This window comes from Trichosurus vulpecula, chromosome 4, assembly GCF_011100635.1.
Source record: "Trichosurus vulpecula isolate mTriVul1 chromosome 4, mTriVul1.pri, whole genome shotgun sequence".
In the NCBI taxonomy this organism is placed as follows: domain Eukaryota; kingdom Metazoa; phylum Chordata; class Mammalia; order Diprotodontia; family Phalangeridae; genus Trichosurus; species Trichosurus vulpecula.
The window spans coordinates 301,437,537-301,506,149 of record NC_050576.1 but is presented as its reverse complement, the minus strand read 5'-3'; the positions used below and the strand labels follow the sequence as shown (position 1 = coordinate 301,506,149).

At 39.2% G+C, this 68,613-nt stretch overlaps 1 protein-coding gene across 2 annotated transcripts; it reads left to right on the top strand.

The window, feature by feature from the left end:
• Positions 1-16,315: 16,315 nt before the first annotated feature.
• CASP10 (caspase 10) lies at positions 16,316-55,862 on the top strand. 2 transcript variants are annotated; one of them, XM_036757899.1, is made up of 10 exons: positions 16,316-16,347; positions 16,643-16,814; positions 20,003-20,132; positions 28,961-29,314; positions 31,033-31,126; positions 31,663-31,798; positions 43,535-43,608; positions 47,432-47,537; positions 49,017-49,521; positions 52,995-55,862. In XM_036757899.1, exons 4-10 carry the CDS (start codon positions 29,001-29,003, stop codon positions 53,170-53,172), a joined length of 1,407 nt encoding a protein of 468 aa, XP_036613794.1. In that variant the 5' UTR covers positions 16,316-16,347; positions 16,643-16,814; positions 20,003-20,132; positions 28,961-29,000; the 3' UTR covers positions 53,173-55,862. The 2 variants fall into 2 exon arrangements, with proteins under 2 accessions (XP_036613794.1, XP_036613795.1); XM_036757900.1 differs by lacking the exon at positions 16,316-16,347 and having other exon boundaries at positions 16,582-16,814.
• Positions 55,863-68,613: the final 12,751 nt, after the last annotated feature.

The window sequence follows — 68,613 nt, the reverse complement described above, 5'->3', positions numbered from 1 at the left end:
CCAATTTTTTTTGAGTACCTACTTTTAAAACTTTGAGTTCCAAATTCTCTCCCCTCTTCCCTTCCCACCCACCCTCCCTAAGAAGGCAAGCAGTTCAACATAGATCACACATGTATCATTATGTAAAACGCTTCCACAATACTCATGTTGTGAAAGACTAACTATATTTTGCTCCCTCCTATACAGTCACCCTTTATTCAATTTTCTCCCTTGACCCTGTCCCTTTTCAAAAGTGTTTGCTTTTGATTACATCCTCCCCCATCTGCCCTCCCTTCTGTCATCCCTGCTTTTTTATCCCCTTCCCCCTACTTTCCTGTGGGGTAAGATACCCAATTGAGTGTGTATGTTATTCCCTCCTCAAGTCAAATACGATGAGAGCAAAATTCACTCATTCCCTTTCACCTGCGCCGTCTTCTCTTCCAACAGAACTGGTTTTTCTTGCCACTTTTGTGTGAGATAATTTACCCCATTCTATCTCTCCCTTTTCCCTCTCTCAATATATTCCTCTCCCACCCCTTAATTTTATTTTTTTAGCTATCATCCCTTCATATTCAACTTACCCTGTGCCTTCTGTCTACATATATGTATATTCCCTTCAACTGCCCTAATGCTGAGAAGGGTCTCATGAATTACACACATCATCTTTCCATGTAGGAATGTAAACAAAACAGTTAAACTTTAGTAAGTCCCTGTTGATTTCTCTTTCTTGTTTACCTTTTCAAGCTTTTCTTGATTCTTGTATTTGCAAGTCAAATTTTCTGTTTAGTTCTGGTCTTTTCATTGAGAAAACTTGAAGGTCTTCTATTTTTTTGAAAGCCATATTTTGCCTTGGAGCATTATACTAAGTTTTGCTGGGTAGGTGGAAGTATCTTTTTCTATTTTTGCCTCAGTTCCCTATCACCTTGTCATTTAGTTGCTGTGATAGATTGTTCATCGCTTTATTAAAGGTCCATAGACTCAGAAAATGTAATCTAATTCAATTTTCTTGTTTGACAGATGAAGACAGTGAAGCCGGGGTACAATGAGGTAGACACATTTGAATTCTTCTGATGTTTTGCATAATAAGCACAGTTGCTCAGTTTGGCCACTAGATGGCACATGTGCTTGCTCTTTAAAAACCTACTTGTTTCAATCATTTCCCAATTGATAAATGGTCAAAGGATATGAACAGGCAGTTTTCAGAGGAAGAAATTAAAGATATCTATAGTGATATGAAAAATGCTCTAAATCACTAATGATTAGAGAAATACAAATCAAAATGACTCTTAAGATACCACATCTCTCCTGTCAGATTGGCTAACATGACAAAACCGGAAAATCATAAATACTGGAAACTATGTGGGAAGATTGAAACACTAATGCATTGTTGGTGGAGTTGTGAACTGATCCAACTTTTCTGGAGAGCAATTTGAACTTTGCCCAAAGGGCCATAAAAATGTGCATACCCTTTGACCCAGCAATACCACTTCTAGGGCTGTATCCCAAAGAAATCATACAAGTGAGAAAAGGACCTGTATGTTCAAAAATATTTATAGCCACTCTTTTTGTGGTGGCAAAGAATTGGAAATCAAGGGGATGCCCATCAATTGGGGAATGGCTGAACAAGTTGTGGTATATGAATGTAATGGAATACTATTGTGCTATAAGAAATAAGGAGCAGACACACTTCATAATAACCTGGAAAGACTTATATGATCTGATGCTGAGTGAAGGGAGAGGAACCAGGAGAACATTATACAGGATTACAGACACATGGTATCTGTGATGACTAGCTTTGATAGACTTGGCTATTCTCAGCAATGCAAGGTTCTAAGACAATTCCAAAAGACTCATGATGGAAAAAGCGATTCACATCCATAGAAAGAATTACAGAGTCTGAATGCAGATGGAAGCAAACTACTTGCTCTCTCTTTTTTGTTTGTTTTTGTTTCTGTTTTGTTTCTTCTTTCTTGTGGTTCATTCCATTGGTTATAGTTCTTCTTTACAACTTGACTATTGTAAAAATATGTTTAGTGTGAAGATATATGTAGAACCTATATCAGATTGCATGCCATCTTGTGTGGGGAGTGGGGAGGAAAAGGAGGGGGAGAAAATTTGAAATTTAGAAACTTGAGGAACTGAATGTTGTAAACCAAAATTAAAAATTAACTAATTAATTAATTTAAAAATTTAAGAATGTTAACAGTTTTTTAAAAAAAAACTTGCTTGTTTCAGAGATTTTACTATTTATGCACTATAGAGAGTTGAAGGAAAAATGTATTGATTTATAGAGGCCTATAGTATGTTAAGAGCCTTAAGTTTTTATAATATAAGTTGGTAATACAACTCTGTCCTCATTCTACTGACTATCTCTTTGAGTTTCTTCTTTGGCCACGATCAGCTTGCCCAGGTGGCTCAAACTTAGCTAAATGTTTACACAACTGGCTCTCTGAAAAAAAAAATAATCTTTGTAGGATATACTTTTAAGTTTAATCTACATTACTAACATTTCCTTTAAGTCTAAACAATCAACAAAACAACAAATCAAGCTCTGATCTGTCACCTTTGCTAATTGTTGAGGTGTAAATACTCCCATTGACAATTTGATGAAAGCTGGTTTGAGCAGGCTTACACACAGCTGCCCTTAGGGAAGATGGAGGACCAAAGAACTTCGGAATTTTTCATTGCTCCCATCAAATTGTTTCCTCTTTCCTATCGCTAATTTTATATTCAAGTTCCCCCTTATGTGAAGAATAATCACCTTATACTGTTCACCTTAATATTCTTTCTCTACCTAGCATATTATTATTCTCTTTTGTTTTCATGTATATGTATCTGGTGTCCTGACTATATTTGTTTGCATGTTCATGAGCTTCTTGAGGGCAGGGGCTGTCTTTTGCCTCTTTTTGTATCCCCAGCACTTAGCACATTGCCTGGCACATAGTAGCTGCTTAGTCACTTTTTACTGAATTGAATTTTACATATTTGTATCAATTCTTAATACATTTTATATGTCAGACTTTTATCAGAAATAACTACTGCATGGGTTTTCCCCCCATAAACAGTTTGTAATTTGTCTTCATTAATTTTGTTCTTGAAAATTCTCTTAAATTTTATGTATTGAAATGGTCAGTTTTTGCCTTTTATAATCACTACTATTTGAGACTTCTCCTCCTGAAGAGAAAGAGAAAGGTAGAATGGGGTAAATTATCTCACATAAAAGAGGCAAAAGCTTTTACAGTGGAGAGGAGTAAAGGGGAGGTGAGGGGGAGTGAGTGAACCTTACTCTCATCAGAATTAGCTCAAACAGGGAATAGCATACACAGGCAATTGGGTATAGAAATCTATCTTACCCTACAGGAAAATAGGAGGGGAAGAGGATAAGAGAAAGGGGGAGGGGTGATAGAAGGGAGGGCAGATTGGGGGAAGGGGTAGTCAGAAGCAAAACACTTTTGAGGAGGGACAGGGTAAAAAGAGAGAGAGAATAGAATAAATGGGGGTAGGAAGAACTTGCTTCAAAAATTTTTTTTAGTTACTTTTGCTGTTATCAAAAGTAACTGAAAAAAATTTTTCAAGCAAGTTTCCCTGATAAAGGCCTCTTTCTCTAATATATAGAGAACTGTGTCAAATTTATAAAAATAAGAGCCATTCCTCTAACTGATAAATGATCAAAAGATATAATTGGTTTTCAGATGAAGTAATGAAAACTATCTATTGCCACATTAAAAAATTCTAACTCACTATTGATTGGAGAAATGCAAATTAAAACAATTCTGAGGTACTACCTCATACCTATTAGATAGTCTAATAGGACAGAAAAGGTAAATGACAAATCTTGGAGGGAATGTGGGAAAGATGAGACTGTTGTGCTTTTGTTGCACTGTTGGTGGGGTTATGAACTGATTCAACCATTCTATTGAGCAATTTGGAACTATGCCCAAAGGGCTATAAAATCATGCAATACCACTACTAGGTCTATATCCCAAAAGAGATAAAAAAGAAAAAGAACCTACATGTACAAAAATATTTATAGCAGATCTTTTCTGGGGTAAAGAATCAGAAATTGAGGGGATGTCCATCAACTAGGAAATGGCTGAACAAGTTGTGGTATGGAATTATGATGGAATACTATTTTTCCATAATAAATGATGAGCAGGCAGGTCAGAAAAACCTGGAAAGACTTGTATGAACTGATGCTGAGTGAAGTGAACAGAACCAGGAGGACATTGTACACAATAACAGCCACATTGTGAGATGACTGACTTTGATAGACTTATCTCTTCCCAGCAATTCAAGGATCTAGGACAACTCCAAAAGACTCATGATGGAAAATGCTATCCACATCTAGAGAAAGAATTATGGAATCTGAATGCAGATGGAAGCATATGATTTGCTCTTTTTTTGTTGTTTTATTTTGTTTCTTCTTTATCATGGTTCCTCCAACTAGTCCTAATTCTTTACAACTTACATATTTACATTATCTGTATGTCATCATAAAAAAAATGTCAATGCCACTAATGTATTGGAAAGAATCTGGACATACACTATAGATTCAACTGCTTTGGTTTTGTTACTACAACTGCATTTTGAACTCTGAAATCTGTAGCAGCTCTGTTTTTTAATTTGTCCTGTGTATTTATTGTGTTTTGTAATATGTCCATTTTAAAGCAGCCTAAGAGATAGTTATATTCTAAGATTTTGGAATAAGAGATTGCACTTTCCCATAAGTCAAAGTGATGAGTCAGTGTCTGAACAATGTAAATATATGGAATCACAAATATAGTCCAAACGTAGATTGTACATTTGTAATAAAAAATATAAATCATATTTGAGTCACTTAAAAAAATTAAATACCATAAACTGTACTTACTTAAACATTTCTTTGCCTCTCTTTCACAATGAGTTAACTTTCCTTTGTATTTTGATTGTTTGGGCAACCATCTCCCCATCTATCCCATTGGATTATAAATTTCTACTCACTTTGGAGATTCTCATGGGTTGCTGAGTTCAATATAAGGGTGATATGTGGCTTGAGCTCCTGTTGAGTGCCTATTTGTCCTAATCTATAACTGGAGTTTTGAAACTGAAGAAAGAATTGATTGACCATCAGAAAAATGAGTAATGCCTCTTAAAGTGATAGACCTTTATTATGGTCAGAGCTATCACTTACAATTCTGATGTCTGGGGCAAGTCACACAAAAGCACCCTGATATCAATTTTGCATTTCATGATGTGAAAATTAAATATCAAGACAATGTCAGCTGAACAGGAGCAGGAATTAATTACTGTAGCTTGCTATTTTAACTTTTTTTTTTAATCTAGCTAAGCTCAGTTGTTTCTAACCCACTGGAGGAGGGAATATGTGTGATTTTATGCACTATAAATTCCAGTGCCTTGGGGCAGAGTCCTGATTTACCCATCCTAGTTGTGGTCTTCATTTCAATTCACATAAGGGATGGATGAAGGTCCAACATGAGACAGTGACAGCTGGGCTTGTGGGGAATAGGAGCCAAGGAAGAAGAGTCTAGAGCAAAAGATGCTATTGGGTCTGTAGCTCAAGGTGGAGGTAGGCATATGGTGGAATGGTCTTTAGGGAGTAGCAGGAGGAGAAAGGGGAGAGTGAGTAATGATTGTGTGAGAGATTTCTCATTGTCTTGGTATACTGAGGTTCTGCCAAATTTTTGTCCCTGAAGTAAATGGGTAGGATTCATTTGAGGTCATATAATCTAGGTCTCACAAGGAAATTCACTTAGGCATGTGAAGGACAGGGGTGTTTTAGGGAGGGAGTCATTCTGACTTTGGTACATTTGATTGGTTTCTCTGCTTTGAGTTCACAGACAGGGAGATGGAAGGGATTGACCTCCACTAGCTATTCAGTTGTGAGGTTTGGAGATTTTGAGCAGGAGGAGGAGTATATCTAGATCGGGGCTGGGGAACTTTCAGCCTCTAGGTCCTCAAGCATGAGTTAGGGAGAGGTAGAATGGGATAAATTATCTCACATAAAAGAGACAACAAAAAGCTTTTATAGTGGAGGGGGAAAAAGGGAGGTGAGGGGGAATGAGTGATCTTTACTCATCAGAATTGGTTCAAAGAGGGAATAACATACACAGGCAATTGGGTATAGAAATCTGTTTTGCCCTATAGGAAAGTAGGAGGGGAAGAAGATAAGGGGAAGGTGATAGAAGGGAGGGCAGATTGGGGGCAGGCGGTAGTCAGAAGCAATCCTGGATTTGTTTTGTGAAGTTTGGAGTCAGTCAAAGGGCCAAGCTTGAGGACCTAGAGACTGAAGGTTCCCCAGCCCTGGTCTAGAACATAGGCATCCTGCCTTATGTAAATAGATGTGCTGAAATAGGGAAAATTTTGTTTTCGTACTCACACAGTTCTACTAAGAGACCAAGAGGGCACCATGAATCAAATAGCAAAGTATTAAATAGTAGGTGGTGCAACAGATAGAGCACTGGGCGTGAAGTCAGGAAGACTCATTTTCCTGAGTTCAAATCCAGCCTCAGACACTTTCTAGCTGTGTGACCCTGGGCAAGTCACTTAACCCTGTTTGCCTCAGTTTCCTCATCTGTAAAATGAGCTGGAGAAGGAAATGGCAAACCCTCTAGTATCTCTGCTAAGAAAATCCCAATGGGATTACATGAAGAGTTGGACACGACCGAAACAACTGAACAACCAAGAAATGGTACAGAATTTGAAAAGCATGTAGGGAAAATCTAGGCATAGAATCATTCTTAGTGCTTTATACATGAATGAGTACAATTTCCCACAGACTCACTTTGTCTGCTGACAGCTCTCCCATACAGTTAAGAACTTCCTCATTAATTCTGTTGCCTTCTGCTCTCCATTGTTTTTAACTTCCCTTGATCTAGGTTCATTGTGACTGCAGCAGCTGCAGCTGCTTTTTCCTTTTAGAAGCCTCTTCATTGCTTTAGAGTGAGATCACCTCGGTTAATTAACACGCTTTTAACTGTAGGTAGTGTTGATAGGGACAGTCAGGACTATATTTCTTATAGATTTGAAAGGCATATGTTCCTTCTAGGGATTGTTAATAGGAAATGCTGTGACTTACCCCTTGCCTTTACCACATGTGTGTCCCATTTTAAAGGTGAACACTCAAAAGATAATAATACCACTTAACTAACAAGCACACACAGTACACACATAGTACACAGTACATATACATAATACAAGCAGTCCACACTGTGCTAGCAATTCATTTGAATTACAGAAATAAACATTCCACAACTCTACCCAAGTCTGCAAATAAAATGTTAATTCCAAATCAATGCACAAAACCAACTATGCAAGCAATTCTTACACAAATAAAATTTACAGATGAAGGAGTAAAAACTGCAGTCTATAACCAGACCTACCTTTATAAAAGAGAAGAGAAAAAAATCACAGTCCATAGCTGGACATGCATTTATAAAAGCAAAGATGAACGTAAAACTTGCCAATCCATGTGCCAAAAAACAAAAAAACCAAACCAAACCAAAACAGGCCTTACCAGAGTGATCCAGATGAAGAAAAGGGGTCCTGGCGTATTCCTCACAAAGAAAAGCAGGCCTGATAGAGTGAAGCGAGAGTGGGAGCAGACGAGGTGAGTTGGAACTCTGGAAAAAAGGTCCAGTGGCATCTGTCTTTTCTCCCTGGGACTGGAGAGCTCAAGGCTTCACCCTAGGTCCATCTCTTAAAAACTTATGACACCAATTAATGATAACAGGATTTTACTGAGCCAGTCTCTAACCTGGAAATTCTGAGCTGCACAGAGCAGGCCTAGAGACAGGAGTGTCAGTAATCAGGTAGGGGTTTAATTAATCAATTTCAGAGAGAGGAAAGCTTACTCTCCAAGCTGGAGTAAAAACACAACTTATATACATAAATCACAAATGGTGAAGAAGTAGGGGAAGGTGGATCACAAACAATCATTTCCCAGGGCCTGAGTGGTTTCCCACGACAAGCCCACAAGTGGAGGACAGTACAACAATTCTTTGATTGTTTCAAATTTGGGGGGTTGTGATCAGCCCCCCGGGGCACAGAACCAGAGTTCTGTGATGGGAACAGGTTTTAAATCTTTGATTCACTTCACTTAACGTACACACACACAAAAATGCCATGATTGTGAGAGTGTTGTCAAGGTTTGGGTGATCATTTCAAGCCCATTATATAAGTCTGATTCCCAAGACAGACAAGGCAATTCTGAGAAATCTAATCTATTAGTATATTCATTATGCATATCATATCAATTAATATGAAAAATCATAATTTCCTTCACAGTAGTCAGCCTCTCAGCCCCACTTTAGTGACCTCCAAAAGGGTCACTTAAGTAGGTATGAGACGTACATACTCACCCTTCTCAACAAAAGGTCCACAGCCCTTACTCCTAGGTGAATTAGAGTCATTGAGTTCCCTCTTCCTTGCTTGAGGTTATAGGCAATGTGTCTCCTGTGTGGTTATCATTTCCTACTAAGTCTTTCTTTTTTTTTTTTTGTGGAGGGGGCAGTAAACACTTGTACCCTTTTCCACTTCCTTTTCCAATTCCTAGCATTCCCCAAACTAACTAGTTCTGGGCCATGAAAATTGCCTTGAAGCTCTGAAAAAGCATTAAGAAACACTAGAAACACTAAAAGGGGAGAGGGCAAAAGCTTATAGTCTATGCCAAAATTTCTGTTGTCATGGCAAAGCCCCATGTCCTTGGCTCCATTAATATAGTCCATAATATACTTAGTGTTCCTTGCCTGGCCCTGTGGCATCCAGGAAAGACTTGGAGTTGGGAAAATCAAGGTTCAGATCCTGCCCCAAATATTTTATGTTATTAGCTGTGTGACCTAGGGCAAATCATTTAACCTCCTTGTGACTCAGTTTCCTCACCTGTAAAATGAGAGGGTTGGCCTCTAAGTTCCCTTCTAGCTCTAAATCTATGATCATCATCCTATAACCTGCTTAATGTTTTCTTTGTCTCTTCTCATTTAACAATCCTCACCCATACAAATATTCAAGTGGTTAATTTTTCCCACTAAGCAGGATAAGACAATGTTCACTTTAATCTCATCTATGGAAAGTGAGCAGGGGGACCCAAGAACAGTTTGTATTAGACCAGAAACCTAGTGAAATGCTCTGAGGAACTCACTAAGGGGTTGAAAGGAGGTCATCTGACTATATCATTGTAGCCCTGACTTTGTAAGCCCTTTTTAAAACACTGTATGACTGTGCAGAAAGAGGAAACATTTGGATGGGGGATTGCCTTCCTGTTCCCCCAACCCCTGGAGAACATGCTCTTCCTGCTTCTGTTTCCTACAAATCACCAAAAGCCAAGTTCAAAGACTTGTGACTTCTGAGCTAACGCTTGTCTAAGCCGTCTCTCTCCCTAGTAATGCTCACAGCCCAGGTGTTACGTTCAGTAAAAACTGACTATGGAGATAAAATGACCAGAGTTCAAGTCCTCTCTGACACATGTAAGCTGAGTGACCCTGGACAAGTTAGTCACCCTTTCATTGACCCAAGGCTGTCTAGAACTATGAACTGCAGAGCAGTAGTGGCTAGGTGGTGCCATAGTGCGTAGAGCACTGGGCCTGGAGTCAGGAAGACTCATCTTCCTGAGTTCAAATCTGGCCTCAGACACTTACTAGCTGTGTTATCCTGGGCAAGTCACTTAACACTGTTTGCCTCAGTTTCCTCATTTGTAAATGGCAAACCACTCTAGTATCTTTGTTAAGGAAACCTTAAATGTGGTCACAATGAATCAGCCAGGACTGAACAGTAACAAGAAACCCGATCTTCATTGATAGAGGGAGTTTGCTGTAGAAGAGTTCATTAAACCGTTGAAATCACAAATCCAGACAAAAACAAAACAAACAAAAAAAAAACAGATCTTTTGATCAGCCAGGACCTTCGTTCCTGTTTCTTCCCCCACTCTGTACCCCCATATCCTATATAAGCCAAGCCATCACCCCAACACATTTGCCATTAATTTGTGGTGCCATACCCCGATGGCCGCCGGCTAATAAATTCTCCACTTAAAACTTAAAAAAAAAAACAAAAAACAAAAAAAAAACAAATAAACCACTCAGATAAGCTCTGAATAATGCGCTAGAACATTACTATATTAAATCTTTTGGAAAAATAGAATAACTTCATTAGAGCGATCTAGGTTTGCGGCCCCTTTTGAGCACATTTCATTTTTTGGACTAAAGGCACTCTCTTCATTTTCCTCTGTTCATCTTCCTAAACACGTAGTCGCTTCCATCTCACTGATGTGATGAAGGGTACAGGAGGATCCAGGAGACATCTGTGAGCTGAGAAACTGGAGAGTGAGTGAGGCCCTTTTTTCACCATCAGGGCTTCACTTAAGCTAACCAGCTGTTACCACAGTGTCATGGGATAGGAGAGTTCTTGGGTTTGCCAGGTCTCCCTTTCAACTAAGTCTCCCCTGTCCCCACAAAACAATAGAGGACAGCCCACTGAAACCAGGGATCAAACACAACCTAAGGTTTAAAGTATAACTATCATTATATCTTCATAGCATGAAGCAGAACTCTTCAATTCACCAGTTAATTTGATCAGTGTGACCCCTGGGTTGAATAATTCAGATCCCTAAATGCATATTTGGAAACCTGATCTAGCTGGTTTGACTGTCTGCTGCAGATTCAGTTGATCAGGTGATGCCAAAACTTGATTTCCTTTTGTCCTAGGTAGGCATCGTAACTCCCATTGCTTTTTCACAGATAGTCTGTCCTCCCTTCAAGCCTTCCTCTAATGCCTCCTCTGGTGTCAGGGTGACTCTACTCTTGATCAATCAGTCAATAAGGATTTATTAAGCACAACCTGGGCAGCTAAGTCACTTAACCCCATTTGCCTTAGTCCATCTATAAAACGAGCTGGAGAAGGAAATGGCAAACCACTCCAGTATCTTTGCCAAGAAAACCTCAAATGGGGTCACAGAGAGTCACACAACTAAAAAGACAACAAGCACAGGTTATGTTCTGAGTCCTGTACACTACATTTTGGGGCCTCAAAGACAAAACCTAAATGGTTTCAGTCTCCAACCTTGAATGGAGCGCCAACTCTAATAGAACCTATCAAACTGGAAAGACTTCAAACCCAGGCCCAGAGCCAAACTGTGTATGGATGCTTGTTGTATACAGATCAGACTGGCCAGGAGCATCATTACCTGAAGATTAGATCCCAGGTGAGGGGTATAACGGCACTCAGAAATACATGATAACCCAGTTGTTAAATAGGTTGTGGTTCAGATCCATGCCGTGGGAGTATCCTTATGAAGTCTTTTGAAATATTGCCAAAAGTAGATTATACAGAGCTTGGGTTATGTGTATTTTTTTTTGCCTGCTTCCAGTCAACCATGTGAGATTATTGGAAGACTATTTCTGGATATATATGAATCATAAGTTTACAACAGGAGAAGAAGAATTAGCTGTTGTGTGGGAAAAGCTCATGACTCAAGGTGTTGTGGGCCAGAATAATGGTGGAACTAAGGAGGTGGATGTGAGTTAATGTTCCTCTCCATTCCTTCCCGCCCCCCCCCCCCTTCCCACCCCTGCCACACACACAACACCAACCTGGACTTCTGCAAGCAAGAATGTTATGTAGACCTGGGTGGTTGGAGTTAACATTGCCCGAAGATGGAATGAACTGGGACCCAGCTGTGGGAATTTTGGCCAAGAGGTGTATAAATGCAGCTTTGCAGGTTTCGGGGGAAAGTGCGTAAGATCCCAGAGAATCTTCTTGTCAATTGTTTCTTTTGCCAGTGGTTTTTTTCTTGCTGATCTTGGGAGGTACTTCCACCTGAGAGTACAGGAATATGATTTTAGTAGAACGATTGCTTGTTTGAACTCTTGTATTCTGAGTGATCCTTTATACTAGATATGGAATAGTGACCTGGATGTAGGGGTATACAAAATTGGGCTAAGGGTCTCTCTGCCTCCTTTCTGGGTATTAAAGTGTGAGGTCTATTTTGGGCTGTGTCTACAGAGTTAGGTGGGGCAAAAGTCAATTTCCTCTTCTCTTCCTCCTCACTTTGATGACTATATTTCAATATAATTGGTTTCCTTTGTAGTCCTATGTATTTTATTTTATTCATTTAAAATCATTGCTCTGAGAAAGGGTCTATGGGCTTTACGAGGCTGACAAAGAATCCAATGACCCACCCCACCCCCCAAATCAAGAACTTCCTATTCTAAGGAATAGGATCTGGACACAGAATTGACCTAGGCTCAAAGCCTGAAGTTTGCCTTACACAAATACATAACAAAGGCCAACAATAGCAAAAAAAGTAAAAGAAATCAAATTCTTAGGTCCCTTCTAGTTCTGGATCTATGATACTATTACATGATGTACTAATAATTTCTAAATGGACATTCAAATTAATATAAAATATCACACCAGAAAAAGGTGGGGTGGGCTAGTGGTACAAACAGATGGCTGTATCTTTTACCATTATGGCTAGGCAGAGAATTCTCAACCAAATAAAGGATGAAGCAAACCACAGAAGATATAATAGATCAAGGAGGTCAGCAAACTATGGCCTAATGGTCCCCTGTTTTTATATGACCCAGTGAGATATGAATGACTTTTGCATTTTCAAATAAGTTTTCTGTTTTAAATGTAAGTTTTAATGGAAGTGAATGTTGAAAATTAAAAATAAATAAACTTTTAAAAATAAATGTAAGTTTTAATAAAATTATATTTTAAAATAAAGTTGTGTTTTTAAGCTTTTTACATAAACTTTAAAAAGAGTTGTATTTAAAAATTTCTAAACATTTAAAAATAAAATTCACACCTTAAATGTAATCTTAAATAGGGTTATATTTTAAAATAAAGTTGTATTTAAAATTTTTTTAATGTAAAAAAACTATTCTTAGGTTTTCAGGCCAGTGGCTAGATTTGGCTCTCAAACCATAGTTTGTTGACCCCTTAAATAGATAACTTGATTTTATTAAATTAAAAAGCTTTTGTATGAAAAAAATTAATGTAGTTAGTTTGAAAGGGGAATCTGTTGACTGGTAAAAATCTTTGCATGGAATAATTCTGATAGTAAGGTCTGATATCCAAGGTATGTAGAGAATTAATTAATAATAATAATATTAAGAACAATTCCCTAATAGATAAAGGCCATAAACAAATAATTTTCAAAAGAATTTTGAACAAATAAATGTTGAGCAAATAAACTAATTGAACAAATTAATTTCCAAAGGAACTATTAGCAACCATAAAGAATATTGTTCCATATCAGTAATAAGAAAAATGCAAAGCAAAACAAGTCTCAAATTTCACCTCAAACACAACAAACTGGCAAAGATAAGAAAGGTGAGAATAATCCGTGTCAGAGGGATTGTAGGAGCAGAGGTACTTCCTGGCCCCACCTCCTGACTCTATACCTGAACTATCCAGTGTCTTCCCTCTTCCCTGCAGAAAGCACTGTTTTCCTTTTTGAGGGCTGGAACCAGTTGGGGGCAGTGCCGGGCAAGGTAAGGCTCTAGAAGTGGGCAGAAAAAAAAACAGGAAAATGAAAGGACCAAGAAAAACTGCCTTGCCCCTAGGCAAAGAGATTGGCTCTAAGTTCTTGAGTTCAAGAATCTTCTTGGAGAAGTAAGTCATCTATTGGGGTCTGAGCACATGGGTATGTTTGGTATTGGGGGTGTGGGCTTTTGTTTTTGCAGGTATAACAGAGGGGCCATTTACCTCCTTCCTCCTTCCCTGCTCCCCCAAGCCAACTGGTGTATAGTAGTTACAAAATGCAGTCACACATGGATGCCTGATGTGCTCGCCAGATAAGGTTTTAATGTGTAAGCAAGGTGTGACACCCAGGAAGAAGGAAGAGTAGGAAGGTATGGGACCTGGGGGTAGTAGAGGAGAGAGGAAAGGAAAACCAGTTTGAGTCTTCTCTACAGTATCTTGCCAATACCCACCCGTTTCATCATTACCTAGCATCCCAACTTGCCTAGTTTTGTAAGAATGAGGAAGTAGAGAGGGAGCCATTTTGACACTTGTGACCACAGTTTATGGTTCCAAAGAGTTGCTTTCTTTTCTAATTCCTCTGCATTTTGGTTCTAGAGGCCACCAGGTATTCCCTGGCCTAGTTTGGAAGAAGGAACAGAGTGGGTCCCCCCAGGGAGAGCCATAATAACTTCTCCAGGCACACATGCTGAAGATACAAAGTAGTCCTGTGGGAGTTTGTGGTCATTGTCAACTATTTAATTTCTTAGGGTGTTCTAGATAGCTGTTTTTACATGCCGATGGCTCATTGCCTCATGGTGTCAACATTCCAGGAGAGGTTCACTAATTAGAAGTAATAAAGGAAAGGCATCATTCTCTTATCAGTATTAATTTGAAGAAATTAGTTTCTGACAAATAATACTGACCACTTCTTAATCTCCAATGGTATAGAATCTATAAAAGGCTTAACAGGAAGGCTGCGGTCTCTCTTTAACGACAGGTTTAGTTTTCCATGACTTTCTATTTTTTAGTTTCTTCTGCCTTCTGGTACCCAGTAGGTTCATTAATACTCTTGTCAGTCACTTTGCATTTGTTAGGCTTTTACTATGTTTCCAGCACTGAGCTAAATGCTAAGACTATAAATATCAATAGAAGGAAAGCCAGTTCCTCTGCCCTCACCAAGCTTCGTCCCGGGTGTAAAGTGCAAAGGTACTCTTCTAAGAAGGCATGAGGTAGAGAAAAACCCGAGCACAGCCTGGAGGGGAATGAAACATGGCTAGCCCGGTTGCTCTCCTCAAAAAGAGGTTCTGGGAGAGCCATCCACTCAGAGAGAGAGGATGCTGGGCTGAGGATACTTCCAACGTGTGAATTCTGGGGCTGGAGTGAGGTTTCAGAACTGGGGCATGGCAGAGGGAGTCCAAAGGGCAGCCTGGAGACAAATGGGCAAAGGGAGGGACACTTCACTTCTCATTCCTCTCCAGGCTCTGCTTCTGACTCTCTAGGCGTCACCACCTAAGTTTCAGATGTCTTCTCCCCGGTCAGTTCGTTCTGCACTTATAGACTTCTCGCCCTGAAATATCCCTCTGCTCCTGCATCCCTCTTCTCGCATTGGTGAGTTCCTTTCCGGGCCTCCAATTGGCTGTGCTAGCCCAGGCTGATTGCACTTCATTCCGGTCCCAGCTCGGGTTTCTGACTCCCTGCCCTGAATATCTCCTCGCCGCTCCCACCCCGGTCCTTTACGGCTTGCCTTTATGTGTTATTTTGTCCCAAGACAGTGGAAGCCCCCAGTGTCTTTCTTTTTGCTTATGTATGTATCCTCATTGATTAGCACAGTGCCTGGTAAATCTTTAATAGATGTTTGTTGACAGTAGCAAATTAAAAGCCAATAAGCCAACAAGAGAGAGAAAGCACAGCAGTGGTGTCAAACTGAAATAGAAACGGATTCCGTGCAGGACACATATTGACTTAGAAAACTACAAATGAACATTTTCTATGTTGCATTTTGTTTTCACTTGTTTTTTTAGATATTTCCCAATTACATTTGAATCTGATTCTTGTAGATAGCTAGGGAATTTTGCTGTTGGAGTTTGATATTTCTGGAGCGCAGGACTTGAAAGTCAGGATGACCTCAAGCCCCTTACTAGTTGCTTGACACTGAGCAAGTCACATAACCTCTCTGTGCCTCCCCTTCTTCATCTGTAAAATGGGGATAATATTAACCCTGACCTCACAGGGCTGTTTTACAGGTCAAATGAGTTCACATACATAAAGTATATGAGTATATATGTGTGTGCGTGTGTGTATGTATATATGTACACACATCACAAATATATTTATATAAATGCTTGCTATTACTATTCTTTTAAGTTTAGAGTTCTTTTTTCTTGCCTGTTTCTGCATATGTTTGAGATATCATATAGCCCTGTCTGAATTCTTAGATTTTAGTTCCATTTCAAACTTCTTTTTAAGGGTACTCATCAAGAATTAATCATGTCAAATGGATTATTTTAATTAAAGCAGTTATAAGGGGAGGCAAGATTGGACTAGGCAATTGGGGAAAGTCAGGGCAGAAACAGGATACACCAGGAAGAGACTCAGACCAGGGATGGGGTAAAAACTGTTTTCCCCTCCATCTCACCTTTGATTCCAAGACCTGTGACATCCTTCTTTACCAAGACTACATTTACTTCGTATTTAACTGGCTGGGATTGTCTACTTTGCAATTTCCTTTCTTTGCTGACTTTATCTGGTTTCAGTGAATTGATCACTTGCATCATTTTAAAGTTCTTTTTAGTATTTCACAGTTTCTGTTTCAGGCTAAGGAAAAATGAAAGTAAAAACAAAAGGCTTTCTGACTCAGCTTTTTTTTTTTTTTTTTGTAGAAAAACATCGGAGCTCATAAGTTAAAAAGTAAGTACTAGCTCCTTGCTCTTTTTAGCAAAAGAGAAGCTCTGGGACCTAGAAGGCAAACGTGGTACTCCATAAGGCCACACCTTAATGATCTGCATTCATGTCCTGGCATGGCGGAGTGAGAAGAAAATGTCTCTTTTGAAAGAGGAAATATTCATCTGAGAAACAGGCTTCTGCTTGACCCACCATTTCCAGTTGGCTCTCTGATGGCTATTTAGGATTGGGATTTTCCTAGTTTGCATTGAATTCTGAAACAAGTGACAGCTTCTCACTGTCTTTTCTGTTTCTGGTTCAGTTCCCACATCTTCCTGGAGGGGATACCTGCAATCTCAGAGGATTAAGGCCCAAAGTGCCTTATTTTGGAACTGGAAATACAAACGGAATGCAATAGACACTTGTGCTGTTTAATAGGAGTCACCTTGGAATTTAGGACTGGAGCACCACACCGAGTAGATTCAGTAACTAAGGTATGGGCACAGAGGAATGTGGCTGCTTAATTAGGGTGGGAAAATTTTATGCCTACTGTATTGGGTTTTTTTTCTTGGCACATTTACTAAAATGCTCACTGGGTTTGGTCTCTTTCTCTTAATCAAGTCCTTATTTTATATGTCTTTGAGTGTTTGTCCGGTCTCCTTATTTTGCATTGGGGTGAGTGCTAAAATCTTGGTAAACTGAATCATAGCAAATCTTAAATTGTAACAGATAGGTGAAACATTGAAAATGATTTCATAGTTTATACTCCAGCCAATAGCCCTGCAGCTTTCTCGAATCAAATTACTTAGTAGCTGCAGTCTTTGAATTGTTATAATGCAAAATGTCCTCGGGGTCTGAACAACCAGGAGTTGTGCATTCTAAACCTTGCTTTGCTAGTAGATAGTTGTGTGACTTTCATATGGATGCAGAACTGGAAAGGACCTTGGAGATCATTCACTTAAATCCCATCTCATTTTACGTATAACAGAACTGAAGCCCGAGAAAAGTGAAGGGAATAATTCGTTGCTTTATTCCTGTAACCATTAAGTTGCAACTCCTGGCTCAGTCCAGCACCCTTTTCACTACAAGTATTTTCAAAAGGTGTATTTCCAATGTCATAAATACAGGAAATTCATTGGCAGAGCTAGAATTTGAACCCAGATATTCTTATTACAGATTTGATACCCTTTCCACTGCATGGGAAGGCTTATTTTGGGCAAATCTCTTCAATCATTTGCATTCTGCCATCTGTAAAACTGAGGATTTGGATTTGATCTTTCTCTGTCTTTTGGGAGGAGGCAATTAGGGTTAAGTGACTTGTCCAGGGTCATACAGCTAGTAAGTGAGTACATGCTTGAGGCAAGATTTGAACTCAGGTCCTCCTGACTCTATCCACTGCACCACCTAGCTGTCCTGGATTAGATCTCTAAAGTTTTTTCAAGCTGCGATATTTTAAAATTAATCAATTAGAATAGGTGAAGTTGGCATGCATAATTTAGCTTTAAATTAGAAGTAAGGTTCCCTACTTTTTGCTAGTAATACTTCTGTGGACTATCAGAAAAATTTAGCAAATTTCAGAAGGGAACATTAGCTGTGTTCTGCCTATGCTCTATTTTTCAGTAGGTACAAATTTACATAATACCTGGATGATTTCTCTTTCCCGAAATAAAACCTCTTTCACAGGGTTTTTCTCTGATATTACTTCTCAGTCTCCACCTTTCACACCCATACCCCCTTACAACATTAACAGAGAGGTACATTACAGTGCTTTGAATTTAGAAAATATTCATCATAAATTTAGACCTTCTGGTTAGTAACTACTCTAGTGGCCCCTTCCCCTACTTGGTGGCCATGGTAACACATATCCACACCCTTGGTTGGCTTGTCCTAAAAGTTGTTAGTGAGCTTAATTTTATTCATTATATGGAACACATTGTCTTTAGGACTAATTCCAGAGTTTTTATCCTGAGCTTCTTCTGCCCTTAATGCTCTTCTGCTTGGGAGATCCATGACCCAGTTGTAGTCCAGTCTAAACATTCCTGGCTGGTACCAAAAAAGACCACTTGCATCTGTGTCAGTAGGTTGCTCTACTTTAGTGGTTCCTAATCTTTTGGGGGAGGAAGATTCCCTTTTTTTAAAGTCAAAAACATTTGTGGATCCTCATATGATAGGAGATATACTATTAATATCCATTGACTGAGCAAAGCCATATAAAAAAGCTCTTATGAATTCATCAGTGTTTTTTAAATGAATTTGTATTTTTACTAATCACAAAAGCATCTGAAAGGCATCTGGAAAAAAGTAATACATGTGCATGCAATACAGAAGGCAAGTTTACTTATTTGTTATTTCTGAGTCATGATGTATGTGTTGTTAGAACTAAGTAAGGATCAAAATGCTTGGTGAGCTTATGGTTTCTAGGACCTCTTGCAGGCTCTCCAGTGTTCCTTGGCATATAGACTCAGAAATCTGCTGGTCTAGTGGTTACCTTGTAGGAGAACAAAAAAATTCTCATCACCTAGGATCTTTTAGTTGAACTATGTCAAGGTTCACAGGATTTTTGAGCTAGAGTAGAAGCATCAGAAGCCATCTAGTGCAACCTATTCATTTCATAGATGAGAAAACTGAGGCCCTGGAAGGCTCCATGACTTGGACATGATCAAGATCAGAGGGGAGAGTTAAACCTTCACTTCCACCTGATTTCTGAGCCAGTGCTCTTTCCACTACATTATTCAACTTTGTGTTTTTTGTATCTGACAGAGGTTCCACCACAAATATCCAACCAGTTCCTGAAGAGCAGCAATGTCATGTACTAGTTCCTTTTTAAAAATAAGCTTTATCGATACCCCAATTTAGGTTTTTTTAAACTTTTATTTTTTTCAATTAACAAACTTATTTTTACTTTCTCTCCTTCTTTCCCTCCACCCCTCCCCAGGAAAAGAAAAAGAAAAACAAGACCCATGTAACAAATATACATAGTCAAACAAAACAAATTCCCAAATTGGCTATCCAAAAATGTTGGTTTCGTTTCATACCTTGAATCTATCACCTCCCTGTCAAGAGGTGGATAACGTGCCTCATTACTGGTCCTTGGAATAAGGGTTAGTCACTATATTGATTTGAGTTCCTAAATCTTTCAAAATTAGCTTTGAAAGCTATTATCAACATTGATTTCAGAATACTAAACCTATCCCCCTTATGACAGGGAGGTGATGGGCTCAAGGTATGGAATGCTCCATTTATTTTTTTGGATGGCTAGTGCAGGAATTTGTTTTGCTTACTTATGCAAATTTGTTATGTTTTTTTCTTTTCTTTTTTTTAATAAGGGGGTGAAAGGGAGAAAAATATATTTTTTGTTGAATGAAAAAATTAAATTATAATTTAAAATTATGTTATTATAAGAATTGTTCTCTTGGTTCTGCTTGCTTCACTCTCCATCAGTTCAAACAAGTCTCCCAGGTCTTTCTGAAACTGTCCCTTTTGTCATTTCTTATGGCATATTAGTATTCCATTACTTTCATATACTGTAATTTGTTTAACCATTTACTAATTAATAAGCATGCCCTTAATATCCAGTTTTTTTCTACTTCAAAAAGACCTGCCATAAATATTTACAATGTCATCATTATGTAAATTTTTCTCCTGGTTCTGATGCTTTTTGTTTTTCCATCATCATTTGCAGCTCTATTTTTAACAAAGAAACAGTTTTAACAAAACCACACAGTTAGGTAACCACCCAGGGACCAAGTTTGCAAGTATATACGACATCATGCAACCATAGTCCCCTCCCCTTACCGGTTTACGGAAAGGAGGTAAGTGCTTTCTAATCTCCCTTGACTCTAACCCTAGTGATTCATCAGGTGTTATCTTCTTTTGCTCTCTTTGTGTTTAAAAGTAATGAATGACTCAATAAACATGAAAATTACAGTCCAAGAGGGATCTCACAAGCCAAATATGCAGAGTAGAGGAAATAGCTGGGTGGGGTGATTTCCTGTATTTACCACGTAGGCATGAAGGTTGGAAGCTATTTGCTAAGACTGGCCCCAACTATTGTTATAGTAATTCTGTTGCCCTGGAAAAAGAAGGCAACTTTTTTGAAAGAGGATGCTTGGGCCTTCTGGCCCTCTGGCCTGGTTTCTCGTGTTTGAAATCTTTTGCAATTATCAGCTTTGACAAGCAGAAAATAACAGACCTCAGTCCTTAACGGTAAGAAAGATGGACTCTTGGACCTTCCCCTCGGGCCTCCCAGATTCATGGCCATTGCCATTTACCGTGCTGCTGCACCCTAAGGGCCACCAAATCTTTTCATCTTCCTTATGGCTGAAGTCCCTTATAATAATGTTTTCCCTAATTAGAATGTGAATTCCTGGAGAGCAGAGATTGTCTTACTTTTCTCTTTGTATACCCATAGCTGAGTCTAATGCTTGGCTCGTAGTAAGCACTTAATACATACTTTTTCATTTATTTTTCATTCATTCAGCTATCAAGTCCTGTCATTTCATACCCATGGTATTTTTCGCCGAATCTAAAGAGCATTTACTTTTCTTCCCCCTGGCCCTTTTTTATTGATGCCTTTTGGTTTTGCATTATATTAATTTTCTTCTTTTCCCAATTCTCCCGTGCCTAATAATGTATGTTTCTTTGCATTTTAAGTTTATTACCTCTCTGTAAAGATATGAGTGGTATGCTTCATCTTTAGTCTTCTGGAATCCTGGTTCTTCCTTATACTGATCAGAGTTGTAAAAAAACTCTCAAAGTTGTTTTTTTTTTCCCTATAATGTTGTTCTTGCATAGATTGTTCTCATGATTCTTCTGCTCATTTCACTCTGAAAAACTTTATAGAGGTCTTTCCAGTTTCCACTGAAATGGACCATTTTGTCATTTCTTAGGGTACAATAATATTCTATTACATTGATATGCTATAATTTATTTAGCCATTCCCCAATAGGAAGATACCCCTTTACTTTCCAATTTTAGGCTACCACAAAAAGAGCTGCTATAAATGTTCTTGTACAGAGGTCTATTTTCTCTTTCTTTGATCTTGTTGATGTGTCAGCCTACTAGTGGTATACACAGTTTAGCAAAGTTTGGGGCATATTGCAGTCCCAAATTGCTTTCCAGGATGACAAGATCAATTCACAATTCCACCAGCAGTGCACCAATATATCTGTTTTTGCACAGCCCTTTCATTTGTTATTGTCCTCTTTTGTCATCTTTGTTGGTCTGAAGGGTTTGAGGTAGAACCTCAGAGTTACTTATTTTGCATGTCTCTAATAATAGTGATTTAAATAATTTTTTATGTAGTTGTTTTTATAGCTTAGATTTCTTCCTTTGCAAAATTCCTTTGACCATTTATCTGTTGGGGAATAATAATATTAACTAGCATTTAAGCTGTACAAAGCACTTTACAAATAATATCTCATTGGAGCCTTACAATAACCTTGGGAGGTAGGTGATTTTATTATCCCTATTTTATAGATAAGGAAATTGAGACAGGCAGAGGTTACGTTCAGTTCAGTTACGAAGTGTCTGAAGCCAGGTTTTAACCTGTGTTTCTGACTCTAGGGCCAGGATTCTATCCACTGCACCACCAAACTGCCACTAATGGATAAGAATTACTCTTCGTCCTACATATTTTAATCATTTCTTATATATCTCAGCTGTGAGATCTTTATCCAAGAAATTAGCTGCAAAGATTTTTCCCCATTTGTTTCTTTCCCTTCTAATTTAAATACATTAGATTTGTCTGTGTAAAAACGATAAAATTTTATACAATCATAATTGTTCGTTTTGTCACATGTGATTCTCTCCATTGCTTGTTTAGTCATGAACACTTCCTCATCCATAGATCTGAAAAGTAATTTCCTCTTTGCTGCTCTAATTTGTTTATGATATCATCTTTTATATCATTTGGAGTTTATCTTGGTGCGTGGTGTGAAGTGTTGATCTAAATCTAATTTCTGCCAGATTGACAAAAACAGCTGGGATAACTGGATAGCAAACAGTGAATCCTTCCCCCAGTAACAGAAATCTTTGGGTTTATCAAATGCTAGGATATTAGGTTCACTTACTTTATATGTTTTGTACCTAATCTGTTCCACGGATTCATCTCTCTATTTCTTTTATCCAGTAACAAATGCCTTTAATCAATCAATCAATATTTATTAAATACCTACTACATGCTGAGCACTGTGTTAAACACTGGGGATACAAAAAAAAAAAAAAGCAAAAGACAGTCCCTGCCCTCAAGGTCTCATAATCTAATGAGGAGAAAATATGCAAGTAAATATATATATAAAGCAATTTACATACAAGAAAAATAGGAAATAACTTGAAGAGGGAAAGCACTATAATTAGGGGTAAGGGAAGGTTTCCTGTAGAATGTGGGATTTTATTTGGGACTTAATAGAAACCAAGTTGGTCAGTAGTCAAAGTGGAAAGGGATAGCATTCTAGGTATGGGGGACAACCAGTAAAAATGTTTGGAGCCAAGAGATAGATTGTCTTGCTGGCTGAACAACCAGGAAGCTAGTGTCACTGGAGCGAAGAGAATGTGTAGAGAATTAAGGTATAAGAAGACCAGAAAGATAAGAGGAGGCTAAGTTATGAAGAGCTTCTCCTGGAGGCAATAGGGAGCCACTGGAGTTTATTGAGTTGGGGTGGGTGACATGATTGGAACTGTGTTTTAGAAAAATCACTTTAGTGGCTGAATGAAGAATGAATTGGAGTGGAAAGAGACTTAAGGCAGGCAGACCCACAAATAGGCTATTGCAATAATTGAGGCATGAGTTAATGAGAGCCTGAAGTGCCAGTATCAGAGAAAAGAAGGAAGTATACTGCTTTGTAATACAGTTTGAGATCTGGTTTTGATGGCCCTCCTGCCTTCCTACTTTTTTCTTTTTTTTTTTTCTTTTAATTTTTTTTCTTTTTTCTTTTCCTACTTTTTTTCTATTATGACCCTTGAGATTCTTAACTTTTTGTTCCTCTAGATGAATGAAGTTCATTGCTATTTTCCCTAGCTCTATAAAATATTCCTTTGGTAGTTTGATTGGTCTAGAATTGTAAATATGAATCAATGTAGATAGTCTTATTTTTATTATATTAACTTGACCTACTCACGAGCAATTGATATTTTTCCAGTTACTTAGGTGTGCCTTTATTTCTGCCAAAAAAAATTTTATACTTAGATTCATATAGTACCTGGGTGCATCTTGGTAGATATGTTCCCAAAAATTTTATAGTTTTTGTAGCTATTTTAAATAGAATTTCTCTTTCTAGCTCTTCCTCCTAAGTTTTGCTGTAAAGATATCGGAATGCTAATGATTTACATGAATTTATTGTATATCTTGAAACATTATTGAATTTATTTCCATTTGTTTTTGTCTGACTCTAGGGTTTTCTAAGGAAATCATCATTTCATCTGATAATGTTGTTTCTTCTCTGCCTATGCTTATTTTTTCAATTTCTCTTCTTCTCTTATGGCTGCAGACAGTATTTCAAGTATTGTGTTAAATAGTAATGGTGTCAGTGGCTGTCCTTTAGCACTGATGTTATTGGAAAGGCTAACTTTTCACCATTATACACAATACTTGCTGTTCTATTTCAGTAGTTATTATTGGCTATATTAAAGATAGATCTACTTACTAATATGGTTTGTAGAGTTTTTAATAGAAATAGGTGCTGGATTTTGTCAAAAACTTTCTCAATATCAATTGATATAATCATATAGTTTTAAAATTTTTATATTAACTTTTTTATATTTGTTGTTCTCCTTATGTTGAACTAACACTGTATTCTTAGTATAAACCCAACCTAGTGTAACAACAATGTTGCTAGCAGCTGCTGTGACTGTGTAAGACAACACCAGCACACAGGAGGGCTGTCAGCACAAGTTCTTTGATCTGCTTTTCCAAAGAAAGCAACTTAAAGGGGTTTACAATCTCACTTTAATCAAACATACACATATCATTCACTTAGTTCAGGGGGAAAAGCCAGCACACCAAACATCAGAGCAAATATAAACAGAAATTACAAACAGAGATGATATAAATAGATCAACATTTCTGTCTAACCAAATCACAATACTTAGTTACCAGAGAAGCACCAATACCTGGGTTTTCAAAGGAGGGTGGGGCTGGGGCAGCTGCTTCAGCCACTTACCTAAAGTCTTGTGTGGGGTGAGACCACCCGCCAGCAATTAATTTAAAAAGTCAGAGGTCTCTCAAATTTAGGAACAGAAAAACTTCTTTATTACCGATAGACAATCGGTAGGGAGAGGTGGGGCCCAGAGGGCAGAACCCAAACTTATACTCTAATGTAAACCTCCCTCCCCACCCCCCACTGGTCTTTTACTCTCATTGGTGGAGTCCAGGCCCACAATTTCACGGAAATCTACTACCCCAGGTACAATTTAGCCAATGCCAAACTCTTTTATTATTATTATTATTTAATATATTTAGTTTTCAGCATTGGTTTTCACAAGAGTTTGAATTACAAATTTTCTCCCCATTTCTACCCTCCCCCCCCACTCCAAGATGGTGTATATTGTGGTTGCCCTGTTCCCCAGTCAGCCCTCCTTTCTGTCACCCCACTCCCCTCCCATCCCCTTTTCCCATCCTTGTAGGGCAAGATAAATTTCCACGCCCCATTGCCTGTGTATCTTATTTTCTAGATGCATGCACAAACTTTTTTTTTGTTGTTTTTGAACATCTGTTTTTAAAACCTTGAGTTCCAAATTCTCTCCCCTCTTCCCTTCCCACCCACCCTCCCTAAGAAGTCAAGCAATTCAACATAGGCCATATGCCTATCATTATGTGTAACCCTTCCACAATACTCATGTTGTGAAAGACTCACTATATTTTGCTCCTTCCTAACCTATCCCCCTTTATTGAATTTTGTCCCTTGACCCTGTCCCCTTTCGAAAGTGTTTGTTTTTGATTACCTCCACCCCCATCTGCCCTCCCTTCTATCATCTCCCCCTTTTTTATCTTCTTCTTCCTCCTTTTTTCCTGTGGGGTAAGTTACCCAATTGAGTATGTATGGTATTCCCTCCTCAGGTCAAATCTGATGAGAGCAAGATTCACTCATTCCCCCTTACCTGCCTTCTCTTCCCTTCCTACAGAACTGCTTTTTCTTGCCACTTTTATGTGAGATAATTTACCCCATTCTATCTCTCCCTATCTCCCTCTCTCAATATATTCCTCTCTCATCCCTTAATTTTATTTTATTCTTTTTAGATATCTTCCCTTCGTCAACAGTTCAACTTTAGTAAGTCCCTTGCAATTTCTTTTTCTTGATTATCTTTTCATGCTTCTCTTGATTCTTGTGTTTGAAAGTCAAATTTTCTATTTAGCTCTGGTCTTTTCACTGAGAAAGCTTGAAAGTCCTCTATTTTATTGAAAATCCATATTTTGCCTTGGAGCATGATACCCAGTTTTGCTGGGTAGGTGATTCTTGGTTTTAATCCTAGCTCCATTGACTTCTGGAATATCATATTCCAAGCCTTTCGATCTCTTAATGTAGAAGCTGCTAGATCTTGTGTTATTCTGATTGGGTTTCCACAATACTCAAATTGTTTCTTTCTGGCTGCTTGCAGTATTTTCTCCTTGATCTGGGAGCTCTGGAATTTGGCGACAATATTCCTAGGAGATTTCTTTTTGGGATCTATTTGAGGAGGCGGTCGGTGGATTCTTTCAATTTCTATTTTTCCCTGTGGCTCTAGAATATCAGGGCAGTTCTCCTTGATAATTTCTTGAAAGATGATATCTAGGCTCTTTTTTTGATCATGGCTTTTAGGTAGTGCAATAATTTTTAAATTATCTCTCCTGGATCTATTTTCCAGGTCAGTGGTTTTTCCAATGAGATATTTCACATTGTCTTCCATTTTTTTATTCCTTTGGTTCTGTTTTATAATATCTTGATTTCTCATCAAGTCACTAGCTTCCACTTGCTCCAATCTAATTTTTAAGGTAGTATTTTATTAAGTGGTCTTTTGGACCTCCTTTTCTATTTGGCTAATTCTGCCTTTCAAGGCATTCTTCTCCTCATTGGCTTTTTGGAGCTCTTTTGCCATTTAAGTTAGTCTATTTTTTAAGGTGTTGTTTTCTTCAGTGTATTTTTCAGCATTTTTTTGGGTCTCCTTTAGCAAGTCATTGACTTGTTTTTCATGATTTTCTCACATCCTTCTCATTTCTCTTCCCAATTTTTCCTCTACTTCTCTAACTTGCTTTTCCAACTCCTTTTTGAGCTCTTCCATGGCCTGAGACCAGTTCATGTTTTTCTTGGAGGCTTTTGTTGTAGGCTCTTTGACTTTGTTGACTTCTTCTGGCTGTATGTTTTGGTCTTCTTTGTCATCAAAGTAAGATTCCAAAGTCTGAGACTGAATCTGGGTGTGTTTTTGCTGCCTGGCCATATTCCCAACCAACTAACTTGACTCTTGAGTTTTTCAGCGGGGTATGACTGCTTGTAGACTAAAGAGTTCTATGTTCCACGCTTGGGGGATGCGCCAGCTCTGCCACACCAGCACTCCTCCTTCCCCAAGAACCCCCAACCCGGACTGGACTTAGATCTTCAGCAGGCTCTTCACTCCTGCTCTGATCCATCACTTAATTCCTCCCACCGGATGGGCCTGGGGCCAGAAGCAACTGCAGCTGTAGTTCTGTAGCTGCAGCACCTCCGCTGCCCCCTGGGTGGTAGCCAAACCTCGAACTCCTTCCACTCCCACAGCTTTTCCCACTAACCTTCTCTGTTATCTTTGGTGTTTGTGGGTTGAGAAGTCTGGTAACTGCTGCAGCTCACTGATTCAGGGCACTAGGGCATGCTCCACCCGGCTCCTGGTCTCGTTGGTCCGTACCGCCCCAGACTGCGCAGCCCACGCTGGGCTCTGCTTCGCTCAGCTACCCCTCTGCTCCCAGCTCCATGCAGGATAGACCTTGCCCAGAGACCATCCAGGCTGTCCTGGGATGGAGCCCTGCTTCCCTCTGCTCTTTTGTGGGTTCTGCAGTTCTAGAATTGGTTCAGAGCCATTTTTTATAGGTTTTTGGAGGGACACGGTGGGGAGCTCATGCTAGTCCCTGCTTTTCGGCTGCCATCTTGGCTCTGCCCCCTCAAAATACCCAGTGCCAAACTCTTAAAGACACTTTTTCCCTTATTTGGCGAGGACACCGTTCAGGTGATTTTTTTGTAACTCGAAACTTAGGCCTAGCTGCCAATCAGAAGCCCTGAACCATGCTGAAAGGTCCCCACCCCCATTCATTCCACTCAACTCACAGAAAGGCTGAGATTCAGATTCCATGAAAGGGCTTCACCATCCCACTCAGTCTCATCACCAACACTCTTTCTATGAGTGTGCCCCCAAAGGCAAACTGCCAACCTCGGAGCCTTTATATACCCTGTTCAGGGCCCTGAGGGCTCAACTTAACAAAAAGGTGTGGGGGCTGGGGCCTCACATCTAGTTATTGAAAGGGTTTGGGCCTGCCTCTAATCAGGCCCCACCTGAAGTCTATGGAGGGGATGAGAAGAGTCTTTAATCCCTGATCAGCATCACAAAAGTGTGGGCCTGTCTCTAATCAGACCTCTCTTTGTTGGCCCCACCTGAGGCCTATTCGATGGGCTGGAAAGATCTTTCACTTACACCTAGTCATAGTGTATAATTTTTCTAATATGTTGCTGTAGCCTACTTGCTAACATTTTACTTAACATTTTTATGTCATTATTCATTGGGGTTACTGGTCTTTAGTTTTCTTTGCTTTATTTCTCCTTGGTTTAGGTTTCAATATCACGTTTATGACATAGATAGAGACTGCAGGCAGTGGAGGAAATATCATGCATTTCTCCAATGCACCACATTCATACAGCTAGGTGGTGAAGTGGAAAGAGCTCTAAGCCTGGAGTCAGGAAGAGTTCAAATAAATCATCAGACATTTACTAGCAGTGTGACCTTGAGCAAGTCACTTACCTCTGTTTACCTCAATTTCCTCAACTATAAAATTTTTCAGCCTCGGTATCCCTTGAAAGCTATCTGTTTACTAAGTAATAGAGGAATTGTGATATGTGAGTCTTATTTACCACCATTATCATTCTTAGCATGCACCACAGTGCTTTTTCCACATAGTAGGGTACAAGGCTTTGTTTAATGTTTTGGTGAAGATGGGAAAGTCTCATGGGGTCTCCTCCTTCTCTTTGGTGGGCAAGGAAAGAAAGGTGTATGAAATGTTCCCTGAACGGAGAGCAAGGGAAGCTAGTAATTTATTTATTTTAAAAAATCACTAAACCTTTCTTATGTTTATTGAATTTTTTAAGAATCACCAAGTAACATACCAGAGTCAAGCAAGTATTTATTAAGTATCTACTATGTGCTAGATGCTGGGGATACACAAAAAATGAATCCATTTTTTCCTACAAAAGGCTTACATTTTATTGGGTGAGACAAGGAATATAAAATATGTTTATACATATGTATGTTTACATACATATAAATTATATATACATATATATTTTAAAATACAAGGCAATTTTGATAATTCTGGTAATTCTGGAGACTGGAATATTCAGTTGACTTTGGCTTCCTCTGCATTTAATCTCTCTCCCAAGAGGACAAGTTTTACATCAGAAAGTCTTCTTTGTTTTTGTTCTTTCGGAAGGTCACTATTTTGCCTTTAAGTTCCAAGATCTGGTCTCAGTATGGAGGAGGACAATAATATTGAGTTTCACCAGAAGTTTCTCCTCATTGATGAAAAACTGGAGCGTAAAGACGTGGAGTCTCTTAAGTTTCTCTGTAGTGACTTGATCTCACCTAAGAACCTTGAGGGTATAGACACAGCTCACCAACTCTTTCAGAAGTTCATGGATGAAGATTTGTTGAATGAAGATGATTGTTTCCTAGTGGCAGAGCTCCTCTTCCTAATTAAGCAACATTATCTACTACAACACATTGGATACACAAAGGAAAAAGTACAGAAAGAACTTTCTACCAAAGGGAAAATTTCCTCATACAGGTAAGGTTTCTGTGATTTGGGCTAATTTGAGGGGAATTTCTTTTTACATTTCCACTCACCTTGGGTTTTTATCCTTTCCATAGTATCCATGGAAAACTTATTCACAGAATTGTAACTAGGGCAAGATAATAGGGACTTTACTCCATGGTGCTGAAATTAGGGGTCAAAAAATTCAAAATAATGATTCTAAAAGTTTGTGCAGAAGCCTATGACTGATTGATTGAATAAAGATATTTAGACTTTGTTTACACCTAGGTCAAACTTCTAATTGATTGGTTGTTTTTACCCAGTGAAGGGATCAGGACGTAGCATCTTCTCACTTTAAGTAAGGTGGCAGGTGATTGATTGATTGATTTAATGGATTCTCCATCCTTAAACATGTGTCCTACCCTTTCTTCACTGTTAGTAGATTTATTCTCTACACTGCTGAATGATGTTTCTATATCTTTTGAATCTGGGGGAATAATAAGTATAGAGCATTGTGAAATAGGAGAAAAAAGCCTTGTTACCTAGGGGAGGAAGGGAACCATCCATGTACTCTGTCTGCTTTGACAAGCTCTCATACATTTTTTGACAGCTAAATCCAAAGGAGAGTGGGGAAGATGAAGGGCAGGCCTGCCTTAGAACATCCCTCAGCAAACACCATTTTAAATGGCATTGTCATGTATATACCAGGGAAAGTGATGTTTTTCAGCCCTTCATATTTGCCTGAACCACCAAACTGGAGGATTTTAATTATGACAAAAGACTAAACACATACTCAGGCATTGTTGTGTGCTTATCTCATGCACCTACTCCCTGGATTTAAAGAACCTGAATAATCAATTTTAAAAGTCAATTAAGCAAACATTTGTTGTCATTTGGGTACATTGGGTACCTTTTGTATAAAGAGTACTGGGCCTGGCATGGGTGGGTCCAGGGGTGAGGGGAAAGGAGAAGGATACAAAATTCTGATAAATCTGTCTCTTCCTTCATGGAACTTATGATCTCCCTGGTCGTACTCCCTGGTTTTCCCTATAGAGAGCTTGAGAGAATGATCTTGTACTGAACATTATAGATAAGAATCTTTGCAGCAGACTCAGGCATCTCGTATGTGCTAAGTCAGTCCAGGATCACTTGAACTCTCTTGAATCTAGATTATGCCTTTTCTCAATCTTCTATCAGTTTAACCCATTAATTGATTAATTAATTAACCCAGGGAACTGAAGGGAGATGCAAGTTGGGTTCCTCTCTATTATGTCTGTGTAACTAGGTGGTGCTGTGGATGGAGCACTGGGGCTGGAGTCTGGAAGACTTATCCTCTTGAGTTCAAATCTGGCCTCAGACACTTACTAGCAGTGTGACTCTGAGCAAGTCACTTAACCCTGTTTGCCTCAGTTTCCTCATCTACATAATAGGCTGGGGAAAGAAATGACAAACCACTCCATTATCTTTGCCAAGAAGACCCCAAATCAGGTCACAAAGAGTTGGACACAGGGGCAGCTAGGTTGCTCAGTGAGTAGAGCACTGGCCCTGGAGTCAGGAAGACCTGAGGCCTGAGACACTTGATACACTTACTAGCTGTGTGACCTTGGGCAAGTCATTTAACCCCGATTGCCTTGTCTTCCCCCCTCCAAAAAACAAACAAAAAAGAGTTGGACATGACTGAAAAATGACTGAACAGAAACAGTTATGTCTGCAGAGTATTCATTACTAACAGCATTGAATTCATGTCACAGAGTTATGCTTTACAACCTACATGAGGAAGTCACTAAAGAAGATTTTGAGTATATCAAATTCCTCTTACATAAGGATATACCAAAGTCATTAGTGGTGAGTGGAGAAATTGACCATTTTTCTATCTCTTTGATATTTCTATTTCTACTTTTGTAGGCTGTCTATTCATGGGACTCCACAGCAAAGGCTTCTCACCTGCTTTCTTCCTCTCTTTCCCTCTTTCAAAAAAAAAAAAACTTGCTCTGCAAACAGCAATATAATGTATAAGCCAGCCTAAAAGAGTAAAACCAGCTCAGAGGTTTAGCTCTCCTTGTTTTTTATCTGCTGCCTATGTATAATGTCAGAGTGGCAAAGACAGCAGCATTCACTCAGCTGAGCTGCACAGCCTCCCTGACTGTACTAACACTTGCTATAGTCTCCACTACTTCAACCTTCGGCCTACCTTCTGCCATCTTCTCCCATTCTCCCTTTCCTGTTTGTCTCATGGTCTACCTGGGAAGCTTGACTAAAAAATTCTTAGCATGGTTGTGAGCCTCTTTCTCCTTCCTTTCCCCACATGCTTGTGACCAAAATAGCCAAGATAAAAATAGACCATGATGTAAATCCATATACTAATGTTGATTCTATTTCAGTCCTTTTTAAGTCTTTTGAGACATATGGAGAAAAAAGAATTTTTAAGTGAGAATAATCTGGATATGCTGGAGAGAGTGTGTACGCCTTTGTCAGCAAATCTTATAAGACGAATCAACCAATACAAAGACGAGAAAAGTAAGTCAGCTACTTTTGAGTTTGTACCAGACCATGGATGTATTCTAAGTAGTGAACAGTGCTGTGGACGATATTTTATGCTGCCTTGTAGGTAACCTGGGAACCAAGACTTTTGTATTCAGAGGGTTACAGGACTTCTCTTATCCCTCTTGCTAGGATTTTCAATACAATATTAAATAATATTGGTGACAGTGGGCATCCTCGTTTCACACCTAATCTTACTGGGAAGGCATCTAGCTTATCCCCCTTACAAATAATGCTTGCTGTTGGTTTTAGATAAATGCTTCTTATCAAGTTAAGGAAAAATCCATTTATACCAATACTTTCAAGTGTTTTTAATAGAAATGATTGTTGAACTTTATCAGAACCTTTTTCTACATCTACTGATATAATCATATGATTTTTAAAAACTTTTATTATTGATGTAATCAATTATGTTAATAGTTTTCCTTATGTTAAGCCATTCCCACATTCCTGGTATAAATCTAACTCGATCATAATGTATAATCTTTGTGATATATTGTTGAAATCTTTTAGCTAGTATTTTATTTAGAATTTTTTTCATCCATATTCATTAATGAAATTGGTCTATAATTTCCTTTCTCTGTTTGTACTCTTCCTAGTTTAGGTATCAGTATCATATTTATTTCATAAAAAGGAGTTTGGTAGAATCCCTTCTTTACCTATTATTCAAAATAATTTATTTAATATTGGAATTAGTTGATCTTTAAATGTTTGATAGAATTCACTCGTAAATCCATCTGGTCCTGCCTAGGAAGCTCATTTCTGGCCTGTTCAATTTCTTTTTCTAAAGTAGGTCTATTTAGATAATTCTATTTCCTCTTCTGGTAATCTAGGCAATTTCTATTTTTGTAAATAGTCTTCCATTTGACTTAAATTATTAAATTTATTGGCATATAATTGAGTAAAATAACTCCTTATAATTGCTTTGATATCATCTTCATTAGTGTTATATACACATCTTTTTCATTTTTAATACTAGGGATTTGGTTTTCTTCTCTCTTTTTAAAAAAATCAAATTAACCAGTTGTTTGAATGTATTATTTTTTCCATAAACCAACTCCTAATTTTGTTTATAAATAAAAAAGTGAGCAAAAATAAGATGGAGGGAAATTCATGAATAGTAATTATAACTTCGAATGTGAATGAGATAAACTCACTCATAAAGTAGAAATAAATAGTAGAATGGATTAAAAATCAGAATCCAATAATCTGTTGTTTACAAGAACCACATTTAAGAATGATTCACATAGAGTTAAAATGGAAAATTGGAGTAGAATTTATTAGGCTTCTGCTGATGCAAAAAAGGCAGAGTTAGCAAGTTATGGCTAAAAAAGATTTAATTAAAAGAGATAAACACAGTAACTACATTTTGATAAAAGGTACCATAGACAATGAAGCAATATCAATACTGAACTTATATGCACCAAATGCTATAGAACATAAATTTTTAAAAGAAAAATTAAATGAATTATAGGTGGAGATAGATAGTAGTATTATAATAGTAGAGGACTTTAATCTTCCCCTCTCAGAACTAGATAAATCTAACCAGAAACAAATAATAAAGAAGTTAAGGAAGTGAATAAAGTTTTAGAAAAACTAGATGAGAATTGAATGGAAATAGAAAGGAGTATACCTTTTTCTTGGCAGTTCATGGTACCTTTACAAAGATTGACCATATATTAGTACGTAAAATTTTGTAATTAAAAGCAGATATATTAAAAGTATTTTTTCAGATAATAATGCAATAAAATTATATTTAGTAAGGGATCAAGGAAACATAGATTAAAAACTAAGTGGGAATTAAACAACCTATTCTTAAAGAATAAGTGGGTTAAAGAAGAAATAGTAGAAAATCAATAATTTCATTAAAGAGAATGAAAATAATGAGACAACATACCAAAACTTATGGGATGCAGCAAAAGCAGTGATTAGAGGAAAATTTATATGTCTAAATGCTAATATCAGTAAAATAGAGAAAGAGCAGACTAATGAATTGGGTATGCAATTAAAAAAACTAGAAAAAGAACCAATTACAAATCCTCAATTAAACACTAAATTGGAAATCCTAAAAATTAAAGGTGAGGTTAATAAAATTGAGAGTAAAAAAACCCCATTTAATTAATAAATAAAACTAGGAGTTGGTTTTATGAAGAGGGCCACAGAACTTAAGAGGATTTTTACAATAGAGATAATTGGAGTGCCAGGATTGAAGTGCCAGAGGATATGTGAATAGGGAGTGGCAGTACCATGTCTGATACATACTAGCTATTTAATAAATGCTGGTTGATTGTTGATTGAACTTAGGGGACCCCCACAATTCCAAATTTAGTCTCTAGCTGTATTGATTTCTACCTATATGGATCCCAGACTCACTTCTTCCCAAACTATCTTTTCTAGTGGGAAGTTCCATCTTGACTAACTGTACAACTCTATTTCCTGTTATTGCAGCATAATTAGATAACTCTCGATGTGGCCAAGAATAAAAATATATCTTTTGCACTTGCCACAAAATTGTTTTCCTTTGAGTTCTTTTCTTCATATGTTCCCAAAACAGGGCAAGAGGGAGGGAGAGGGAAGAAGAATCATCAGAAATTTGACATCTGAAAGCTTTTACCCTCCACCCAAAATATTTTAATCTTTTAGTAAACCAAGTAAGGGTGGTGTGAAACTCTAAAATTAAAAGTGAAATGAATTGCAAGTCCTATCTAAAAAACTTGATTAATGCCTTTTGAAATAAGCTAGAAGGAGAGGCAGTGCTGAAAACATATTCAGTACCTATATTCAAGATGGGCCTGTACTCTGACCTGGATTTAAACCTTTCCTCAAACATGCACACTCTTTGTGACCCTGGGCAAATCATGTTCTCTACCTGGGTCTCAGTTTCTCCATCTGTAAATTTGAGGGGGGTTGTACTTCATGACCCCTAGGGTCCTTTTCCTGTTTAAAATCTCTGATCCTGTGAATGTAATGCTTAATTGGTATGTAACACATATCCTAAGATGCTTATCCCAACCACCACTTGGACTGACAAGTTGGGCTCTCAGAATTTGACTATTGCGTCTCCTCAGGGAAATGGGGGCTGGGGTGGTATCTTTTCTAGTGCTATAGTTCATGAGCCCCCATTACCCTGTTCTTCCCACCACAAAACTGATTCCATTATCAGTCAGCCAGATGGATAATCTCGATGAACTCACAGCTTCTCTTTCATTATTTTTTGAAAGATTCGATGTTTTCAGAGAAGAGAAAGGGAAGAATGAAGAAGTCAGTAGTGGTGGTATTTGCAGCATGCTGAAGCCATGCATATACAAAACTATGTTTTTCATTCATTCATTCATTCATTCACTAACCTACTTTTCATGCCATATACTCCTACTTTGTGTAAAGCATTGTGTTGTGGGAGCAACAAAGATAATTCTGCTAGAAACATGGGGCAGCAGAATGGTGAGTTTTACTGAAGGATCTTACAAAGGAGAGAAAAAAATGCTGAACACATGAGATACAGCTGGTTAAAGCTACAAACTAGACAGAATTTAGCAGCAGCTCTAAATAACAGTTTATGTTACTCTCATTTGATGCAAATAAGCATTTGATTTCTTTTCTATATTATTTTTTTCCAGAGGACTCTGAAAGCCTGCTGGAGCAGCATGCACCAGAACAACCCTTGTCAAAGGCACAAGGTCCCTTAACTAAGCTAAATTTAATTCTGAACTGGGGAGGATTTAAAAAAAAATTTTTTTTAAGTTGTGGCCTCTGATTCCTTCACCTCACCCCCTTATTCCTTACCCTGGTCTAGTATTGACTCTCCTAAACATTTTTTTCACTTTAAAAAAAGAATTTTGTTTTAATTAGCCTAAATCCACCTTTTCACCCTCCTGCCCCAACTCTTTCCACTTATTGAGAACATAAGCAAAACAGAACTCATTATATACATGTATTGTCAATCAAAATAACTTTGTATATTGGTCATGTTAAAAAAAATATCATTTTGCATTCTCTGAGCCTTACCTCTTTATCAGAAGCTGAGTAGCATGTTTCATCATTAGTCTTCTAAAATCACAAATAAGATTTCAGCACAGTAGTATTCCATCACATTTAGATGCCATAACTTATTTATTGATTCCCCAGTTTATGGGCACCCCCCCCCCCGCCACCTGATTCCTATTCTTTGCTGCTTCAAAAAGAGCTATAAATTTTTTTGTACATCCTTAGAGTTTGTTTTGCTTAGGACTAATTTCTCCCATAATTTACTCTCTCTCTAATTCTACCTCCTCTCCTCTTCCCTTTCCCTCCTATTTTTCTATTGAGTGAAATGTATTTCTTTATCAATTCTGTGTGTGTATTCTTCCCTTTTTTGACCAGTTCAGACCAAAGCATTGTTTAAGTGTTAGCCTCTCCCTGCTACTCTCTCTACTTCATTTGTATGGATGTATAGTTGTGTACTCTGATTATGTGACAATTTTCCCTAACCTTCCTTTCCCTGTTCTCTCCCCACCCTGCCCACTGTATTCCCCTTCCTTTCTCTTTTCATTCTTTTCTTTTTTCAGGGAGTGGAGGGAGGGCAGGAGGCAATCAGGGTTAAGTGACTTGCCCAGGGTCACATAGCTAGTAAGTGTCTTAGGACAGATTTGAAGACCAGAATTTGAAGACCAGATTTGAACTCTGGTCTTCCTGACTCCAGGGCTGGTGCTCTATCCACTGTGCCACCTAGCTGTCCCCTATTTCCATCCTTTTCTTAAGATCATTGAGACCTAACAGAATTCTTGCCAGGCCTTGTCTAATTGGACTCCCCCTATCACCCATGGTGGTTAGGTTTCAGAAGGGACACATATATCATATTTTCATATTTGAACATAAGCAGTTTATCCTTGTTTAATCCTTTATCATCATGCAGTTTTTACCTTTTTACATTTCTCTTAAATCCTGTGTTTGAACTTTAAAGTTTTCTATGCAGCACTGGTCTTTTCCTTAGGAATGCTTGGAAATCCTCTATTTCATTTTTAAAAACGCATTTTTTCTCTGTAGTTTTGCTTGGTAAGTTATTGGCTCTAAGCCAATATCCTTTGCCTTCTAGAATATCATATTCCAAGCTCTTCATTTCTTTATAATGGTGACTACTAGATCTTGTGCGATCCTGACTGTTACTCCTCAGTCCTTGAGTTCTTTCTTTTTGGCTCCTTGCAGTATTTTGAATTGATCTGGTAACTCTTGATTTTGGCTATATTGCTGCTAGTTTTCATTTGAGATTTCTTTCAGGAAGTGATCAGTGGCTTTCTTTTTCTACTGTTTGCCCTTTGGGTTTAAGATCTGGGGGTTTTCTTTTAAGATTTCTTAAAATAAAATAAAATCTTTAAAAAGATTTCTTAATATTCAGATAGTCCAATGAGTCTTATTTTTTTTCTCTTTGATCTGTTTTCTAAGTCATTTTTACTATGAGATACCTTAATTTTCTTCTATCGGACCAGTCTTTTGACTTTAATATTTCTGGTTGCTTCATGGGTAGTCATTGGCTTCTATTTGGTCCATTTACATTTTCAGGGAGTTTGTTACTTGAACAAGGTTTTGTACCTCTCATGCCAAGCTATTAATTCCCTTTTCAATTCTTTTGCTCATCCCCCACCCCAATTTTTCCCTCAAGCACTCTCATTCTGTTTATAAAAATATTCTAAAACTCTTTTTCAAACTTTTGTTTCATCTCTTCCAGGCATTCTAACTGAGTTTATGCCCAAGCTGAACTTTTCTCTGAGGCTTTGCCTGTAGCTTGTAGATGTTTTGGAGTCATTATCTTCTCCCGGATTTGTGTCTTGAGTTTCAATGACATCATAATAGCTCTTTTTGTAGGGTAGCTAAGTGGCTTAGTGGCTAGAGCATCAGGCTTTGTGTTAGGAAGACCTGAGTTCAAATTTGCCTCGGACACTAGCTGTGTGATCTTGGGAAAGTCTCTTAAACTTTCTTTGCCTCTGTTTTCTCAACTAAATGGGGATGATAATAGCACCTGCTTTTTCCAGCGTTGTTGTGAGGAACCATTGGGATAATATTTATAAAGCACTTAGCACAGTTCCTGGAATATAGTAGGCATGATATAGGTGCTAGTGACGATGATTATGGTCAGGTTCTTTATTCGTTTGCCCATTCTTCCAGCCTGTTTCTTGCCTTTGGACTTGACATTAGGGCTGGGCTCTGTGGCACATCTGGAGGGAAGGTCTGTGCTAGTCTTGTTGGTGCTTTCTTAAGGTGTTGAGTATTGTGTTATTTAGGATATGAGGGACAGGCCTCTGACCTGCAAGTTCTCAGTGCTCCCCAAGTGCTATGATCCTGGGCAAAGTCTGATTGTTGTCCCCTTGGTCTGGGCTCTGCAAGTCCCTGGCCTAGGTTTGGTTCTGAGCACCATTAGGCTGCTGCTAGACTGACCGTATCGACTAGTTGAAAATCTCTGATGGTTCCGAGTGGCAGATTGTAGGCTCTGCTTTGGTCTGGGATTCCTGCTTTGGATATTCTGCTGCAGGCTGGTTAGTCTAGATGCTGGAAATGAAAACCGTGCTTTGAGCCTGAGGTCTGAGTCACGCCACCACTAAGGCTGCTTGCTGTTGCTGCTGCTGGCTTCTGAACTTCCTCCTTTCTCCGTAGATAGCCCAGGGCCCCAGTACTCTGACGGTTGGTCACCACTCTCATCTTCCACCCCCATGGTTAGTCAGGGCCCTTTCTCAGTCTGTTCTGGAGTTATGACTTGGGCTGGCTTGTTGTTTGTTGTTGTTGTTCAGCAGTGTCTGATTCTTCATCCATGGGGTTTTCTTTTTCTTTTTTGGAGGCAGTCAGGGTTAAGTGATTTGCCCAGGGTTGCACAGCTAGTATCCACTTGATTTTCTTGGCAGAGAGACTGGAGTACATTGCTATTTCCTTCTTCAGTGGACTATGGAAAACAGAGGTTAAGTGACTTCCCCAGAGTCAACACAGCTAGTAAAGTGTCTTAGGCCGTATTTTTTTTGAAGAGGGGAAGGCAGGGCAATTGGGGTAAAGTGACTTGCCCAAGGTCACACAGCTAGTAAGTGTGTCAAGTGTCTGAGGCCTCATTCGAACTCAGGTCCTCCTGATTCCAGGGCCGGTACTCTACTTACCGTGCCACCTAGTTGCCCCTTTAGGCCATATTTTAAACTTGGGTCATCCTGACTCCGGGCCCAGTGCTCTATCCACTGAGCCACCTAGCTACCTCCTTTGAAGCAGGTAGTGGGCAACAAAGCTGCTAGTTTGCATCTGTCCCAGTCACTGTGCCCAGAATGGGTCTGGTGGAGCCCCAGTTTGGGTGCTGGACCTCTTCTTGGTGTGCAGCCTCCCCCTGGGCCTGTGTGTTCCTGAGCTCACCTGATCCTACCCATCCCTACTCTCCAAAGACCTCTCTGTCTGTCTCTCTATGCTGACCTGGACAGGGCAAAGCACTCCCTGTGAGGTTTTCTGGATTTTCGCATCAGGATTCAGACTGGTGCACTTTCTAGAAGTGTTTGGAAGAATTTTGTGGAGGGGAGCTTGCTCCCCTGTTTCCTATAATTCTGCCATCTTAGCCACCCCCTCTACCTCCCCCCTTTACCCTTCCATCCTTCCCCTCCCCCAGTTCTGCCCTACTCCCCAACTCTTTCCTCACTGATCCTATTTGTCTGATAGGGAGTAAGTATAGACTCTGAAAGAGCTGACTTACCTTTAGAGCAGAAAGGCATTCTAGGGTCCCATATCAATTTGAAAGCTCTGTCTGGCTTGTCACAATAGTCAAATCCGTTAACAGGGCTGAGTCATCAGGGTTTTGTTCCAGGGTGCCAACAATACCTCTGCTCCTTCAATATATAGAGAGATAATTGAGTTTAGTACCTATTTATTATTAGTTAAATAATTAGTTGGAATCGTTTAATAGGAAGGTATCAAATGTACTTTATGCTGCTCTTCCTGTGGGCAAAAACATCTGATAATGGCTGTGGTAGTGATATTTATTTCTAATGTTGGCTATGATAAAAAGGGGTATACTTGGCACCTGTTTCCCCACTTAGGGTGGGGAGTGGCTGCTATATTGTAAAGATTCCTGAGTTTATTGTTGTAAAGAGCCTGGAGCTGCCTGTATAGAAAAAATATTATTCTTAATCATAAATTTAAATGCATGAAGCATGGTATACCTAAATAAATTCTTATTAAATGATCCAAATAATACTAATAGATAGTAAGGCAAATAGGTGGCACAGTAGATAGAGTGCCAGGCCTAGAGTCAGGAAGACTCATCTTCCTGAGTTCAAATTTGGCCTCAGACACATGTTAGCTGTATGACCCTGGGTGAGTCACTTAACCCTGTTTGCCTCAGTTTTCTCATCTGTAAAATGAACTGAAGAAGGAAATGGCAAACTGTTACAGTATCTCTGACAAGAAAACCCCAAATGGGGTCATGAAGAGTTGAACACGACCGAAATGATTTAACAACAAAGTATTTATATAGTGCTTTAAAGTTTTCAAAGGGTTTAACAAATATCATCCAATTTTATCCTCAGAACAACCCTTTGTTGAGAGGGAGATGTTATTATTATCCCCATTTTATTATTATTATTATTATTTAATATTTTAGCTTTCAGCATTGATTTCCACAAGATTTTGAATTACAAATTTTCTCCCCATTTCTACCCTCCCCCCAACTCCAAGATGGCATATATTTTGATTACCCCATTCCCCAGTCAGCCCTCCCTTCTGTCACTCCACTCCCTCCCATCCCCTTTTCTCTTACTTTCTTGTAAGGCAAGATAGATTTCTATTCCCCATTGCCTGTTTATCTTATTTCCCAGTTGCATGCAAAAACAACTTTTTTTTTCACATCCGCTTTTAAAACTTTGAGTTCCAAATTTTTCCCCTCTTTCCTCCCCACCCACCCTCCCTAAGAAGGCAAACAATTCAACATAGGTCACACGTGTATCATTATGTAAAACCCTTCCATAATACTCATGTTGTGAAAGACTAACTATATTTTGCTCCCTCCTATCCAGTCCCCCTTTATTCAATTTTTTCCCTTGACCCTGTCCCTTTTCGAAAGTGTTTGCTTTTGATTACCTCCTCTCTCCCCCGTCTGCCCTCCCTTCTATCATACCCCCTTTCTTATTCCCTTCCTCCTTCTTTCCCGTGGGGTAAGATATCCAATTGAGTGTGTATGTTATTCCCTCCTCAAGTCAAATCCAATGAGAACAAGATTCACTCATTCCCCCTCACTTGCCCCCTCTTCCCTTCCAATGAACTGCTTTTTCTTGCCAGTTTTATGTGAGATAATTTACCCCATTCTATCTCTCCCTTTCTCCCTCTCTCAATATATTCCTCTCTCATTCCTTAATTTTATTTAATTGTTTTAGGTATCATCCCTTCATATTCAACTCACCCTGTGCCCTCTGGCTACATATATATACATACACATATACACATATGTGTATATATATATGTGTATATATATACATGTATGTATGTATGTATGTATGTATGTATGTATATTCCCTTTACCTACCCTAATACTGAGGTCTCATGAATTACAAACATCATCTTTCCATGTAGGAATGTAAACAAAACAGTTCACTTTAGTAAGTCCCTTATGATTTCTTTCTTATTTACCTTTTCATGCTTCTCTTGATTCTTGTGTTTGAAAGTCAAATTTTCTGTTCAGCTCTGGTCTTTTCACTGAGAAAGCTTGAAAGTCCTCTATTTTATTGAAAATCTATATTTTGCCTTGGAGCATGATACTCAGTTTTGCTGGGTAGGTGATTCTTGGTTTTAATCCTAGCTCCATTGACCTCCGGAATATGATATTCCAAGCCCTTTGATCCCTTAATGTGGAAGCTGCTAGATCTTGTGTTATCCTGATTGTGTTTCCACAAAACTCAAATTGTTTCTTTCTGGCTGCTTGCAGTATTTTCTCCTTGATCTGGGAATTCTGGAATTTGGTGACAATATTCCTAGGAGTTTTCTTTTTGGGATCTTTTTCAGGAGGTGATCGGTGGATTCTTTCCATTTCTATTTTTCCCTGTGGCTCTAGAATATCAGGGCAGTTCTCCTTGATAATTTCTTGAAAGATGATATCTAGGCCCTTTTTTTGATCATGGCTTTCAGGTAGTGCAATAATTTTTAAATTCTCTCTCCTGGATCTATTTTCCAGGTCAGTGGTTTTTCCAATGAGATATTTCACATTGTCTTCCATTTTTTCATTCCTTTGATTCTGTTTTATAATATCTTGATTTCTCATCAAGTCACTAGCTTCCACTTGCTCCAATCTAATTTTTAAGGTAGTATTTTCTTCAGTGATCTTTTAGACCTCCTTTTCCATTTGGCTAATTGTGCCTTTCAAGGCATTCTTCTTCTCATTGGCTTTTTGGAGCTCTTTTGCCATTTGAGTTAGTCTATCTTTTAAGTGTTATTTTCTTCAGTATTTTTTTTTGGGTCTCCTTTAGCAAGTCATTGACTTGTTTTTCATGGTTTTCTCACATTACTCTCATTTCTCTTCCCAATTTTTCCTCTACTTCTCTTACTTGCTTTTCCAAATCCTTTTTGAGCTCTTCCATGGCTTGAGACCAATTCATATTTTTCTGGGAGGCTTTCGATGTAGGCTCTTTGACTTTGTTGACTTCTTCTGGCTGTATGTTTTGGTCTTCTTTGTCACCAAAGAAAGATTCCAAAGTCGGAGTCTGAATCTGAGACTGTTTTGCTGCCTGTTTATGTTCCCAGCCAACTACTTGACCCTTGAGTTTTTTGTCAGGATATGACTGCTTGTAGAGTAGAGAGTGTTTTGTCCCAAGCTTGAGGGGCTGTGCTGCTATTTTCAGAGCTAGTTCTACAAAGCAAGCTCTGCCACACCAGCACTCCTCCTCCCCCAAGAACTGGCAACCCAGACTGGACTCAGATTCAAGCAGGCTCTGCCCTCCTGCTCTGATCTGCCACTTAATTCCTCCCACCAGATAGGCCTGGGGCCAGAAGCAACTGCAGCTGTAGCTCTGGAAGCAGCCTCAGACCTGCACCACCTCCACTGTCCCTGGTGGTGGGGAGGGGTGTCCTAACACTGAACTCCTTTCACTCTGTACCAGCAGCTTTTCCCACTAACCTTCTCTGTTGTCTTGGTGTTTGTGGGTTGAGAAGTCTGATAACTGCCACAGCTCACTGATTCAGGGTGTTACACCTGTTCTGCTCAGCTCTGGGTCTGGTTGGTCCTGGCACGGCCCATACTGGGTTCTGCTCCCTTCCATTCCCAGCTCTATGTGATAGACCCTTCCCAGCGACCATCCAGGCTGTCCTGGGCTGGTGCCCTGCTTCCCTTTGCTATTTTGTGGGTTCTGCAGCTCTAGAATTTGTTCAGAGATATTTTTATAGGTGTTTGGAGTGACTTGGAGGGGAGCTTAAGTGAGTCCCTGCTTTCCAGCTGCCATCTTGGCTCCACCCCTATTATCCCCATTTTAAATCAAGGAAAGTGAGGCAAACAGAGGTTAAGTGACTTTCCCAGAATCACACAGTTAGTAGGTATCTGATGTTGAATTTGAACTCAGGTCTTCCTGACTCCAGGGCCCAATGCTCTGTGCACTATGGTGCCACCTACCTTCCTCACCATATTTCAAACCCCAAAAGCCAATAGAGTCATTGAAACATTTCATGTAGAATGTACTTTTAGTTCTGTTCGGGGAAAAATAATTAAAGACTCAAAATTTTGTATTCTTTTCTTTCTAGAGGAGAGAAAGTTAAGTGTTGCGTCAGGGGCCACTGAGAGCTTGTGGAAGAAAGCTGCTGAAGAGAACAAGGAGGTTTGAATACTTTCTCAAATACTTTTCTGATTCAGTCATCAATGATTTTGAGGCCTCGATAGTGATTTTGGCACATATTGTCTTATGTTTCCAACTCATGAACTGATTCTAACTTTCCCATCCCTCTTCTGAAATGAAGAAAGAAAAGATGCTGATTTTCACTGATAGCACTGAACCTTCAGTAGGACATGGGCTGTCTTTCTTGGCAAGTCACCATGCATCAATTAAGTGCCTACTATGTGCCAGGCACTGTGCTACTTGTAGGGGTATACGAATAAAGGCAAAAAACAGTCCTCGCCCTCAAGGAACTCATAATGAAGGAAACAATATGAAGCAGCTTTGCACAAACAAGCTCTTGGTGGTAAATTGGCAATAATTTCAGAGGGAAAGTATTAGTGTTAAGGGGGTTTGGGAAAGCTTCTTGCAGAATGTGAGATTTTAGCTGAGACTTGGAAAAAACAAAGGAAGCCAGGAGATAGAGATGAGGAGGGAAAGCATTCCAGGCATGAGGAACAGCTGGTGAAGATATACAGTGTTGAGAGGAGATGGGGTGAGGAGCAACAAGAAGGCCAGTGTTGCTGAGTTTTGAAAGTACATGGGAGGGAATAAAGTCTTCATCTTTTTTTTTCCCCCAGTCATATCTATTGTTTTGACCCCATTTGGGGATTTTCTTGGAAAAAAAATATTGCAGTGGCTTGCCATTTCCTTCTCCAGCCCACTTTACAGATGAGGAAACTGAGGCAAACAGAGTTAAGTGACTTGCCCAGGATCACCCAGCTAGTGAGGGTCTGAGGCTAGATTTAACTCAGGAAGATGAGCCTTCCTGACTCCAGGACCAAGGCTCCATCCCCTGTGCTGCCTAGTTGCCTACTGTAAGAAGACTGGAGAGGTAGGAAGGGCTTTTTAAAGCCCAACAAGAATTGTGTTTTCCAGGAGGGGAAGGAGTTGCTACCCCATCCCCCATCCACATTTTTTTTTAACCTAAGTCACCTTGTTTATTTCTTATACCATCAAAAATGAATCTACAATTCAGCAAACAAACAAACACAAAGAATAGGTACAGGCCATCTTGAAAGAGCAAGAACACCATAATTCAGCAACCAGAATGAAAAAAATTGCCCCTGAGATGAGGGCACCCAACAGTCCTTGCGTTTGAACCTGTATTTGTATTATCTTCTTACCGAAGCCCTTTTACTTCTGGGTGAAACCTGTTCTGTCTTGAGCTCTTCTGGACATCATTGGCATGACCATTATTGGTCTGTTGCTGTATTACCAGGATGCCCCTGAACTACAGTCCTTCTTGGCTATCTTAGGGCAGTTAGGGGGCACAGTGGATAGAGTGCTGGGCCCGGAGTCAGCCTTTGACACTCAGCTGTGTGATTCTGGGCAAGTCACTTAACCTCTGTTTGCCTATTTCCTCATGTATAAAAGGAGGATAATAATAGCTGTTCTAAGGATCAAATGAGGCAGTAATTGCAATGTGTGCAACACAGTGCCTGGCACATAGTACAGGCTACGTAAATGTTAGCTATTATCATTGGCTGCCCTGATCTTGTACTCACTGCCATGTCTGAATGATCAGCCCATGACTCTTTTTCTTGGTAAATCACCAGGTGTGTGTCCCTTGGACTGTAGCTCTGTGTTACAGACGTGTTCTCACTCTGCTCCTGGCGGTGTGGTCTGGGTCATCCCCATTCCCTCCTGCCTCCCTCCAGCCCTGCCCAGGAGCAGGGACAGGTGGGCCAGATCTATCTAACATTCCTTCCCCAGGATATGGATGATCTGTTGGCTGCTGCAGAGCCATAGGGACAGGAGAACAGGATGCTGCAAGGAGAGCAGAGCCAGACCTTGAGGGCAAATGTGACTCTCTTAAGATTGGCTTCCTACCGGAAGGAAAGAAACCAGGGCCTCAGGGGGAGAGGCTGGGAGCACTTGCCTAGCCCCTTAGCATCTCAGTCGACGCTCCTGAAAAATTCCTGGCCTGAAATTTAAGTGACTTTAGGTCACTTAGGAATGACCTTTAGGCCTCAGACCCTTACTAGCTATGTGATCCTAGTCAAGTCACTTAACCCTGTTTGCCTCAGTTTCCTCATCTGTAAAGTGGGCTGGAAAAGAAAATGGCAAGGTACTCCAATATCTTTTCCAAGAAAAACCCAAAATGGGATCTTGAACAGTCAGACATGACTGGAAAAGAAAAAGACTAAACACTTTATTCCCTTCCATGTACTCTCGAAATCCAGCAACATTGGCCAAAAATGTGTTTAGGATGTTAAAAGTGACTTGTGTGACCTTACTCAAAGTCGCACAAGTAATCACACAGAGTCCCAGTGATTTTATGGGCAGTGATCTTTCATCTTTTACTTATAAACCTCATATAGCAATATTAGAGGTATATAATGTATAATATAATATATTATTCTATAGTATATTAGGTTATATCATATCATATTATGTATCATTTATTATAGTATCATTAATATTTATTCCATATGAAATATAATAATTATGATATATAATATTAATAATATATTATACTTTTACTTGAATGAGCTATGTACATGGCCACTTTAATTCAATGCATTTGTGCATTCTGATTTTTATAGCTCTAGTGGAGTGAGTCACTTGGAGAAGCAGCGGTCAACACATGTTGCAACAGCACATGCTTCTAATCATGGGGTCCTAGGAGATGGGAAATGTGGTCAAGTAATGGGAGTTCCCAGATCCTAGCGATAGCACTATCTGATGGTTTGCTTCTCCAGTGAACCCAAGCTTGAGGGTTTGGGCATCTGCTTTTCTAGTAAGAAATGCGGTGGCTCTGCCTTCCCATAGAGAGAAGAGGATCCTAGAGCCCCACCTTCTAGAGACAGGAAGAGGAATTACTGGGAAGTACCACTTGTTGGAGGAACAGAGGGTCGCAACTGTGACTCCTGTTGCTGAAGACCTACCAAGGGATTAGAACCACATAGTTTCGGGGGTAGAAATGTGAACTTAGCCCTTTGCTGTTTTTTCCTTTTTTCGTTTCTTCCTTCCTTCCTTCCTTTCTTTCTTTCTTTTTTTTTTTTTTTTGATACTATCAGGGTTAAATAATTTGCCCAGTGTCACACAGCCAGTAAGTGCCTGAGACTGAATTTGAACTCAGGTCCTCCTGACTCCAGGGCCGGTGCTCTATCCACTGGGCCACCTAGCTCCCTCCTTTGCTATTTCTTTTATAAACAATTAAGCTTAATTTATACAGAGGGAACATGTAGTAGCGGATGGAAAGTTGTCCGTAGCTTGAAAAAGACCTGGGGTTTGTGCACTGATTGTGTGACTCTGGGCAATGCCCTTAATCTCTCGGTGTCCCAGATACGTCTCTAAGACTATAAATTGCAGAACAGATGCCTGTCTGCATTGGTAGAGGGCGTTTCTCACAGGAATCTCTTGAATCTTATGAAATTAATGGTCTGGTTAAAAAAAAGTTTTATTAATGCTTCTTTAAAAAGAAAATCACCCAGGACAATTCCAAATGATTCTCCTTGGCCTCGGTTCCTCCAGCAGAACTCTCCTTTGTAACAAAGAAAATCAGGTTGCAGAGAGCTGTTTTAATCTCTGGATCTTAGAAACCTAAGAGCCATGCATTTGGTCAGAGGCTTGGGCTCAGGAGGAAACTATGCTTTAAAAATTGCGACAGGGAACTGCCGCCCTCCCCCTCTCTTGCCCTGGTTTCCTCTTCCCCACAAAGGTACATGAACCATAGGGGTGGGTATTTAGGAACTACATGGTGGTACCTTTAATGGGAGCATGGATTTCTGTAATGCTTTGTTTTGTTTCTTTTCCCGAGAAGGGAGTACAGTATACGATGGGTCGTAGACACAGAGGTCTCTGCCTCATTTTTGACAACTCTGAATTTCAGACCATGGACTTCAGGGAAGGAAGTTGTAAAGATGTAGGTAAGGAATTTGGGTGGTGTTGATCGAATGGAAGCCAATTAATTTTGAAAAGGGATTTGTTTGTTTGCTTAATTTCAACAATTCCATAAAACATATGGGGTTTGCTACATGCCAGGCACTGTGATAAACAAGGGATACAGAATTTTAAAAAATCAAAACCATCCTTGTTCTCAACCTTCTACGTTCTACATTTTCTTTCTGTGTTTTGTAATAATGACTGATATTTATATGTTACTTTGAAGTTTGCACCTACATCACCTCATTTGGGCCTCCCAGCAACTTTTATGAGAAGGGAACTCTCAACTCTGTTTTACAGAGCTGGAAATTGAGGCTTGGTAAACTGAAAGTGACTTCCCCATGATCGTGACTCGTGAAGTATCTGAGGCAAGATTGGAACCCAGTTCTTCTGACTCCAAGTCTGACACTTTTTCAGCACTATACCATGATGCCTCCTAAACGTTTTCACTTAAATGTGACTTTGAGAAAGTCACTGAATCTTCTGGGCTTCTTTTTTCCTCATTTGTAAATAGATTAGATGACTTAAAAGATTCTCTATAACTCCAATCTATGAAATGTTAGTATGGCAGTATAAAGGAGAGGGGTAGCTAGGCTGTGCAGTAGATAGATGCCAGGCCTGGAGTCAGGAAAACCTGAGTTCAAATCCAGCCTCAGACACTTACTAGCCGTGTGACCCTGGGCAAGTCACTTAACCCTCGATTCGCCTCAGTTCTTCATCTGTAAAGGAGAAGGAAATGGCAAACCACTTCAGTATCTTTGCCAGGAAAACCACGTGGAAAAAGTCCATGGGGTCACAGAGTTGGACACAACTAGACAGCACAATAAAGGCTAGGAAGTTGTTTTTTTTTTCCTTAATGAGATATTGCTGGTATGTCACATGTGACAAAATGTTGAGGCATATAGGAAGTGTGTGTATAAGAATACATGGACTAAGACTTCTATAACAACAGGGAATTTCCACTATCGGCAGAGATCACCAACCCTTTCTGCATCTGTACAAGTCCTTGGCAATTGCTCCAGAGGCCTAGCAGCACACAGCTCGTAAATGCCAGGGCTGTGATTCAAATCCAGGTCTTCCTAATTCTAAGAACTCTGAGGCAGCTAGTGGTGGCCTGGAATCAGGAAGACCTGAGTTCAAATCAGGCCTCAGACACTTACGAGCTGTGTAAGTGGCCAAGTCACTTAACCTCTATTTGCCTCAGTGGCTGATAATAACAGCATCTATTTCCCAGGGCTAATATGAGGATTGGATGAGATAATATTTGTAAAGTACATAACACAAGGCTTGGCACAAAGTAGGCTCTATATAAATTGTTATTGGCATCCACATCTTCTTGACTCTAAGTCCAGTATTCTGCCCATCACCTTGGGTGGGAGTAGGGATTCTGTAGGTATATATGAGTTAAAATTCAGTGCTTCAGGGGGATTCACTCAGGAATTTTGTTAAAAATCTTTTAACAGATGAACTGACGAATGTTTTTGAGTGGCTTGGATTCATAGTGAGAATTCATTGCAACACAACAAAAGAAGAAATGGAAAAGATTTTGATCCTGTGTAGCACCGACCCAAAGCACGAAGACAGCGACTGCTTTGTGTGCTTCGTCCTCAGTCATGGGGACTCTGGTTCTGTGTTCTCCTCGGATGAAAAGAGCATAGCCATTCTTGACATCACATCCTACTTCAGGGCCCGCCCATGCCCGGGCCTGATAAACAAACCCAAGCTCTTTTTCTTCCAAGCCTGTCAAGGCGAGGATATGCAAGAAGCTGTGCCTCTTGACGCAGATGCTAGGAGTGCCAGTGCCTCACTTCCTGTCCCCAAGAATATCCCTCAGAGGTGCATTCCAAAGGAAGCAGATTTCCTCCTTGGGATGGCCACTGTTGATGGCTGTTGTGCCATTCGACATAGAATAAAAGGTTCCTGGTATATTCAAGCCCTCTGCCATCAACTGAAATGCTTGGTGCCAAGGTACTCTCTCTGGGTTGCTTATGATGTTACTTGTTGTTCTGGGTTGAGAATAATGGGTAACCCCTAGCAATGATGGGTAATGATTAGACCAATAATCAAATCAGTATTGCCATTGCTACTGGAAAGAGTATAACAGTCTACTGCCTTGTGGTTCTAGGTGGAGCTCTAGCTCTAGAGGCAGGTAGGGGGTACAGTGCATAGAGTGCTGGACCTGAGTTCAAATCCTGCCTCGGGCACTTATTACCCATGGTGAACTGGACAAGACACTCAATCTCCTCCTGCCTCAGTTTATTATCTATAAAATGGAGATAATAATAGCATCTAATTCTATAGGATTGTTGTGAGGATAGTATGAAATATTTGTCAAGGTCTTTGCAAACCTTAAAGGGCTCTATAAATACGTTATTATTATCATTACTCATAATCTCTGACCGTTTATCCAAGGGATTCTTCTCAGGGGTTTTGTGGGTGGGGAAAAATTTTATCTTTATTTTCCCTAACTTCTAATTGAAATTTATCTTTTCCTTCAATTGTGAATGTAGGCAACAAAACATTATTGTGAGGGGGAGTCCATAGGTTTTACCAGATTGCCAAAGGGATACGTGGTGCAAAAAAAGGTCAAGACCTCTTGGCCCAGCCCAAAGAGCTCTTTTGCTGGCCATTACAGCCTGATATGTGTTGTGTTCTCATTATACAATGGAAGATCCTTCTGGGCAGTGACTATGTTATCTTTGTAGCCCTGGCACCCAGCCCAGTGTCTGGCAACATAGGAGGCAACTAATTGATGCTTATTGTTTGAATGATTGATAGAAAGTCTATAGAACATGCAACTTTCACCTAGAATGATACATGAGAATATTCATTCATGTCTGTGACCGGGAATAGAATAATAAGCAACCTTTGCTAAACAAATATCACTGTAAAAAGCTAAATTTGAGTTATGGAGCAACAGAGATGCCTGTGGTGTTATAAAAATCTGTGGATGAAATGGAGTTGGGAGACCACGATTCCATTCCTGTCAAGTTATATGGTTTTGATCAAGTTACAACCTCTGGGTGTGTCATTTTCCAAATCTATAAAATGGGCATAATCCTATCCACAGTATCATACTCTAAGAATATGATTTGCGTCAGACTACTCTACTGAAATTGTGCTTTCAGAGGTTACCAGTGGTCTTCTAATAGCCACATCCAATCATTTTTTTACCCCTTCGACCTTCTTTCTTGATTTCTCTGTAACACATGCCACTGTGAATTTAATAATTACTCCTACCTTGGATTCCCCAACAGACTCTACATACTCCTGGTTCTCCTACCTATCTGTCTCATCATTTCTCATGGCTCCTCCTTCTGCTGCCTCCCCTAGGTATCCCCAAGGCTCTCTCACCTTGGTGCCCCTTTCTATCCATTCTTTTCCTTGGATAGTTCATCCATTTGCAAGGTTTTAACTATCTGCCTCTATTAGATGATTCTCTCATCTATATCTGTAGTCCTGATGATGTATTCTTGCTTGAGTTCCAAATTACAATTCCTACTAGATCCTCAAATATAACACATCTAAAGTTGAACAACTCCTCATTTCCCTCCCCGAATCAACTCCTTTCCCTAATTTCTCTACCAATTAATTAATTAATTTATTAATTAATTAAATCTATTAATGGCTCCATCATCCTTCCAGTTACCCACATATGGCTTCAAAATCTTATTCTCCAGGCAAATTCACAGTTCCTCAGCTATATCCCATCCTTTCCCACTTGCATGCTTTTGCTTATCCTCTTTCTCTGTCTGGAATTCTTGGCTTGTCCTTTTCTCCACCCTCAACCTCCATCAACTTACCCATACCATATCCTTGCTTCGCCTCCTCCAGGAAGCCTTTCCTTCTTCCTCTTCTTCTGCCCCCTCCATACTCATTTTCTTCTCAACTCCCCTACCACTCTTTTTGCATTTTTCTTATCGAAACTTAACTCTATCTGTGTGGCATTATAGTGATCTGAAAGTGTTGGGTCTGGAGTCAGGAAGACCTGAGTTCAAATCCAGTGTCAGACATTCACTAGTTTTATCCCTGGGCAAGTCACTTGACCTCTGTTGATCTCAGTTTCCTCGTCTGTAGAATGAGGATAATAACAGCATCTACCTCCCATGGTCATTGTGAAGACCAAATCTGATAGTAATTGTGAAACACAGGGCCCAGCGTCTGGCACAAAAGTGACGATGACGATGATGATGATGATGTCCTATTTGCCCCCACTAAATACACTCCTAGAGGGCAAGGATGGTATCAGATTCACTCTCGTATCCCCTGGGGGCTTAGTGCGGTGCCTCTCCCATAGGTGCTCAGTATATTTGTTGGATGAATCAATGGATAATGTAAGTTAAAGTTATGTTTGAGGCAGACAGAACAGTATAGTGGTTAGAGAGCTGACTTCAGAGATAGAAAGTTCTGTCCCTGACATCCACTAGCCATGTAACCCTGGCCAAATCGCTTAGCCTCAGTCTGGCTGCTGCTTGTCTTCATAGGCCAGGAAGTGTTCACGTGGAACGAAAATGAGCAGTGGGCCAGATGTGACCCTCCAGTTCTAGTTGACCAACCTCTGTTCTAGACAACTTTGTAACATTCTTTAAGGTGCTGACTGTATTGGTAGAGGGATTTCTTCACTAGGTACTCCTTAATATTTCTGAAATCACAGGTCTGACTTAAAAATAAAATCCCCACCCATTCCCATCTTCACCTCCCCCAAAAGAAAACTAACTGTAATAATGATTCATGTGGTATTAGGTGCCCACATACTCACTGAAGTATAGATCATGTGTGTTAATAATTTTCTGGTCCAGACTGGTGCTTGTTGACAGATTGTTGTTGTTGAGGAGGGAAGAAATTCCTTCTCTCAATACAGCTCTTTCTCCCGGTGCAGAATACATCTTGCAGTCTTTGGAGAATTGCCTGTGAGAGGTTAAGTCATTTGCCCAGGGTCACAAAGCCAGGCTGGGTCATAGATGGGACTAGGACCCAGCTCTTTCAGGTTCTAAGGCCCAGCGTTCTGTCTGCTATATCATGCCGTCTTTCATGTCACTCATAGATGACATTTACATACTCCTTTAAGGTTTGCAAAGCACTGTGTGTGTGTGTGTGTGTGTGTGTATATGTATATGTATATATATGTATATGCATGTGTATATATGTGTATAAATGTATATGTGTATATATACATATACATACATATATGAGCCTTATGGCAACTCTGTGATTTGGACACTATGGGCATCTCCATTTTATAGATAGGAGAACTGGGCCTCATTTAAGTGACTTGCCCAGGCTCACGTAGTAAGCGTCACAGTCAAGATTGGAACGTGGGTCTCTCCTGACTCAAGGTCCATCTCTCTTTCCATTACAGCACAATGCTTTTCTTTTGGAAAACCTCATATGTGTTCTCTGCCTTTTCACTAACGCTTTTCCCCCCACCTTTCTGGCTGCAGACGAGAAGACATCTTAACCATCCTAACAGTAGTCAATGATGTCGTGAGCCAACAGGCTGATCCGAGTGGGAAAATCAAACAGATGCCCCAGCCTGCTTTTACCCTACGGAAAAAAGTTATATTCCCGGTGCCACCTGATGCTCCTCCAGCATCAGAAGAGAATTTGTTTTCCCCTTAGAATGATACAGTCTCAAAGAAGGAAGTAACTCAGAGTTCATCTGAAGAAATCCAACCAATGAGGAATCTTCTTTATAATATGATGACAGATGATCACTGAACCTCTACTTGAAGTGATTATCAGAGCCTCATTAATTTTTGATGTATCTTATTCTCTTTTTGAGAGTTCTGATCGGCAAGAAGTTCTGTCTTGTAGTGAGCTGAAAAGCTTGCCTTCCTATATCCAGCACCTAGTGGCATTAGTTCATTTCTCTGGAGTGGCGTGATATATCTAATCCCCTTTCCATAAGGGTACGAGAACATTTCAAATACTTGAGGATGGCAGTCTTCTCTTTTCCAGTTCTACTACCTGAGAAATCTGTGACATTTAGCTGCTGTTGCACGTTCTCTCTTGGTGGAAATATAGTCTCATGTTATTATTGAAATCCTCTGAATGGCTAGGGGTGCATCATTGGTTGAGATGGGAATAGTTCTGTTATATTGGAGTCATAGTATTATAAATATTATAGAGTACTAGCCTTGGAGTTAGCTGAGACCTAGATTCTAGTGCAGTCTCTGACACTAGCTATATGGCCACAGGCTAGCCTTTTAACCTTTGTGAACCTTAGTCATCACATTTGTAAAATGGAGATAATATCACCTGCTTTACTGAAAGGACCAAATGAGACAGAGAGGGACCTGATATGTACTGTCATTGGTATAAAGAACTCCCAGGTGAGGACATTCCCTCCACCAGTGTGGACCAGCACCTTCTCCGTAACTTTCTGGAGCTGGCTAAGGCCCTGAAATATTGTCACTTGTTCAGGGAAATGGTTAGAAAGACGCTAAGGGGCATACAGTCTGGTATGTGTCAGGGAAAGGAATTTAACCCCAACCTTTCTGACTCTGAAGCTGACTCTCTAACCACTATTCAACATTGGTTCTTGTAAAGTGTAGAACTTAGAACAATTAATAAGTGTTGGCTACTATTATTATATTAAGCTTATATGAAAAGCTGGATGTTTCTAAATTCTACTATATTAGTGAGGCTGGAGTAAAAGCACTTGGTTGGGGGGTGCTCCTCAGCTGGTAACTGCTGGACTTCTGAGAATTCTGCCTTTTAACTAGAAAAGATATAAGGAAGTGCTTTCTAAAACTTAGTATAACCCAAAATAGAAAAGATCACCTCACAAAGTAGTGAGTTTCCAGTTCCTCCAAAGAGTCTTAGTAAGCAACAACAGCATTCCTTCTGACTCATTTGGAAAACAATCCTCCTAATCTGTTCCTCCTCGCTGCCAATTTCTGGACTGTTTCTTTGGAAAAGGAGCCGCCCACAGCTCTGAGCCTTGATGTCCTCAGTCGATTTCCAGCAGTGTATAATTAATATTCACTTTAACAAAAAATATTGGGACTTGGATTTTTACATTTTTACATTTTGCATTTACATATGAAATGAAGACTTTGATGACAACAGAGAAGCATGGGAAGACATACCATCTGATTCAAGGTGAATTGAGCAGAACTAGGAAAACAATGTACAAAGTGACTGCAACGACGTAGATAGAAAGAACAATAACAAAACCATTGAGAATGTGTTCTGCAAAATTATAATGGCCACCCTTGGCACTAAAGCAAAGATATCAGAGGCCACCTCCCCTCTCTGATAGGCCAGGCCTGACTCAGGACAGTCCTCTGGTAATTTAGGTTTGATATCGGGATGAAATGAAGCACTTTTAGGACATAAAAAGAGGTTTACTTAAAGGATACTCAACAGGAGACAGCATATGGATCTGGAATGGCCCTACTTGTTTATCAGACTCCATATGGGTAGGTCTCTTTTATCCCTTTATGTTGAAATCTCAGGGACCATTTCGATACCTTTTAAGGAAAAACTAGTCTAACTTACATTGGGTGAGATCCTAGGAAAAGCAAGCCTAACATGACCTGGGAACTATTAGGTAATATTGCTCCTACCGTACCCTACTTCTTTGTAGAGGTGGGAGACTATGGGTGGGATACTGCAACTGTCAACATTTTCAACATGTTGGTTAGTTTTGCTAAAACGTTTTTTTCTTCTTTTTTATATTTTGCTACAAAGGATGGTTCTCTGGGAAGAGTAGGATAGAAGGAAATTTGGGGAAACGTAGGTGGTATAAAAATAAAAATTATCGATACAATTTTGTTTTTTAAAATATTTAGTGGGAGAGGTAGGGGAATAGTGGATAGACAGCTGGTCTCAAAGATGGGAGACCTGGAATTCAGTTCCCTGCCCCTGTTACATACTAGCTTAGACAAGTCTCTCACCCTCTCAGGGCCCTAGGCAACAACTATCTAAGATTATAATTTTCAGAAAAGGAGCCAATTTGTACAGGGTGAAGTTCCTTGCTAGGAGTTCCCTATACTGATAAAATCACAGTTCAGTCCAAAAACAAAACAAAAAACAAATCCCAAAACAAAGCCTTGGTAGAACTTCATGTATAACTTGGAACTCTGTAATGGTTTTACACGAATTTATTTTAGTTAATCATACCTAGACATACAGTCTCTGTGGAATTGTTTTCTCCTGGGACCCTAGGGGTTTCTGCATCCACTTTTATGACTTTCAGACAGTCGTGGGAGCAGGCAGACACATGGGTTAACCTCAGAAGTTCAATGTCCTGACTATTATGTAAATGTTTTGCATAACTACACATGTATAACCTATATCAAATTAATAAGGAGAGGTGGGGAGGGGGGAAGGGAGAGAATTTGGAACTCAAAGTTTTAAAAATGTTTGTTTTATGTTTTAAAAAAGTTTTTTAAAAAAGTTTTAAAAATGAATGTTAACAATTACATGTAACTGGGGAAAAATAAAATACTAAATTAAAATAGGGGTAGCTGGGTGGCACAGTGGATAGAGTCAGGAGGATCTGAATTCAAATCCAGCCTCGGATATTTATTAGCTGTTTGAGTCTGGTCAAGTCACTTAACCCTGATTGCCTCCAATATAAAAAAAAACAAAAAACAAACAACAAAAAAAGCTCAATGCCCTCTTTTCCCACATAGAATGACACCAGCTTATAGGATTTAAAAGTGGAAAGGACTTGAAAACTCATCTTGTCCAGTCTCTTCATTTTATAGATGGGGAAACAGAGGCCCAAGAAAGCGAACTTAATTGTTGACTAGTCCAGCCAGGATTTGAACCCAGATCCTCTTATGTCAAAATCAATACGTGCTTGCACTGTACCTAGCACATAGAAAGCACTTAGTAAATGCTTGTTGACTTGCCTTTGTATTCATATGTATACATATATATGTGTGCACATACAAACACACACTATAATTAAAACACAAAGAGAGGAGAACATCTGATCACAGCTGGGAGTATACCATTTGTATGACTCAGGACACTTTATATACTGATTTTTTACATATACTTAGCCTTTTGACAGACTATTAAGGGGCATGGGCAGGACCCCAATACTCTCACATCTGCCCAGAAATTCTAGTACTCTCCTCGCCTGTCTACAGCAGGCTCTTTTACAGACTTATTTAGCTGCTATTACTTGAATATGACATCTCCTTGAGGTCCTACTTTTGTACCTATCTGCCTCTGTGGCCCTGGCAATCCTGGGGGCCAATGGCAGGGTTTGGTGTTGCTGGGTTGGTTTTTGCCATGAATTTGAACCTACTTAGTTTTGAAGTCTCTGCCTAATGCGACAGAAACACAAGTTTACCTCATTTTATGCCTTAAAGGTGCTCATGAAAAATTTTGTGTCAATGAGATCTTAGCATTGGAACAGAACTTATAGTCCTAATGGACCAGTGAACAGGGAATCACAGAACCCTTGAGCCAGATACACCATCTAGTTCAGTGGTTCTTAATCTGTAGTCTGTGGATGTTTTGAAAAATATTTTGGTAACTATTTCAATATAATTGTTTTCCTTGGTCACCCTATGTAAATTCTTCTATGCCTTTAAAAATGTGGTTCTGAGAAAGGCTCTGTAGGCTTCACCAGACAGCCGAAGGAGGCTATGACACAAAAGGTTAAAGACCCTTGATCAGTGCTAACCCAACAAATAGTCCTTCACTATGAAGTTTTCCTTAATCCCATTAGTTAAAAGTAGTCTCTTTTATTTTTCAAAAATTTTAGAGTACTTTGTTGCAATTATGTGCCACCTTGTATTACATATTTATGTGTGTACATATTATGTCTCTCCAAGTAGAAGTTAAGGTCTTGGTCATTAAAAAATATCTTTGAATCTCCATAATCTTGTATAGATGAAAATGCTCAATCACCATTTTTTGTTGTGGTTGTGATTCTTTAGTAACTTTGTTAGAGTGTAATAGCATTAAATGTTCGTCTTCTTCACGATCAATCACTATTTGATTTCCTTTAGTTTCATCCTGTTGTGAGATTTAGCTGTCCACAGGGCAGTTCTGCTCTTCACAGAATTAGAAATTTAGAGGTGGAAGAAATCTCAGAAACTATTTAATCCAACTCCCTCATTTTAAAGAGGAGAAAACAGATCCAAAAAGGTTAGATAACTTGTCTTGGTCTCTCCCCGCCCCTCCCACCCCCCAAACTCCCGGGACAACCCATAAGTGCTATTCTCTTCCTTTTCTTTGAAGCTTGAGGCCATGAAACTATTAGACAACATTGGTTCTGTCTAAGTGATTAACATTATTCCAGGAGGTCTAAGATTTTTTTTTCTTTCTTCATTACTCAACTAAAGCACTGATGTATGGAGAGCTGTGATCAGTAATAAACTGACAACTAAATACTATTTTAAATGTGCAATGAAAGAAATCTGTTGGTGAACAAGGCATGGTTTTGTATTTGAAAACTTTTTGTAAGTGTTTATTTTTAAATACAGTATTTTCTGTTTAAAAAAAATATCCATGTGTACTGTGAAATGCTGTTCTCAATCAGCCAATGAAAATAGTAATGTTCTTTAAGAAAAACTGGTATGGAGAGGCAGCCTTTACTTGATAGAGACCCAACCTCAGAGTCAGGATGAACTGGATTCAGATCCCATCTTTGCCACCTACTGGCTGTGTGACCCTGGACAAATCACTTTATATCCCAGTACCTCAGGCAACTCTCTAGAACTATAAATTGGAGAGATTACTAATCTGCATTGGTAGAGGATGATTTCCCTTCTCTAATGACATCTCAGGTGTGGGAGAATGGAAAGAAGGAAGGAAGGAAGAATAAAAGGAAGGAAGGAGGAGAAAAAGGAAGAAAATTTCAAGAAAGAAAGGGGAAGGAAGAAAAAAAGAAGGGAAGGAAGAGAGAAAGAGGAAGGAAAAAACAGAAAATAGAAAGGAGGGAGGAAGGAAGGAAAGAAAGAAGGAAAGAATGGTATGATTATAAAAGGAAAACCATACCAAAGAAAGAAATGGTTTAATAAATTAGAAGGAATCAACTGGTCATGAAATGAATGAAGTTTTATGTTTTCCAACCTTTGAGTATGCCCTCTTCTGTTTCTTTCCTTTTTTAAGTAATGAGATCAATGCCATTTGATTATTCTTTTTGTTGACATTTTTGAAATCACTGTGTTAGAGATCCCAAGAATTTTACCTGGCCATGTGTGAATTTAGAAAAAAGGATTTTAATTTTGCATCATTATTTGACGGGATGACTTGGCCTCTTAGCTGACACAAGCCCCGTTAAGCTAGATAAAAAGTTCTTTTTATAATACATCCAGATTTGAATTTTGTGCCTTGAACCCTGTTGGTCGCATTTCAAGGTTCACTTAACCCCACCCCTTGATCACATCCCTTCACCTCCACACCTCAATTCCCCCCTCCCTTCTCATCCACATATACCCCATTCTTTATATTTTTAGTTTCCTTTCTGCATCAGACAGCATGAGAAAGGATCCCTCTCTACTGCTAAAGAGAATTGACTAAAGCATGGGTTTGAAGATTCATACCCAGGATATCAATGAAAAAAGACCCATTATCTAAGGCTTCATCAGGCATCTTTTTGTGAATGACACCTGGCCTGGCAGTGCTTTTTGAGATACTGGAAAAGGCCTTATAAGAACAAAAAAGAGTGTGCCTTTTAGATATGTTGATTTTCAAGCTGCCAAACTCAACTGCCCCTAAAAGCAGTTTGATTTTATAATTAGCCACCAATATGGCTTTGTGTGCAACAGCACAATAAAGAGTTTGGAATCCGATTCCGAAATCAGAAAAGGCATTTATTATTCTTTCTCATGAGAAAGGATGCCACCCAAGCAGTAGAGGTTGGGGGCACTTTAATTATATTTTACATTTTTTCAGTCTGAATAAATGGGTACCTCCCCTGAACATGGTACAGAAGGGTACAAAGGACTCAGATGGACACTAATCCTTTTATAGACCCTCCCTTCGAATCTCCCACCAGGCTTTTTATTGGCCAGATACAACCCCCTGACTGCCTACATCATGCCCTCCTCAGATGACTTGTTTAAGCATGTGTACAAGCCTCTGACCTTTCACCCAACTGACCTGAGCCCTGGTTTCTGCTAGATCAGAGCTCTGATTAGAAGTAGTTCCAGTCTAAAACCGGGGAGGGGGGAGGGGGAGAGGGATACCTTCAACTCTGTGGAAACAAAACTGCGCCCCCATCTCTTACAGCTTCAAATCATATTTTCATATAACCTCTGTGGAAACAAAATTCAATCCTACCCTACAACTGTGTATATTTTTTTTGTTCTATTCAATTCACTTTGCATTAGTTCATACAAGTGTCCTAGCTTTCTCTTAATTCTTCATGTTCATTTCTTTCTTAACAGCATGATAATATTCTATAGTATTCACACGGAACAATTGGTTTGGCCATTCCCTGCTGGATGGACACCCACTTTGTTTCCAGTCCTTTGCTACCATAAAAGGGGTCCTGTGAAGATTTAGGGACATGTGGCACCTTTCTTTCTGTCTTTGACTTCCTTGACTACTTTGTCATAGTCTGACTAGACTTGGAGTCAGGAAAGCCTCTGTCTGAAACACTAGCTAAGTAACCCTGGGCAAGTTACTGTCTGCTTCACTTTCTTTATCTGTAAAATGAGGATATTGTAGTCCCTTCCTCACAGAGTTACTATGAGGATCAACATGTCAAGTGCTATGCAAACGCTAGCTTCTATTGATTATTATTAGAGACATATTACTACAGAATAGAACCATAGACTCTCTGAGTGGGGAAGGATGTTAAAGAGTATCTCATCCAGCATTCTAATGAGAAAACTGAGGCTTAGAGAGGAAAAAAGTAACTTTGCTAAGGTCACACAGCTAGTAAGTAGGCCCCAATGTCTCCTAACTCCCAATGTATTATGTTATGTTGCCTCTTCCTAACATACTGGATATTCAGAGTAAAATGGAAACTCTCAAAGCCCATAGGGACACTTATATAATACTTGTATGTCTGTGTGCTGTGTGTGAGGAACAGGGCGGGGAGGTGGAAGAGAGAAAAGTATGGGGAAGGTAGAATAATCCACATGAATTTCCCTTCTTACAGGAAACTGTGACCTGTTCCTTTTTATTGCAGATGATTTTACAAACAAAATAAGGGTACTGATTCACCAGCATACAAGCTTGTGAAACTGGAGTACCAGGTGGGGCTCCCAATCTCTCTGCTCTGGGCAGTTGGTTCTTGGAATTCTCAATAAGTTAACTTGTCTCTATAGACACATATGAGATTCTTGAGAAAAAAGGACTGGTTCATTTGTGCCTTTGTGTCTTTGGTTCCTGGAAGACTTCCTTGCACATAGTATGTAAATGTTCATTCTTGTTCCGACTCAGGCTCTCTTCTGGGAAAACATGCCACAATCTGACTCATTTTCACTATCTCACAGAGCTTTTAGGCTCCATCCCCAGTCTCCAAAACAATTCATTCTGTTAGAAACATACTCACATTGTCTAGGAATAAACAATACTAGTTGGGAAGCCAGAAACGTTTTAATTATAGTTTACATTTATTCCTCCTGAATAAATTGGTACATCCCCTGAACAGAGTACAGGAGAAAATACAAGATGGATGTCAGTCCTTTTATTGACCCCCACCTTGAATCTCCTGCCAAGCTATTCATTGGTCAGATACAAACCCCTGACTGCCTAATCATGCCCTCCTCAAATGGCTTGTTTAAGCATGCATCTAACCTTTCACCTGACTGACCAGAGGCCTGGTTTCTGCTAAAGCTGGGTAGGGGAGGGGGAGGAAGAGGAATAGTATCTGTGGAAATAAAACTGCTCTCCCCCCGCCCACACCATTTCTTACAATTTTCCCCTCTTCTTTGATTCAAATTTTTGTTTCCACATCTTTAATACTCCCTTACTCTTTCTCATCTGAGTTTTTCCCCTTAACCATCACCCCTTTAAGTAAACATGAGAAGGGGTAAAGGTTGATCAACTCATTGACAAATCAAAGGGGGCATTCCCCTTTATAAATCCAGATACAGAGACCCAAAAGTAAAAAATAATGCAATTGTCCCTTTAAGATTCATAAGTCTCTTCCCATACAGCTGTCTGGCAGGAAACATCATCAATGAAGTCCTCTGGTCCTTGGTATTTGTTCCAGCCATATCCAGCACAGCATCTCAGCACCTTCTTCTTGTCTTCTTGTAGGAACCAGCTTTCTTTCTATTCTCCTACAAAAGTCACCTTAGCACAATTTTAAGTTACCATTTCTAATCCTTATACCCTGATCATTTTTACAAACTCAAAATTGGAACATTGACCAAGTGTCATGTTTAAGAAATTCACATCAGAACCCAGTTTCTTATACTTTACATTAATCCATTATTAATTTCCTCACCAGGAGGATGAGATTTCACTAAGGAATTAACAACAGGCTCCAGTACATACATAAATACATTAAATAATCAATTTTTAATACAGTACATACAAAATCTTAACCTTTTAGTCATGCCATATTTCTTTGATGGCATTTACAAAATAAACCACAAGCCATTCTTCTTTTAACATTACTAATTGTAACAAAACTTTAGACAAGCATGATATTAAAAAAATAATATTCTCACAAGCCCTTGACCTAATTGTCCCATACCATTACCAAGAATTAAAGGACCCTAACTTATACATGACCCTATACAAAGCCCTTATAAACTACCCTAACTTATACAGGACCACACACAGAAACACTAGTCCAAGTCCTATGGTAAACTAAGATGTTCCATAATCAATTATTTTAATAGATTTGTTACTGTACTTACAAAACTTTCTGATTATAGAAATTTGCCACTAAGAGATTAGGGACTTATAGTAAGGGCACAATATTTTCACAGCTTCCTGTCAACTCCAGGCAGAAGTTATGTCAAACTGCAAGCTGCATTGAGCCTGGCTTAAAGTCTGCCAGGTTTCAGTTAAGGGGTCAGGTCAAGAGGGTCCCACCTCAGCACAGGCTAAATAGTTGCCCTCTTAACTGTAACATGAAATCAAACCTGCAGTTCATACCTGCCCCCCACAGGGCTGCTGGCATCTTATTTTTTTCTTTTTGAATTCCATACTTTATTATTTAATATTTTTTAGTTTTCCACAAGATTTTTAGTTACAAATTTTCTCCCCATTTCTACAATCCCCCCACTCCAAGATGGCATATATTCTGATGGCCCCATTCCCCAGTCAGCCCTCCTTTCTGTCAGCCCCACCCCCCCCATCCCCTTTTCCCTTACTTTCTTATAGGGCAAGATAAATTTCTGTGCCCCATTGCCTGTATATCTTATTTCCCAGTTGCATGCAAAAACAACTTTATTTTGAGCATCTGCTTTTAAAACTTTGAGTTCCAAATTCTCTACCCCTCTTCCCTCCACACTCACTCTCTGAAAGAAGGCAAGCAATTCAACATAGGCCACACATGTATCATTATGCAAAACACTCCCATAAATAGTCATGTTGTGCAAGACTAACTATATTTCCCTCCAGCCTATCCTGTCCCCCTTTATTCAGTTTTCTCCCTTGACTCTATCCCTTTTCAAAAGTGTTTGCTTTTGATTATGTCTTCCCCCTATCTGCCCTCCCTTCTATCATCCCTCCTTTCTTATCCCTTTCCCCCACCTTCATATGGGGTAAGATACCCAATTGAGTGTGTGTGTTATTCCCTCCTCCAGTCAAATCAAATGACAGCAAGATTCACTCATTCCCCCTCACTTGCCCCCTCTTCCCTTTCTACAGAACTGCTTTTTCTTGCCACTTTTATGTGAGATAATTTACCCCATTCTATCTCTCCCTTTCTCCTTCTCTCAATATATTCCTCTCTCATCCCTTAATTCTGTATTGATATTATCCCTTCATATTCAACTCACCCTGTGGCCTCTGTCTATATATATATATATATGTGTATTCCCTTCAACTACCATAATACTGAGAAAGGTCTCATGAATTACACACATCATCTCTCTACATAAGAATGTAAGCAAAACAGTTCCAATTTAGTAAGTCCCTTATGATTTCTCTTTCTTGTTTACCTTTTCTTGCTTCTCTTGATTCTTGATTTTGAAAGTCAGATTTTCTATTCATTTCTGGTCTTTTCACTGAGAAAGCTTGAAAGTCCTCTATTTTATTGAAAATCCATATTTTGCCTTGGAGCATTATACTCAGCTTTGCTGGGTAGGTGATTCTTGGTTTTAATCCCAGCTCCTTTGGCCTCCAGAATATCATATTCCAAGCCCTTTGATCCCTTAATGCGGAAGCTGCTAGATCTTGTGTTATCCTGATTGTGTTTCCACAAAACTCAAATTGTTTCTTTCTGGCTGCTTGCAGTATTTCTCCTTGATCTGGGAATTCTGGAATTTGGTGACAATATTCCTAGGAGTTTTCTTTTTGGGATCTTTGTCAGGAGACGATCTGTGGATTCTTTCCATTTCTATTTTACCCTCTGGCTCTAGAATATCAGGGCAATTTTCCTTGATAATTTCTTGAAAGATGATATCTGGGCTCTTTTTTTGATCATGGCTTTCAGGTAGTCCAATAACTTTTAAATTCTCTCTCCTGGATCTATTTTCCAGGTCAGTGGTTTTCCCAATGAGATATTTCACATTGTCTTCCATTTTTTCATTCCTTTGGTTCTGTTTTATAATATCTTGATTTCTCATCAAGTCACTAGCTTCCACTTGCTCCAATCTAATTTTTAAGGTAGTATTTTCTTCAGTGATCTTTTGGACCTCCTTTTCCATTTGGCTAATTGTGCCTTTCAAGGCATTCTTCTCCTCATTGGCTTTTTGGAGCTCTTTTGCATTTGAGTTAGTCTATTTTTTAAGATGTTATTTTCTTCAGTATTTTTTTTGGGTCTCCTTTAGCAAGTCTTTGACTTGTTTTTCATGATTTTCTTGCATCACTCTCATTTCTCTTCCCAATTTTTCCTCTACTTCTCTAACTTGCTTTTCCAACTCCTTTTTGAGCTCTTCCATGGCCTGAGACCAATTCATATCTTCCTTGGAGGCTTTTGATGTAGGCTCTTTGACTTTGTTGGCTTCTTCTGGCTGTATGTTTTGATCTGCTTTCTCACCAAAAAAAGATTCCAAAGTCTGAGTCTAAATCTGAGGCTGTTTTTGCTGCCTGGCCATGTTCCCAGCCATTTACTTGACCCTTGAATTCTCAGGGTATGACTGCTTGTAGAGTAGAGAGTACTTTGTCCCAAGCTTTAGGGGCTGCGCTGCTGTTTTCAGAGCCACTTCTACACAGCAAGATCTGCCACACCAGCACTCCTCCTTCCCCCAAAACTGCCAACCCGGACCAGGACCCCGATCCAAGCAAGCTCTGCACTCCCCCTTTGATCAGCTGCTTAATTCCTCCCACAAGGTGGACCTGGGGCCAGAAGCAACTGCAGCTGAAGCTCTGGGAGCAACCCCAGAGCTGCACCATTTCCATGCCCCCAGGGCTAAGGCCCACTGCACACTCTGATTTGGCAGTTTTTCCACTAACCTTCTCTGTTGTTTTTGGTGTTTGTGGGTTGAGAAGTCTGGCAACTGCCACAGCTTATTGATTCAGGGCCTTACCGCCTGTTCCACCTGGCTCCCGGGTCTGGTTGATCCGTGTGCAGCCCACGCTGGGCTGTGCTCCATTCCACTCCCAGCTCTGTGTGATAGCAACCATCTAGGCTTTCCTGGGCTGGAGCCCTGCTTCCCTCTGCTATTCTGTGGGTTCTGCAGCTATTGAATTTGTTTAGAGCCATTTTTAATGGGTGTTTGGAGGGACCTGGGGGAAAGCTTAAGCAAGTCCCTGCTTTCCAGCCGCCATCTTGGCTTCACCCTTGCTGCTGGCATCTTGGATCAGCCTTCCTTGATATTCGCACCTGGAGTTAGACTCAGAAAAACAGTTAACAGTCCCATTAAGTCTTTGAATAGCAAGTCCCAATAATCAGTTTAAGATACGACTATAATCTCACATTGCTTAATGAACATCATTAAAGTGAGCCTTAAGTAGCTTGCATGCATTTCCTCCCTTGGTCATAAAATCTTCCCATTAACATCATAAGTTATTGTTCTAACACATTTTCATCAGTTTCCCATGCTTTTCTATTCTCCTCTAACTATGCCTGATCTGAAAGAATGAGATATTCTTCAAGAATTGAACCATATAAATATGATAGGTTCAAACAAGTTTATGTTTTAGACCATGGAATGAATTCAAATCCAAACAGCCACATTAAATTTTCCCCATCAATGCAAAAGTATCCTACAATTTATCTCTCTTTAAGGAACTTATACTGGAATTCTTTTCCCCAAACTGAAAATGCCTGTGATTTAATTCCAGTGATTAATTGCACCATTTGTATTACTACCCAATTGCTCTTACATCACCTTAAAACATGTAAGGACCTTATTCCACATAGATGCAAAGTAACTATAATCCAAGCCTTAGTCTGTTGTGCCGAAAAAAAGCGAGTGAGACCCGGATATAAATTTAGATGTGGATTTATTGAAGCGCATGACTGTTTGGAGTAATTACTCAAATTGAACAGCCCCAAGTAAGGGAAGAGAAAGAGTATTTAAAGGGAAAGAACACAATTAGATTTCCATGGAGATGGGGACACAAACAGTGGGACAAGCTGAGGCAGGATTATTTCCGTGGAGAAGGGAACACAAACAGTGGGGTCCGTGGAGATGGGAGTACAAACAGTAGGGTGAGCTGGGGCAAGAAAGAGAAACTGGAGGGGGGGGCAGGGCTTAACAGTCTATGGGATTATGACTCAACATTGCATTTGTATTCTTATTTCACAAACTTCTTTTTCCCTTTATCCAGTTATTCCCATTAAGATTTAGAAAGAACATTATCCTTCATATCAGTATACAAGATTACCAATTTACCCAATCATTTGATTAAAAACAGCAAGATTTTACATATTTGCATTAATCAAATTTTCCATTTCTCCCCATAAAACATTCTAGGTCTTTAGGTACCACAGCTTCACTTCACAATAGTAACAGATTCTGACAGATACCTTTCCTTTTATCACTAACTATTTATTTTTGATTACAGAGATCTGCCATAAAAAAAAGGCAGCATCATATCATCTCCCCCAGAGGGTTGGTTCTTTTACATCAGATGTCAAATTTTGATACTTTACCAGGACCCACATCTCAAAATCTAATCTTATCCTAAAACCCCATCACTAGGAAACAGTTCTGCTGACTTTAAAAAGCCAGGTTTGGAGGTTCGCTGGCTTCTGACCCCTGCTGTTCTCTTTCTCAGTAAAACTTAAATCCCAGTAACTGCTGCCTCTCCCCCTTCCTTCCCTTATATCAGTTGGGGATAGTAGATAGTGCTCTCTCTTCTTATCTGGATCAAAGGAGAGGAGGGTAAGTGGGGGAAGAGACTGGCTTTTCCGGGGAGTCCCAACTTTTTTTTTAACTCGAGAATTTCCTGTCTCTGCCTTGTCTTCTATCCTTGGTTCCATCCAGAGACTTGTAAAATTCAAGACTTCACACAGGGTTGATAAGAATGTATGCCAAGAATCCTTATTTTAGTTAACAGAAAATGAGCTTATCTACCTTAAAATTATCAGACAGATACCTTAACATAATTTTTCTGTCTTAAAAAAATACTTCCTCACACTCCCTCAACATAACAACTATGTAGGGACAGGAGGTACTTGGATAACCCCCATTTGTCCCCAAATCTCCTTATCTGCCTTAAACAAAAGACATTCCTGACTTTGATCTCACTACTGAATAGATATACATCTTTGTTTCTCAAGCTTGTTTACCCTTTTCTAGTTATATTCTGAGAGAGAGAGAGAGCTACTTCAGCAATCAGCTCTTTTACATATGATAAGGTCAAACACTAGTTTTAACCCTTGCTTAGGCAAAATCTCTTGCACTTTATAGCTCATTACATTAATTTAGTAATAAATTATCTTGAAGTTTTATCCTGATACTAAGAGGAATAGTCACTAAACTTTCGTGAAGAAAATCAATTGGACAACTCTAAAATATGTGTTTCTCTCCTCCTTAAAGCAAAAATAAACCTTTAAATATTGGGATTCATTCATAAATTCCCACAGTACCATAACAAATTAGTCCATAAACCTCCAGATTAACATACATAAATATATCTTTAGATGATACAGGCTTGAAAATCACACCCCTATATTTTTCCAAGGATTCTCATTTGCTCAATAGGAATTCTACAACACCTAACCTTTTGCACAGAGTTTGGAAGGCTATCCTAATTTATTCACTTCTCGTTATTTACATATATATATATATTTTTTTGCACAATTCTTAGTCTAACATCTAGATTATAAGAAAAATTGCTTTTTCATAAATTCCCAAAGTATTATAACAACTAAATTCCTTGTTATTACAGAATTTCTAGATATCACAAAGTTCCTAAATTTTCTATTCACAAAACCTCTTGTATATTAAAATTACAAGAGGAGAGCTCACAAAGTCTTAGTTAACAATCTCACAAATGCTATTAAGTGATAGCAAAACAATTTTAACTGAACAATAATAGCTTTTTAACCCATTCATCATTTTTTGATAGTACAATTCTTAACAACATTTAAACCATAGAAATGTAATAATGTCATGAACATTTTTATGTATTTGAAACTTGAAGCTATGCGTCAAATTAGGTGAATGCATTTTTAAGTCTCCTTGCACAAGAAGTCACTCATGTCATTACCAACATGTGGAGATTAAAAGTAATATTACTTGTTCATAACCAAATATAAGTTTCAAACTGTCACATTTTTATCACACCCTTTTTAAAACATCAATTCATATATGTAACAAAATATAGACCTCACAAGGGTCTCTCAAATTTTATAGCCTAAGAGAACTCTAAAAATACAATTTAGAAATAAGATGACTTCAATTACATTTGCAGATTATCACATATAGAAATTATTGATCCTATTACTTCTGGTATTTACATATTTCCTTAAATACATTTTATTTAGCTATATATTTCCAGCACTGAACAGCTCTTCTTCTGAGCCAACGACTGCCTCTGGCCCAGATATTAGCAATATTT

Bases quoted from the DNA above. Each gene is read 5' to 3' on its own strand.
- CASP10 (XM_036757899.1), top strand. From the start codon at position 29,001: ATGGAGGAGGACAATAATATTGAGTTTCACCAGAAGTTTCTCCTCATT. The intron at 47,538-49,016 runs GTAAGGAATTTG...ATCTTTTAACAG, and splicing joins AGGAAGTTGTAAAGATGTAG to ATGAACTGACGAATGTTTTT. The intron at 49,522-52,994 runs GTACTCTCTCTG...TTCTGGCTGCAG, and splicing joins CTGAAATGCTTGGTGCCAAG to ACGAGAAGACATCTTAACCA.